At 36.5% G+C, this 72,089-nt stretch overlaps 2 protein-coding genes across 5 annotated transcripts in view; one reads left to right on the top strand and one right to left on the bottom strand.

Annotated features, from left to right (window-relative positions):
- ABCE1 (ATP binding cassette subfamily E member 1) overlaps nucleotides 1-538 on the top strand; it is a 26,439-nt gene extending 25,901 nt beyond the window's left edge. The window contains exon 18 of the mRNA XM_077139918.1: nucleotides 23-538. Coding sequence (XP_076996033.1) covers nucleotides 23-70 — 48 coding nt within the window. The 3' untranslated portion in view covers nucleotides 71-538. The remainder of the gene's footprint in view (nucleotides 1-22) is intronic.
- A 23,533-nt stretch (nucleotides 539-24,071) lies between these two features.
- On the bottom strand, nucleotides 24,072-67,751 carry OTUD4 (OTU deubiquitinase 4). Of its 4 annotated transcripts, none has more exons than XM_077139910.1 (21): nucleotides 67,558-67,750; nucleotides 63,405-63,488; nucleotides 60,289-60,339; nucleotides 56,746-56,792; nucleotides 54,219-54,291; nucleotides 52,979-53,060; nucleotides 50,707-50,845; nucleotides 47,878-47,935; nucleotides 47,511-47,628; nucleotides 47,358-47,422; nucleotides 44,844-44,938; nucleotides 43,671-43,774; nucleotides 42,753-42,939; nucleotides 33,047-33,209; nucleotides 31,140-31,263; nucleotides 30,778-30,833; nucleotides 30,066-30,146; nucleotides 29,030-29,168; nucleotides 28,217-28,477; nucleotides 27,057-27,097; nucleotides 24,072-25,582 (listed from the first exon to the last, which is right to left on the bottom strand). In XM_077139910.1, exons 1-21 carry the CDS (start codon nucleotides 67,714-67,716, stop codon nucleotides 24,371-24,373), a joined length of 3,339 nt encoding a protein of 1,112 aa, XP_076996025.1. In that variant the 5' UTR covers nucleotides 67,717-67,750; the 3' UTR covers nucleotides 24,072-24,370. The 4 variants fall into 4 exon arrangements, with proteins under 4 accessions (XP_076996025.1, XP_076996027.1, XP_076996026.1 ...); XM_077139912.1 differs by lacking the exon at nucleotides 67,558-67,750 and adding an exon at nucleotides 67,356-67,483; XM_077139911.1 differs by lacking the exon at nucleotides 60,289-60,339 and having other exon boundaries at nucleotides 67,558-67,751.
- Nucleotides 67,752-72,089: the final 4,338 nt, after the last annotated feature.

The following is a 72,089-nucleotide window of genomic DNA, read 5'->3' as shown; positions in this document are numbered from 1 at the left end:
GTTTCTCCATTTCATTTTCTAGGATGTCGAACAAAAGAAGAGCGGAAACTACTTTTTCTTGGATGATTAGACTAAATCTGAGAATATTGATAAGCCATTTATTAAAAGAAACATTTATTGTAATGTTGTATAAAATTTTAATCAGGTTTTATGCCCCACATACTGTGGACCTTGAGGTGTAATTTCCATCAAAAGCCAGTTGTGTTGTGAGTTGTAGTCTGAACACAGGAGTTGCCACTTTTCTGTTCTTGGTGACAAATCCCTTTTTGTGCATATCACTTTAAAATGAAGACATTTCAAATTATATAAATTACCTCCAAGTTTTTATGATGTATGGGAAGATTTTCAATAGATGTATTATATTCATGTACCAAATGATGACCCATATTGCCCCATTTTAAAAAATCTTTGAGAAACGTTTTCTGTACTTATACGGTCTGCCACATATGCCAGTATAATGAAACAGCCCTTGTTTTAAAAGCCAGTCTAAGACTCCACTTAATGAGATTTGATAAATAAACATCTATCGAGATTATAATTTATTTGTTCTCAGTCTTTGCACCCTATTGCCTATGTATTACTTTCCAAGGAAGATTATCTACTACAAAACACTGTTGTCAGAAGATGGGTATTTGTTACTAATTTAAGCATTGTTTTTAAATGTTTTTTGGTGCTTTTGAACATTTATCAAAAAAAAAATCTATAAATACATGAATGAAAAATTCAAATTTAGAAGTATATGGAATAAAAATTATCTCCCTTTTCATATTATTAAATGCTGGGAGCCAAAGGTTCCCAGCATTTAATAATACATATCCTTTCATGCTTTTTTTTTGTACACTTAACATAAGTGTGAATATGTAAAGGGTTTGTTTGTTTTGTACATAAATGGGATTATACTAAAATAGTACCTATTTTTAAGGATAGGTTAAATTTACAGATGATTGTTTCAAATATATTGAATAAAATAAGATAAAAAATTTTATTTATCAATTTTGTATTCTGTCTTAAACTCTTGTGATATAATGAAAGTACAATTCTTTCTATGCTTGCTAATGAGAGAATGTGTGAATTGTGAGGTAATGTTTTTCATATAAATGAAACTTTAAAACATGGATTTAGTTGTTACTTAAAATTTCAGGTAGTAATAGGTCAACAATTGCTAACATGAAAAAAGCTTAATCTTAAAATCAATGTTGCTCAAATTAAATGTACATCAATATGGATGTTGACTATTAAAAAGAATGAGACTGCTGTATATATGCTGATTGGGAAAAATCTCTAAAATACAAAGCAAACTGCAACACAGTTTATAAACCACCGCTTATATGAAATTGTATAAAATATTCAAAAGGATAGGATACTCAAGAAGCTTCAGAGGCTGCTCTTTGGAAAGGTAATTGTGGCTAAAAAAATAAGGAAGGGAAGAAGAGACAGTACTTTTTAAATTTTATGTTGTGCATGTATCAACTGTTTAAAAGTAATTTAAGTTTTTAAAGCATTAAACAGACAATAATCCCATGTTTTTTGTTGTGTTCAACTAGTGAACTGTTGAACACAACATATTACAGCTGTTTTCTGTAATTTAAAGTAAACTAATTTTAGGACCATAATCTTTTAAAAGCCCTATCCTGTATCTGTCTTGCTTAATCACAGCATATAGTTATGGCAGATAGTGGGCCTGCTCTCTCTGTGGCATGAACCTACATGCCACAGAGAGAAAATAGGCAGACTGAAAAACTACTTGTTTATATAATCTTACTCATATTTCCTCAACATATTTAGATATGGGTATATCAAATCCTTAACCCTGTCCCTGGGATATTGAGAACACTCTGGCTCAAAGATTAAGTAGTGATAGTTCTGTGTTAGAGACTCACTCAGGAAGGGCTAAATGGAAGTAGCTCCTAGGAAAAACTGATAGCACCTATTCTGAATTATTAGACAAGGTAATCCATGTAAAGCAGAATATATGTTAAGTCAGAGGCAGAAATGAACGCAGGGCATTTGAGACAGTGGGACGGAAGGGTGAATACAAGCAGATTATGATGGGCCTTCAGTGGCTCCAAGTTAAAGTTACATGCTTATGGTACTAGGGATTACAGCAAACCAAGACCAGTGAAGAAAGACAATTAAGCTCAAGCTGTTATTTGAGATCTTAGACTTTTTTTCTAATTTTTGAAATATTTATAGTTTGCCTACTTAACTCATACAGGTCTGAATTTGCTATATGTTGTATCTTCTGCTGACTTTTGCTGTATGTTATGTCTGTATAGTTTTCTTTTTATAAAATTCACTCTTGTACTGTGATCCTGCCTTTAATGCAAACAGTAGTTCCACCTGCCAAGTGCATATGTCCAAGACTTTATCTCCCATATTTAAATAGTTCTTGTTAATGAAACTGGCAACCATCCCCATCCATCCCTTCCCATGGAGGACAGCCTTAGATATATATTCTTGGCCTCTGGTTTCTGGTCTTCATTTTCAATTCCTGGTCATATACCCGAATTTGCAAGCTTGGGTATAAATTTTCAAGAATTTGTATAAGACTTTATCCTAACTTATTAGGTATTTTGTAGCAAGACTTTTCCAATCCACCATATTGCCATCTAGCCTCAGTTTCCCCACATGTGAAATAAAAATATGCTTGGGAGAGAAAATTAAAAGATAATGTAAAATTACCTTATAAAAGTAAATGTTGCTGTCTCCCAACTAGAAAGCCACTGCTGCCTCAGGACGCTGTCAAGATGGCAACCTCTCTGGGATCCAACACTTAAAACAGGCACAACTGGGAGGATGTGCATATCCCCATACTGTACCAGATGTGTCTTGGAGAAAACCCATATAACTGTATGACCAAAAGGAAGTACGGGAAGGGATGCGAAATCTGTGCCAGGCCATTCACAATGTTTGGCTGATGCCCCAGGGTTCACATGCGTTTTAAGAAGACCAAAGTCGGGGAGTTCCAGGAAGATGGCAGAATAGAATAGATTGAGTTCAACCCTGCTCCAAGGAACAGCTAGAGAAGGGATGGTGAAGGGGACTGAGATGGTGATTCCAAGGTGTAAGTGACCTGGGACAGTGTTCTGCATCACATAGTGTGGCCCTGGTTGCAAAAGCTGAGGAACTGAGAAACACAGCTGTTGCAAACAGCCTAACGTGGAAGCCCAGGGCCCCCAGGATTGGACAGACAGGGAGAAAGGGAATAGGAAGTGAGTCAAGCTGACTTCCTTGAACATGCTGCCCTCACCAATGCAATCTCATGACCCGCAACTCAGCCCACACTCTACACACCTAAACCCCATCACCTGCCCTCCCCCCACCACTGCACTCCAACACCCCCATCTCATCAACTCCTCCAGTGCGTACCCACCCCACAACCCAACCCCAAGCACATGCGCTCCTGCCCCAGCCCAACTCACCACTTGCGCAAGCACAGTATTGCCCTGCCCATCCTGAAAGCTGCCTCCCAGTCCCTGCCCCCTGTAGGCAGTTGCCAGCATATAAAGGCTGCAGGTGCTTACCTCCATAACCAGGCTAAATCCACCCCCAGTTCATACAGTTGCACAGCCCTACCCCACCCTCCTTGAGCTCTGCACCCATATACATCAGTTTATGGCACTCCCAGATCCATGCATGTGCATGGTCTCAGATCATGACCCCAGCTGTGGGAAAGTGCTGTCCTGTGCACCTGGGCCACATCCACCCCCAGCCCACGTAGGAACAACACTGATCCCTGTCCTAAACCAGCTTACACCAGGGCCTTGCCCCCAAGACCCATGCACCCACACAGCCGCATTCTCCCCTGCTGCTGGGCGCCGATGCTCACAGGCACCAGTATAGCATCCCAAACCTGAGCCTATACCTGTACTGCAATGCATCATCACACTATTTTGTCATGCCCCATGCCCTGCATCCTGCTCCACATCCATCCAGCAAATACAAGCCTTTAGACTACTGAAGGAAATCAACTTCCAAAATAAATGAATCAAGATATTTACATGCCATGAAAACAGCAGAAAATCGCTAAACATATCATGATGCAGATAATAGTCCAAACTAATGACCAAATAAAAACACCAGAGGAGACACAGACATTGGAACAACTAATCAAAGATGTTCATATAACTCTACTAAATAAAATAAATGGGATGGCTAATTATGTAAAGGAGTGTCTAGAAGACACTAGAAGAGCAGAAAGAGGAATTTAAAATAATAAATAGAAAAATAGCAGATATCAAAATAAAGATGCTGCAGACCAAATAAAAAACATACTAGAGACATACAATAGCAGATTTGAAGAGGTAGAAGAAAGAATAAGCGAACTAGAGGACAGGACAACTTATTTCTAACACTCAAAACAGCAAATGGCAAAAAAAGAAGATGGAAATTTTTAAATTGGATTTCAGGGAAATGACAGACAAAACAAGGCACAAAAATATAGGAATTATTACTGTCCTAGAAGGAGAAGATAAGAGTAAAAAGCTAGGAAGATTAGTTGAGGATATAATGGGGGGAAACGTCCCAACCATTATAGAGGATATAAATATGCAAGTCAAAGAAGCACAACAAACTCCAAATAGAATAAATCCAAATAAGCCTTTCCCAAAACACATGCTAATCAGTCTGTCAAGTGTTGACAAGAAGCAGAAAATCTTGAAAGCCACAAGAGAAAAACAATCTACTACATAGAGGAGAAACACATAAGACTGACTTCAGACTACTCAACTGACACTATGGAGGTGAGAAGACAGTGGTATGATATATTTAAGATCCTAAAAGAGAAAGACTTGCAACCAAGAATTCTATACCCAGCCAAATATCCATCAAAACAGAGAGAAAAATTTTCACAAACAAGTCCTGAAAGAATATATCAACAAGAGATCAACTCTACAAGAAATACTAAAGGGAGTTCTGCCAGTTGAAAAAAAAGATGAGAGAGGAAGGTCTAGAGGAGGACACAGAATTGAAGAGTACTAGTAAAGGTAACAGGATAAAAAAAGAAAGAGGGAAAAGACTATATAGATCTGATAAATAAAATACAAAAGATAAGATAGGGGATTCAAGAAATGCCTTTTCATGAATAACTTGAATGTTACAAACTAAACTTACAGATACAGATTGGCAGAATGGATTAAGAAATATAATCCAGATATATACTTCTTACAACATATGCATCTTAGACATATGGATACAAATAGATTGAAAGTGAAAGAATGGAAAAAGATGTTCCACACAAGTTGTAACCAAAAGAAAGCAGGAGTAACTATATTAATATCAGACAAAATAGACTTTAAATGTAAAAGACATCATAAGAGACAAAGAAGGAAAATATATATTAGTAAAAGGGACAATTCACCAAGAATAACAATCATAAATGTCTGTGGTCCCACTCAAGAGCTCCAAAGTACATGAGACATACATATGCAAAACTGAAGGGAGTGATAGATGTTTCAATGATAATGGTAGCAGACTTCAATACACCACTCTCCTCCATAGACAGAACAATCAGACAGAAGATCAATAAGGAAATAGAGAAGTTAAATAACTTGATAAGTGAATCAGACCTAACAGACATATATAGGTTATTATACCACAAAATACCAGGATATACATTCTTCTCTAGTGCTTATGGACCATTCTCCAGGATAGATCATATGCTGGGGCACAAAGCAGGTCTTTATAAATGTAAAAACACTGAAATTATACAAAGCACTTTCTCTGATCACAATGGAATGAAGCTGGATATCAATAACCACCAAAGAATGAGAACATTCACAAATATATGGATATTAAATAACACACTCTTAAACAACCAGTTGGTCAAAGAAGAAATTGCCAGAGAAATCAGTAGCTATGTGGAGGTGATAGAAAAAAAATACAACAGATGAGAACTTATAGGATGTTGAAAAGGCTGTGCTAAGATGGAAATTTATTGCCCTAAATGCCTATATTTAAAAACAAGAAAGAGCAAAAATCAAGGACTTAACTGCTCAGCTGGAGAAACTTAGAAAGAACAGCAAACTAACCCTAAAGCAAATAGAAGAGAAATAACAAAGATCAAAGCAGAGTTAAATGAATGGGAGAATAGAAGAACAATAGAAAGAATCAATAAAACCAAAAAATGGTTATTTCAGAAAATCAATAAAATTGATGGGCCACTAGCAAGACTGACAAAGAAAAAAAGAAAGAGGATGCAAATAAACGAAATCAGAAACGAGAAGGGGTGTGTTACCAAAGACACTAGAAATAACAGAAATTATAAGAGGACACTACAAACAACTATATGCCAACAAACTAGAAAACTGAGACGAACTGGACAAATTCCTGGAAACACACAAACAAGCTACACTGACTCAGGAAGAAATAAACTACTCAACAAACCAATCACAAGTAAAGAGATTCAATCAGTCATCAAAAATCTTCCTACAAAGAAAAGCCCAGGGTCAGACAGCTTCACAGGGAAATTTTATCAAACATTCCTAAAAGAACTTTCACTAATCCTGCTCAAACTTTTCCCAAAAAATTAAAGGAAAAGGAACACCACCGAACTCATTTTATGACACTAATATCATTTTAATACCAAAATGGGGTAAAGATGTTATAAGAAAGAGAAACTACAGGCCAATCTCCCCAATGAACATAGATGCAAAAATTTTCAACAAAATACTAGCAAATCGAATCCAACAACACGTTAAAAAAATTATACAACACAACCAAATGGGGTTTATACCAGGAATGCAAGGATGGTTCAACACCAGAAACTCAATTAATATAATACAGCACATTAACAAATCAAAAGGGAAAAATCACATGATCATCTCGATTGATGCTGAGAAAGCATTCAACAAAATTCAACATCCTTTTCTATAAAAACACCTCAAAAGATAGGAATCAAAGGTAACTTCCTCAATAAGATAAAGGGCATATATGAAAAACTGATAGCCATCATCTCTCAATGGAAAGAAACTGAAAGCTTTCCTTCTAAGATCAGGAATGAGACAAGGATGCCTTCTGTCACCACTATTACTCAACATTGTACTAAAAGTTCTAGCTAGAGCAATCAGGCGAGACAAAGAAATAAAAGGCATCTAAATTGGAAAGGAAGAAGAGAAACTTTCATTATTTGCAGATGACATAATAAGATACTTAGAAAATCCTGAGAAATCTACAGCAAAGTTACTTGAGCTAATAAATAAAAAAATTCAGCAATGTGGTGGGATAAAAATATAATGTGCAAAAATCAGTAATGTTTCTATACACAATGATCTAACTGAGGAGTCAGTTAAGGAAAAAAATCCATTCAAAGTAGCACTAAAAGAATCAAGTACTTAGGAATGAACTTAACTAGGGATGTAAAGGACTTATACACAGAAAATTACATAACATTGCTAAAAGAAATCAAAGAAGATCTAAATAGGTAGAAGACATTTCCTGCTCATGGATAGGAAGGTTAAATATAGTTAAGATGTCAAGTTTATCCAAATAGATCTACAGATTCAATACAGTACCAATCAAAATTCCAACAACCTATTTTGAAGACTTGGAAAAGCTAGTTACCAAATTCAAATGGAAGGCAAAGAGACCTTGAATAGCTAAAAGCATCCTAAAAAGGAATTAAGCAAGATGATTAAAACTTCCTAACTTTAAAAGCTACTATAAGGCCATAGTGGTCAAAACAGCATGGTACTGGCACAAAGATAGACATACTGACCAATGGAATCTAATTGAGAGTGCAGAAATAGACCAACAAATCTATGCTCAACTGCTTTTTGACAAGGCCCCCAAATTCTCTGAACTGGTACAAAATAGTCTTTTCAAAAGTGGGCATGGGAGAACTGGATATTAATAGCCAAAAGAATGAAAGAGGACCCTTACCTTACACCCTCTACAAAAATTAGCTAAAAGTGGATCAAACACCTAAATATAAAAACTAGCACCATAAAGCTTCAAGAAGAAAATGTAGGGAAATATCTTTAAGACCTAGTAATAGAAGGTAGCTTCCTAAACTTTACACCCAAAGCACAAACAACAAAAGAAAAAATAGATTTAATGGGAACTCCTCAAAGTCACATGCTTTGGCACCCGAAAAGACTGTCAAAGGTTAAGAGGTAGCCAACTCAATGAGAGAAAATATTTGGAAATCACACATTGGACAAAGGTTTGATATCCTGTATAAATAAAGAAATCGTACAATTAATAAAAAACCAAATAATCCAATTATAAAACGGACTAAGGATATTGAATAGGCATTTTTCTGAAGAGCAAATACAGATGGCTCAAAAGAACATGAAGAGGTGCTCATTTTCATTAGCTGTAAGGGAAATGCAGATCAAGATTACAATGAGATGTTACCTCATCCCTATAAGAATATCTGCTGTTAAACAAACATGAAACTATAAATGTTGGAAAGGATATGTAGAAATTGGGACACTTGCACACTGCTGGTGGGAATGTATAATGGTGCTGCCACTAAGGAAGACATTTTGGTACTTCCTTACGAAATTAAATATCGAGTTGCCCTATGACTCAGTAATAGCACTTCTTGGTATATACCAAGAAGAGCTGAAAGCAATGGCACAAACAGACGTTTGCACACCGATGTTCAAAGCAGCATTATTCACAATTGCCAAAAGATGGAAACAATCCAAATGCCCAACAACAGATGAGGGGATTAACAAAAACTGTTATATACATATGATGGAATATTATGCAGCAGTAGGATGAAATGACATCCTGAAGCACATGACAAGATGGACGAGACTTGAGGACATAATGCTGAGTGAAATAAGTCAGACACAAAAGGATACCGTTATGACTCCACTTTTATGACCATGGTAAAGGTAAAATCAGAGGCTTATAATACAGAATATAGGGGATTTAGAGATTCAAAGAAGCTAGAGATGGGTGAATGATTAGCTAATGAGGTTGAACTCAAATGTAAGGGAATAGTTAGAAGTGAAGGTGGTTCTCTAGTGGGTCTATAAGTAATATTACCATATTGAAGGTGAACAAGATTGAAAGGGGTTGTATAGACCTATGTTGTTCCCACTGATTAACAGTGGAAATATAAATGCATTCTTGCAGGATGTGTACAGGGGTGTTTGGGTTCAGGGGGCTGCTGTTGCATGCTGTGGGCTGTGTTTAACAGGAAAACATCAATAGCACCACAGCAACAGCAGGGATAAATAGTGCGGAGAGGGACAAGAGTTAAGGGGAGGTGTCGATTTCCTATTTGGTGAGGATGTGTTTATTGGTTATCATTATGTTGGGAACAAAGAATTTATCTAAAATTGAGAGTGTTGATGGACTGTGGACTTTGGGCATTATACAAGAAGCCTAATGAACGCAGGTGGCTTAAGGATGCACTTACTGAGAAGTAGATTGGCGAATGATGGTGTACATATATGATTGAATGTTGTGCTGCTACAAAAAGGAACGAAGTTGTGAGGCATGCAAAAATGGAACCTGTGGGACATTTGGTGAGGCAAAACAAGCCAGAAACAGAACAATTATTGTACGGTCTCCTGTAGAAAATGCTTATAAGAAAATGGGCCTAGACTATAAGCTTTTATAGCAGACCTCATTTTAGTCTGGAGTGGAAAATATTATTTCTGAATTTGGAGAGACTGTTTTATGTATCTATAGCCTGGTATTCAGAGATAACAACAAAGCTGATCAGGTTGTAATTAATGTAATTCTGAACACAGGGGTAAAGAAGATATTGCTTGTATTTTAGAACCACACCTACTCTTTGAGACCAAAGGAAGATATTTATTTTGTCTAAATTTTCTGTCGCACATAATCTAATTCAACCTATCCGGATAGCTCATTTGAACAATTGAAACACAGGAGCCCAGAATAAGAATGAGGGCCTTTAATACTGTACAGTTTAATGTAATACCTAGATACATCCTAGAATATAACAAGCAGATCATCAAAAAGTATTGGCAAATCCCTTGCGTGATGGGAGAATCAATATGGAACTATAAAACTTTACCATCAAGGAATCCCCTGATACTATGTCAAACATTGGGGACACCCAAATCAGAAGGTCAAGCCATTGATCTTGAGGCTTACTCTTGTGAAGCTTATGTAGGTAGCAGAAAAGCTTAGCCTACCCACAGGTATGCCTAAGAATTACTTCTGGAGGCCATCTTTTGTTGCTCAGATATGGCCTCACTCTAAGCCCAACTCTGCAAGTGAAATCATTGCCCTTCCCCCTGCATGGGACATCTGAGGGCAATATATTAAGATTATATTATTTATTGCTTTTCATGCACTAGAGTAACTTTCCAGAAACCTACAACCTTCAGATAGATTCCTAGACCAGATAAGTCCTGAAACATCAAGTGGCCAGCCTCTCCAGAGCATCAGTTAGTTCCATCTCCCTACCTCATATTGACCACCCCTTCCAACATAAAAAATAGTTAGAATGGGGGTTCTGGGCCAAGATGGCACCTTAGCAATAAGCGCGATTTAGTTCATCCTCCAGAACAGCTACTAAATAACCAGAAAAAGTACAGAACACCACCTGGGGCCACATCAGTAACCAGACACACAGCATATTCCAATCTGGACCAGCTGGACTGGCTGTGAGTCCCCCCAGAACCATGAGTTCCCCAAGCTGTGGCGGCCAGCACCCCTCCCCCACAGGCTGCTTCCCAGAGGGGAAAGGAAAGGGACTTTACCAGCAGCAGGGGCTGAGCCCAACCAAATGCCAATTGTGGAATTAATTAACAAATTCTGACAACTAAAAATAGGCCCCCAGTTCAGGTGAATGTGGTCAAAGTGTAGGTCGCTCATTTTTGCCCCAGTGCTAAGGGGGCAGGGCTGACGGAAAAAGAAAAAAAAGAAAGAAAGAAAGAAAGAGTAGAGGTTTTTGTGGCTGCGTTTCTACAAAGTCCTAACTGTCTTTGGATACGGCAGTAGGACTTCTCAGGCTGCAACTGCCCCAGGCATAGGCAGAAACAAGCTCATTTGAGGGCTTGTCTGGAGCCAGCGCCTTCCCCAGGAGAGGGGTGAAGCCCAGTTCATGTGGAAACCCTCCCTTAAGGAACTCAGACACCAGGGCTTGGTAATTTGAAGCCATTAAAACCAGCCTACAACCTCTCCTCTGTCTCCACCATGCCCCCAGCAGGGAGAGTTCTGCCAAAGTTAAAGGTACCACATCATCTTAAGCTGGTGGGACCTGCAGGGAGACAAGAGCCACATACTGGGCAGGATAAGTAAAACAGAGCCCAGAGACCTCACAGGGAAGTCTTTCAACCTGCTGGGTCTCACCCTCAGGGAAAACTGATGCAGGTGACTCTCCTCCTGATAGGAGGCCAGTTTGGTCTGGGAAAATCCAGCTGGGGTCTAGAATACCTAAGTAGACCCTCCTAAGCGGTGGGGGTGGGGGAAAGGAACCATACAGGCAGGGCAAGAAACAAGAAAACAAGAACTGAAAATTTCTCCTCTGTTAAATAAAACCTAAGCTAGAGGCCCAGAAAAAAGCTCAACTGAATGTCAAAGAACAGACAGACAACAAATTCATCCAGCATGAAAACCCTAGGTGAAAGAAGTGAAAGCAATCTCCAGAATAAAATAATTAAGGTAATTAAATGCCTAGACACCAGCAAAAATTAACAAATCACACCAGGAAAATTGAAAATATGGCCCAGTTAAAGCAACAAGTCAAAAATTCAAATGAGATACAGGAGTTGAAACAATTAATTCAGAATATATGAACACACATGGAAAACCTCATCAAAAACCAAATCAACGAATTGAGGGAGGATATAAAGAAGGCAAGGAATGAACAAAAAAGAAATCGAAAGTCTGAAAAAACAAATCACAGAACCTATGGGAATGAAAGGCACAGTAGAAGAGATGAAAAAAAAAACAATGGAAACCGACAATGGTAGATTTCGAGAGGCAGAAGATAGGATTAGTGAACTGGAGGACAGAACATCTGAAATCCAACAAGAAAAAGAAAAGATAGAGGAAAAAATGGAAAAATATGAGCAGGGACTCAGGGAATTGAATGACAATATGAAGCACACAAATATACGTGTTGTGGGTGTCCCAGAAGGAAAAGAGAAGGGAAAAGGAAAAAAAACAATGGGGGAAATTGTCACTGAAAGTTTCCCAACTCTTATGAAAGACTTAAAATTACAGATCCAAGAAGCAAAGTATACCCCAAAGAGAAGAAAGCCAAATAGATGTACTCCAAGACATTTACTAATCAGAATGTCAGAGGTCAAAGAGAAAGAGAGGATCATGAAAGCAGCAAGAGAAAAGCAATCCATCACATACAAGGGAAGCCCAATAAGACTATGTGTAGATTTCTCAACAGAAACCATGGAGGGGAAAAGACAGTGGGATGATATATTTAAATTACTAAAAGAGAAAAACTGCCAACCAAGAATTCTATATCCAGCAAAATTGCTCTTCAAAAATGAGGGATAAATTAAAACATTTTCAGACAAAAAAATCACTGAGAGAATTTGAGACCAAGAGACCGGCTCTACAAGAAATACTAAAGGGAGCACTAGAGACAGATATGAAAAGACAGAACAGAGAGGTGTGGAGAAGAGTGTAGAAAGGAAGACTATGAATAAAGGTAAAAAGAAGGAAAATTAGATATGACATATAAAATCCAAAAGGCAAAATGTTAGAAGTACTACCCGTGCGGTAATAACACGAAATGTTAATGGATTAAACTCCCCAATCAAAAGACATAAAATGGCAGAGTGGATTAAAAAACAGGGCCCAGATATGCTGTCTACAGGAAACACATCTTAGATCCAAGGATAACATAGGTTGAAAGTGAGAAGTTGGGAAAAAGATATTTCATGGAAATAAAAATCAGAAAAGAGTAGGAGTGGCTATACTAATATCCAACAAATTAGACTTCAAATATAAAACAGTTAAAAGAGACAAAGAAGGATACTGTGTATTAATAAAAGGAACAATTCATCACGAAGAATAAATAAATATTTATTCATTGAACCAGAATGCTCCAAACACTGAAAACAGAAATAGACACATCTACCATAACAGTTGGAGACTTCAATTTACCACTCTCACCAATGGACAGAACATGTAGACAGAGGATGAATAAAGAAACACAGAATTTGAAAAATACAATAAATGAGCTAGACTTAACAGACACTTATAGAACATTACACCCCACAACAACAGGATACACCTTTTTTCTCAAGTGCTCATGGATCATTCTCAAATACAGACCATATGCTGGTCACAAAGCAAGTCTCAACAAATTTAAAAAGATTGAAATCATACAAAACATTTTCTCAGATCATAAAGGAATGAAGTTGGAAATCAATAATAGGCAGAGTGCCAGAAAATTCACAAATACGTGCAGGCTCAACAACACACTCTAAAATAACCAGTGAGTCAAGGAAGAAATTACAAGAGAAATCAGTAAATATTTTGAGGCAAATGAAAATGAAAACACAACATATCAAAACTTATGGGACGCAGCAAAGGCAGTGCTAAGAGAGAAATTTATTGTCCTAAATGCCTATATCAAAAAAGAAGAAAGGGCAAAAATCGAGGAATTAAATGTCCATTTGGAAGAACTGGAGAAAGAACAGCAAACTAACTCCAAAGCAAGCAAAAGGAAAGAAATAACAAAGATTAGAGCAGAAATACATGAAATTGAGAACATGAAAACAATTGAGAAAATCAATAAAACCAGAAGTTGGTTCTACGAGAGAATCAATAAGATTGATGGACCCTTAGCAAGATTGACAAAAAGAAGAAGAGAGAGGATGAAAATAAATAAGATCAGAAATAGAAGAGGAGACATAACCACTGACCCCACAGAAATAAAGGAAGTATTGACAGGATACTATGAACAACTTTATGCTAATAAATACAACAATGTAGATGAAATGGACAACTTCCTAGAAAGGCATGAACAACCAACTGTGACTCGAGAAGAAATAGACGACCTCAACAAACCAATCACAAGTAAAGAAATTGAATCAGTCATTAAGAAGCTCCCCAAAAACAAAAGTCCAGGACCAGATGGCTTCACATATGAATTCTACCAAACATTCCAGAAAGAATTAGTACCAATCCTGCGCAAACTCTTCAAAAAAAATTGAAGTGGAGGGAAAGCTACCTAACTCATTCTATGAAGCCAAGATCACCCTCATACCAAAGCCAGACAAAGATATTACAACAAAGGAAAACTACAGACCAGTCTCTCTAATGAATATAGATGCAAAAATACTCAACAAAATTCTAGCAAATCGAATCCAGCAGCACATTAAAAGAAAGATACATCATGACCAAGTAGGATTCATCCCAGGTATGCAAGGATGGTTCGACATAAGAAAATCAATTAATGTAATACACCATATCAACAAATCAAAGCAGAAAAATCACATGATCATCTCAATTGATGCAGAGAAGGCATTTGAAAAGATTCAACATCCTTTCCTGTTGAAAACATTTCAAAGGATAGGAATAGAAGTAAACTTCCTCAAAAAAGGGAATATATGAAAAACCCACAACTAATATCATTCTCCATGGGGAAAAATTGAAAATTTTCCTCCTAAGGTCAGGAACAGGACAAGGACGTCCACTATAACCACTGCTACTCAACATTGTGTTGGAAGTTCTAGCCAGAGCAATTAGACAAGAAAAAGAAATACAAGGCATCAAAATTGGAAAGGAAGAAGTAAAACTCTCACTGTTTGCAGATGATATGATACTATATGTAGAAAACCCTGAAAAATCCACAGCAAAACTACTAGAGCTAATAAATGAGTACAGCAAAGTGGCAGGTAATAAGACCAACACTCAAAAATCTGTAGTGTTTCCATACACTAGTAATGAACAATCTGAGGGGGAAATCAAGAAATGAATTCCATTTACAAGTGCAACCAGAAGAATAAAATATCTAGGAATAAATTTAACTAAAGAGACAAAAGAACTATACAAAGAAAACTACAAGAAATTGTTATAATAAATCACAGAAGACCTAAATAGATGGAAGGGCATGCTCTGTTCATGGATTGGAAGACTAAATATAGCTAAGATGTCAATTCTACTTAAATTGATTTACAGATTCAATGCAATACCAATTAAAATCCCAACAACTTACTTTTCAGAAATAGAAAAACCAATCACCAAATTTATCTGGAAGGGCAGGGTGCCCCAAACAGCTAAAAGTATCCTAAGGGAAAAAATGAAGCTGGAGGTCTCACACTACCTGACTTCAGGCATATTATGAAGCTACAGTGGTCAAAACAGCATGGTACTGGCATAAAGATAGATATATTGACCAATGGAATCAAATAGAGTGTTCAGATATAGACTCTCTCATCTATGGACAACTGATCTCTGATAAGGCACTCAAGTCAATTCACCTGGGACAGAACAGTCTCTTCAATAAATGGTGCCTATAGAATTGGATATCCGTATTCAAAAGAATGAAAGAGGACCCATATCTCATACCCTATACAAATGTTAACTCAAAATGGATCAAAAACCTAAACATTAGATCTAAGACAATAAAACTTTTAGGGGTGGGCCATGGTGGCTCCACAGGTAGAGTTCTCCTACTGTGCTGGAGACCCGGGTTCGATTCCTGGTACCTGCCCATGCAAAAACAAAAAAAGCTTTTAGAAGAAAATGTACAGAAATATCTTATAAATCTTATAATTGGAGGCGTAGACGTAACACCCAAAGCAAGAGCACTGAAGAAAGAAAGAAAGAAATGGGAACTCCTCAAAATTAAACACTTTTGCACATCAAAGAATTCATCAAGAAAGTAAAAATACAGCCTACACAATGGGAGACAATATTTGGAAACGACATATCAGATAAAGGTCTAGTATCCAGATTTTATAAAGAGATTGTTCAACACAACAACAAAAAGACAGCCAATCCAATTACAAAATGGGAAAAAGACTTGAACAGACACTTCTCAGAAGAGGAAATACAAATGGCCAAAAGGCACATGAAGAGATGCACAACGTCCCTGGCCATTAGAGAAATGCAAATCAAAACCACAATGAGATATCATCTCACACCCACCAGAACAGCCATTATCAACAAAACAGAAAATGACAAGTGCTGGAGAGGATGTGGAGAAAGAGGCACACTTATCCACTGTTGGTGGGAATGTCAAATGGTGCAACCACTGTGGAAGGCAGTTTGGCAATTCCTCAAAAAGCTGAATATAGAATTGCCATATGACCCAGCAATACCATTGCTACATATCTACTCAGAGGACTTAAGGGCAAAGACACAAATAGACATTTGCACACCAATGTTTATAGCAGCATTATTTACAATTGCAAGGAGATGGAAACAGCCAAAGTGTCCATCAACAGATGAGTGGCTAAACAAGCTGTGGTATATACATACGATGGAATATTATGCAGCTTTAAGACAGAATAAACTCATGAAGTATGTAACAAGATGGATGGACCTTGAGAACATTATGCTGAGTGAGACTAGCCAAAAACTAAACGACAAATACTGTATGGTCTCACTGATATGAACTGACATTAGTGAATAAACTTGGAATATGTCGTTGGTAACAGAGACCATCAGGAGACAGAAATAGGGTAAGATATTGGGTAATTGGAGCTGAAGGGATACAGACTGTGCAACAGGACTGGATACAAAAACGCAGAAATGGACAGCACAATACTACCTAACTGTAATGTAATTATGTTAAAACACTGAATGAAGCTGCATGTGAGAATGATAGAGGGAGGAGGGCTGGGGACATAAATGAAATCAGAAAGAAAGATAGATGGTAAAGATCGAGATGGTATAATCTAGAAATGCCTAGAGTGTATAATAATAGTGAAATGTACAATGTACAAATTTTAAAAATGTTTTTGCATGAGGAAGAACAAAGGAATGTCATTATTGCAGGGTGCTGAAAATAGATAATACTTTAAAATGTCACCTTATGTGTGAGACTAAAGCAAAAAATGTTTATTTGTTACAAAATTTATATTTTGACTAGAGCATTTCCTAATATAACTCATGTGGATAGTTTGGTTGAATGTCATAAGTACTTGGAATCTCAGGTAGGACATGAGATTTTGTTGGTTTGTCCAGAGTGATGCCCTGATGAATCCCAGATTGATTTGATCAGTGACTGGAAAAGTATTTGAAAGCCCCCTTCAGGGAATGGTGAGAGCAGGGAGAAATTCAACTTCCCCAGGTTGAATTCTTGATATTCTCACAAGCAGTGTGGACAGCCAAAGCTATAGGCAGAGCCCCCAGTCTTGGGGTTTGTTCATATGAAACTTAACCCCACAAAGCTAGGTCAAGTCTACTTAAAATTTAGGCCCGAGAGTCACCCCCAGGAGAGCCTCTTGTGTTGCTCAGATATGGCCTCTCTCTCCAGCCAACATGACAAGCGGTCTCACCACCCACCCCCTCTCTGCGTGGGACATGACTCCCAGGGGTGTGGACCTTCCTGGCAATGTGGGACAGAGATCCTGGAATGAGCTGAGACTCGGCATCAAGGGACTTAGAAAAACCCTATAATGAGCTGAGAATTAACATCAAGGGATTGAGAGAACCTTCTCGACCAAAGGGGGAAGAGTGCAATGAGACTAAGTGTCAATGGCTGAGAGAATCCAAACAGAGTCTAGAGGTTATCCTGGAGGTTATTCTTATGCATTAAGTAGATATCACCTTGTTGTTTAAGATGTAGCGGAGAGGCTGGAGGGAACTGCCTGAAAATGTAGAGCTGTGTTCCAGTAGCCATGTTCCTTCATGATGATTGAACAATGATATAGCTTTCACAATGAGACTCTGTGAATGTGAAAACTTTGTGTCTCATGCTCCTTTTAGCTATTATATCAACAGAAGAGTAGAATATATGGAATAAAAATAAATAATAGGGGGAACAAAGTTAAAATAAATTTAGTTTGAAATGCTAGTGGTAAATGAAAGCAAGGGGTAAGGGGTATGGTATGTGTAATCTTTTTCTTCTCTATTATCGTTTTATTTTTTTCTGTTGTCTTTTTATTTCTTTTTCTAAATCGATGCAAATGTTCTAAGAAATGATGAATATGCAACTATGTGATGATATTAAGAACTACTGATTGTATATGTAGAATGGAATGATATCTTAATGTTTTGTTAATTTTTTTTAATTAATAAAAAAGTTAAAAAAAAAAGTCAATTGTGATAAATGCACAGCTGTAAGGTATTGTGAATCACTGATTGCACACTTTGGATGATTACATGGTATATGAATAAACATCAATAAAAGATTTAAAAAATGTAAAGACAAAGAGGCCCAGTGAATCTCAAATTGAATAATAAATCCAATTAGGCCTACTCCAAGACACATACTAATCAGACTGTCAAACATTAAAGAGGAGCAGAATGTCCTGAAAGCTGCACGAGGAAAGCAATCTACTACATACAAGGGAAACCATCTAAGACTGAGTTCTGACTAGTCAACAGGCATCATGGAGGCAAGAAAGGAATGGTATGATATATTTAAGATCCGGACAAAGGCTTCCAGCCAAGAAGTCTTGTCTTCTAAAACTTGGGTGAGAGATTAAAATCTTCAAACACAAACAAGGAGAAGAAATCAACAAGAGATGTATCCTACAAGAATTACTAAAGGGAGTTCTGTCAGTGTGAAAAATAAAAAGAGGAAATCTGGAGGAGGGCACAGAATTGAAGCATATCAGTAAGGGTAATTTAAAGGGGAGAGAGAGAGAGAGAGAGAGAGAGAGAGAGAGAGAGAGAGAGAGAAGAATACATAGATCTGAAAAATAAAAACTAAAGGATAAAAAGGTAGATTCAACAATTGCTTTTAGAGTAATAACCTGGAAAGTTAACGGACTAAACTCACCAACTGAAAGACAAAATTGGCAAAATGGATTAAAAAATATGACTCATCTACTATTTACAAAGAGATGCATCTTAGACCCAAGATATAAATAAATTCAGAGTGAGAGGACGGAAAAAGATGTTCTATGCAAGTTGTAATCAAAAGAAAGCAGGAGTAGCTATACTATTATCAGACAAAATAGACTTTAAAAATGTAGACATCATAAGAGACAAAGAAGGACACTGTGTATTAGTAAAAGGGACAATTAACCCAGAAGAAATAATAAGAAATGTCTATGGTCCCAATCAAGGAGCTCCAAAGTGCATGAGGCAAACACTGGTAAAACTGAAAGGGAGCTATAGACATATCAACAGTAGTAGGAGACTTCAAAACACTACCCTTTTCTATGGATATTACAATCACCAAGGCAATAGACAATCTAAACAATGTGATAAACAAATTAGACCTAATAGATATATAGAGATCATTACACCCCAAAACACCAGGATATATGTTCCTAGTGCTCATGGAATGTTCTTCAGGATAGATCCCATGCTAGGACACAAAACAGGAGCCCAGGATTGGAATGAGGCCTTGTAATTCTGTATAGCTTAATGTAATACCCAGAGACATCTCAAACTACGGTAGACTAATAATTTTTAAAGTATTGGCAAAGTCCCTTAGGAACTGGAGGGAAAAAAAAGATATTTAATTTTCCCATCTGGGAAAGCCTGGTATTCTCTCAAACATTAGGAACTTCCAAAAAATAGGCTAAATGCTTGATTTTGACAAACTTATTTCTTTAGCGGAATAGCTAAAAACTACATATAATTATGCCTAAGAGTTGTTTTCAGGAAACCTCGTTGGTTGCTCAGATGTGGCCTCTCTATAAGCCCAACTCTGCAAGGAAAATTATTACCCTCTGCTATACGTGGGACATCACATCCAGGGGTGAGAGTCTGCCTGACAATGGGGGATATAACTGCCACGGCTGAGCCCGGCCCTGGCATCAGGATCAACAAAGCCTTCTGGACTAAAAGGGGGAAAGAAATGTAACAAGATAAGGTATCAGTGGCTAAGAGGGCTCAAACGGAGTTGAGAGGTTATTCTGGAGGCTACTTTTATGCAAGCCTCAACTAGATATTGCTAACTGCCATGGTTTGTCATACCCCAACTAGCATACCTATTAACCCTTAAGAACCCTAGGGCTCTGAGACTCTACAAAAGTTTCATGCACTGTTTACTTTCCTGAAACCTTTAACCTCCAGTGGGTTCCTAGGCCAGTAAGTCCTGAAACCCAGAGGGGCCAATCTCTCTGAGAATATCAACTAATTCCATTTCCCTATTCTATACTGTTGACACACCTTTTCAACATGAAAAAGTTAGAATGGGAACAGCCCAAAGACCCCTATAAATTGGGAGTATGATCAAAGGAGAAGGAGGACTTACAATAGAGAAGATAGGATGTGACAAGCATGACTGTTGAATCACTAATATTTATTTTAGCTTCTAGTGTTTTGGAGCAGCTGGAAGGAAACATGTGAAAATGTGGAATGGTAACCCATATCAAACTTTGAAATCTATTCTGTAACAACCTGTTAAAACGTACTTTGAAAATCATTGTTTTTAATTTTCGCGTATATTTCACAATAAAAAACATTTAAAAAAATCAAGAGAGAAAATTTAATATATGCACACAGTTTTATATATATAATGCAGCATCACACCATGTAGGGCATTTACTTATTTTATACATTCAGATATGTTTGAAACACTTCTTAAGGCTACAAAACAGAACATAGAAAAATAAACAGGAATATATTGAACACTTACAAAAAGTGATGTGATAAAGAATATAAAGTACTATTTTCCTTTCAACACTTCAAAAGATATGTATATATACTTTTTTTTAACAAGTAACATCACAAACAATCACATCTTCACATGCTTTTAAGTATATTTGTACTCAGTGTAAGGCTATTATTTTTCATACATAAATTTTTTCTAGCTCTGTAACAATGCAATTTTTAATCCATTCAAGTAAATTCAACCCCAAAGTTGCTATCTCCCAGCATTAAGACATGCACCCACCCCTCTTCTAGGATTTTCTAAAACTTGTATTTCAAGGGGAAAAACATCTCTTCAAAAAAAAAAAAAATTAGTGGTAGAGTAATGGCTGACACTAGTAGCAAAACATTAGTTCAAGACTGACATATTGAAACTGAGCCACTATTAAGATTTCAAATACCCAAGAGCATTTACGCATAAAATAAGGAGCAAAATAGAGTAAACAGATCAAGTGTAGCCAAAAGCACATTCTCTTCAGCTACACTAGAATGGACCTTGCTTAGTACCCATAAATGAAAGGCAAAAATTCACCTCATCAAAAACCAAAGGTAAAACAAATGAGGCAAATATAAATATTGCTAGTTTCTAGAATGGCTAAATGTTTTCTAAACCAGAAATGGTTAGAAAGGAACTTTATTGCACCACATCAATCTTAAGCAAGTTTGCAGTTCACAGGCATTTTGATTCAACTTTGAGCCACAAGGAAACAACACACTGCAAGAATATAGAGAGAGTTTGCATCATATAGGCTCTATCAGAATTGTGGTTTGGGAAAATCTACTCTTGACAGGTCAGGACAGGGTCTGAGTCTAGACCTGCAATGGAAATGATCATATGAGTTACCAGGAACAGCACGAGACTCCAGATGCCAGCATCCTGCTGCCAAGGAGCACAAAGGGCAAGAGTTGAAGGTTTCTCTGAGAGGAAATGAGCTTGATGATGAGAAACACACACAATAATAAAAGGACAGGGGGTAGGAGTCAAGTTGAGCAAAAGCACCTAACTAAAACAAAGAGAACAAGTGAGCTTTGGTCAGTTCTTGACATTTGTTCTTCCAAGTGTGTAAGATACATACAGTGAAGTTCCATAATTTCCAAATAAAAATACAAATGATTCTCCATTCTATACTTTCGCTTTTCTCTTACTGAGAAACTTTATATCTTATGCCAAAATAAGTATTGACTCTTTTATCAGTTAAAATGAAGGACCAAAGTTTGTGTGGTCCTAATTTTGACCTCAGCATAAGGCAAAATTCCCTGAACTAATACATTTAAAACAAATCTAAAGGAAAATGAAAAGAGAAAAAAAAAAGACCTTCATACAAAGACATAATTTTTTAAAAATAATTATTAAAAAATCAGAGTTCTTTTACTTCAGAGGTCACCAAGTTAAGTACCATCTATTAAAATTTTCTTTCAGCACTGTTTCCATTATGTCCCTTGGGGTGAGAGATGGGAAACAGGAAGCAAAACAGTTTTTCCTTCAGGAGCTATAGAGTATTCTGTCACTCAATTGAGGTAAGACAAGAGTTAACAGTGAAGAAATGAACAGTAATCTTTCGTATTCAATTTTTAACATTTCCAGAAACTGAGATGAGCAAACCTCAGTCGATAAAATGAAGGACACTGAAAACAACAATTTCTTTTGGACTCCTGAGATCAAACTTACATTGAACTTTTACATCTGGTAATTTCATATCTAAATGTGATTTTCCTAAAAATCTTCAGGTAAGCTAATGAGCCAAAGGCGGAGAACCCTCTAATCTTACATCTTCTCATTCCTAATTCAACCACTGATTTTAACCAAGAAAAACAAAATGGTTTAGGCCAACTGTTCTAGCTTACAGGGGACAATAAAACTTCCTTTCAACAAATTCTCTCAAAAACATTTTTCTTTCCCACATGACCATCCCAGTCTTTACAAATTTTTACCTAGCACCATCATAACAAAAATGTTATCTTTCAAAGTGCTTTCTAAAATACTATGTTACAAAACATCTAAATGCTATCACTACTCAAATCAGCAGTTAAACAGACATTAGGTAATTAAAACAGCACAGAGGTAAATAACCATTATTACAGTACAGTACAGATTCACTGAGTCAAGCTGGCATCCAAACATTCCTGTAGGTTATCAGAGAACCCAGAAAACTTGTCTGCTTCAGTTTGTCAAATTCAAGTGAATTGTATTTGCTGTTAAAGTAATTTGCCTTAAAAAAAAAAAAAAAGGCCAAGACATCTATTTTTGGCTAAGTATATATTAGACATGGCATGCAAAGAAAAACGAGTTATTTGCATAGGACTCAAGCTTCCTGATCAAAAGGTGAACTTAACATAAAAAAGGGTAGGTTTTCACATTTGTATGTACAAATAAGAAATGTAAGCCACAGTTATTTTTACAAAATTACATAGATGAGGAATACTGTGTTGATTCAGAATCAAATCTCCAAATGAGAACAGAGTGCAACATGCAAAGAGATCTCTAGGAATACTGCAGAGTGTAGGAAGGAAGCAGGATCAGAGATAATGTTACCTAAGGTAACAAGCAATAAAAAGTAAAGCAAAAAAGCACTTTCTAGCAGCATCCTCTAGAAAAGAACTAGAAGTCACAATATTCTTATTTTTGAACAATAAATAGTTCCATCTGTGACAAGTTGAACATGCAACTTTTATGTATAAAGTGATATACATAATCAATGGTGCAAGGAGAAAAACAAAACACTCTATAGAAACCTGTCAAGCTAAAAATTTTAACATTTCTTCTCTCAAAATATTTAGAATCTATCAGTGCATTAGTGTTAAAGTGGCATTAAAAAATTCTGCAGTTTTAACAGATGCAGATTATTTTCAAAATGCATAGCATCTACATTTCTTTTGAGTAGGCACCATGATATTTACACCAGTGCTAAGAATTCTTGGTGGGAATAGCCATATTTCAATGGATTTCCTATTATTTCTTAGATTATCTATTCCTGTCTGCGATCGCAATTTCAACAAATACCAAAATTCAAAAATATACCCTATGAATATTAAAAGAACTATATACAACATTTCTAAGATATTGGTTAACAGGCTGCCTTATGTGTAATATTAAAGAGAAGACATTATTCAAGTCTGACAGATATTGAGATGAAAGGCCTTTGGGTTGGAAGCATTTCAAAATACAACAGTGTTTTAGGCTGAGAATTGTTTGAGCCCAGTTTATGACTAAGGCATTGCATAATAAAATATACATTTCTATTTGGTGCAATGTTGTTCTGGAATCTATAGTGTGTCAAATGGTATATTTTCCTATCACTTTAAGTAAACGCTATAAAGCACACATTTCCAATGTTTGAAATCAAATTTATATCATACAAGGAAAAAACCAAACACTAAATCTATGATGTTTTATATGAGGCTGTTTATAAAAAATACTTTAACAAACTTATTTTCTACTTTTTATGAGGGCAGTCATCCGATAAATAAATCAACAGACCTTGACAAAAGGAAAATGGCAATGTCAGGAATTCATCTGCCCCCTTAAACTCATGTCCAAAATTCCTTGTCCAGGATGGGAGTGAGGGAAAGCGTAGGGGAGAAGATAGTTCCAATTTGGGTTTTTATTTTAATGTATCTTTTTAAGCCTTCAGAAACATTCTGCCTAAGAAAGGGTTTCTGCTCTAAAACACTCCAGCAACAACCATCAAGTGTGCTGTCCCCTATGGCCGTCTCCCATCCCCGATCTCCTCCTATCTCCCCTATATGGCCGTCCTCTGACGTTTCGATGGTACTGATAACCTTCATCCCGGCTCCTGCTCGGCTGCCCTTTCCAAGACTCCTCACCTCTTACGTGTTGGTAGCCTCCCCTACCAGAATAGCCCCAATCGCTCTTGTACTTTCTGCCTCCATAAGTTTGATTATAGAACTGCTTGGATCTACCACTTTTCAGAATATTAGCCACTTCATTTTCATCTTCTGAACTCTCTTCTTTTGGTCTTTGCACTCTGCTATCCACCGAGTTGGCCCCAGGGCTGACCACATCAAGAGTGGTCTTAGGATCTTTCACTTTTTCTTGTTTTTCTTTCAGACTTGGAATGGTCCTTTTAGGCTCGAGTTCAACATGCACTGTTTCTCTTTCTCTGTTTAAAATTTGAGGATGATGAGATTTTCCCTCTGCGACAAGAGGGATGGAAGCCAATGCCACATCTGTCTTAGGTGTCTGAGACGACTGCTCTACCCGGCCTTCATGCTTATTCCTCACACTTGCTTCAGGGAGGTGTGCTCCTTCACCCCTGGCCTCCTCAAACTCATCTACTGCTGAAACCAAACCACATTTTTTAGACAGATCCAGATTTTCCAGGGGCAGATCCAATTCTCCTTTCTCATCAGACGGCAAGACAACATTCTGCCTCATTACTGGATTTTCTATAAATCCCTGAAATGGATACCCATACCAAACATGAGGAAAGAAAGGAGGTGCAATTGGAACTGGCCCTAAGAATGGATTAGGTCCAAAGGACGGCTGTGGGTATATATTCTTGCCATTCAGTGATTCTTCATATTCAGCATGAAGAAGGTGCCCAGCATTCTCAGATTCTAGATCAGCCTGGTAAGACAATTGTCCATGACTTGCAGACACCTGAGATGGAGGTATAACCAGAGGTGAAGAAAACGTTGGTGGTCCAATCTCTGTTGGTGGCATTTGACCATTAATGCTGGAATCGGTCGGCATAGGGAAGTGTGCATCTGTACAGGTACAATCACCTTCACTCTGAGCAGAAGGAGCTTCTTGGAACCAAGAACTGTGAGGATACACAGGGACAGGAACCTTTGGGTACATCCTGCAGGCTGCCAGGTAGGCCTGGTGCAGAGGGTACAGGTAAGAATGTGGGGCCCACATAGGACAACTATATGCCTAAGAGAGACACAAAAGAACAAGATGAATAAAAAGGAAACAAAAAAAGGGGAAGGTTTGGGAAAGGTATCTTTCTTAAACTATTTAGTTCAAGATAAGCTTCTCATGCCTGCATACCATATAACCTGCAGTCCAAGTGCTAGATCACATTGATACCTAACCTTATAAGGAATTTAGTGAAGCAAAAAACATAAAACTAAGTCACTACTTTAAGATAATATTCCTTACTTCTATCCCAAAACCAGCCCAAATTTACATATCAACCAGATTTCTGGCACAGAAGTAGATACGTGGTAACACAATGAACCCATCCAAAGAGTTTATGATCATTGTTTCAATTATGTGGATTAAGTGCATGGAAATAATTTGGGGTAGTACAATCTCGAAAGCCACCATCATCAAGCATTTTAGCCTCTAGCTGTAAAAATCAGGAGCAGTGGTCAGTTAGATAGACCTACATTCATATTCTGGCTCTGCCACTAATTCAGTGGGACCCCTTGCTGACCAATTACTACTTATTCTACCAATAAAATGCTGATATGGGAGTAAATGATTTCCAAGAACACTAACATTAACACCCCACGATTCTAGTAAGGATTAAGTTAGATCTCTAGAAAAGGAGGGTGATGTTGAAAATGAAACACCCTAAATCCTTCCTCTGCCAGGGTTCAGCCAAAAACCAGACACAAAGAAAATATAACCAGCTAACTGGCTAATTAACCAATTAACTTAAGCCAACATTAGATATATAAATATAAAACTAGCCAGTGAATGTAGTAGATGGTATAATTAATCAACTCTCCTTTTATGAAACTATTCAGGTCAAAGGAGGGAATTTCACTTCACATTTCAGTATATGGAAACTGACAGAACCTGATCCAAGACAGGAACACAGCACAGCACTGACAAGGGCCCAGAATTCTCCAGCCTCTCCTTCTAAGGCAAGCTATTCCTAGGTTGATCCCTACCAACAGGATATCTCCATCCTGCTAGTGAACAGCCCCACCATCTTACACAGGAGTATTTTTATATATTATTTCTTTTAATCCTTTAAACTGAGACAGGTGGAGTTAAAAGTATCTCCACTGCATAACGAAACCCATACACAGACACATGAAATGGCCAGGCCTATAATGTTAAAAATTGATATAAAATCTCAGTAATTTCATCTAATTCTCCAGTGATGGCATCTCACCTGGTGACCCCCACACCTGGTCCTTTCCAGAATGTACTCACCCAGTTAAATCATTGCTGATTAACAGGAAGAATGAGCATACACTAGAAACCTCAACAACCACCACCAAAACAAACACTGTGCAGTATTGAAAACTGTGGTCCTTAAAACAATGAGATTTAGTAAACTCTCAAGTTACTGACCACCAAGATCTTTAACACTATTTAATATTGCAGTAACTTAAGACAGTAATAACTTAAAAACAATAAAGTTATAATTTTTAAAGTAAAATGTAAATACCTTCACACCAAGATTGAAGAAGAATCGAAGAATGCTCTTATCTGAAAATAACAATAATTGCTCACTAAAATTATACACACAACAAAGTTTTTACTTTTCATTCAAAAAATACAAACACATCCAAGCAAGTATCTTATGGTTCTAAAGGGAATTTTACCTACTGGAACTGTCTTCTCTAGCCTGTAATATAAAACATACAGATAAAAACTGTAAAATAACCGAAAGCTAACAAAGCCTTGCCACTACAAGATAACTTCAAGTTCAGTATGCTTTGTCTATGTTAACATCTAAATCCCAAAATGGTTGAAACTGAGATTTTTAACCAATTAAAAGTGAATCTACTTCAGTGAAGGGAATTTAGGTGTTCACTGTACTTCTTTTTTACAGTTACATGGAATTTGAAAAATTATTAAATAAAAATCTTGAGGAAAGGGGGAAAATCAACATAAACCTAACTAATGAATAACATGAAGTTAATAGGAATTTAGCCAATTTATCTATTTGGCATTAGCCATTTACACATAAACTCATTTCCCAAACAGATCACAGCCTACAAAAACAGAATTATCCACACAAATCTAGATAGAAGAGTATATAGCCATCCACTCATTACTCTTTCAGTTATTCTACAAATATGAAATTTTACAAACTAAAAATTGGGGCAGGAGAGGTAAATTACTGAAAAATACAAAGGAAAGATAATTTTTTAAAGAATTCTTAAAAAGGAAAAAATCATATTGTTGAATCTAATACTATAACAACAGCTACGACTTACTATATTTATTTTTCTCCATAATTTTTTCATGGATGAAGTAATGAGCAGTTCCAAAAACTAGACCACTGATGATAAATTTCAGTAGTATTTATTTCAGTACCTAGCTAGTGAAACTATTATCTTAATTCAGAATGGTTTCAGGTTGTTTTTGTAAAAAAAGATGACAAGGGGGTGGGCAGTTACTAAACATACAAAAAAACACTTTTTAATTAAAAAAAAAAAAAGCTGAAAGAAGAGAGAATGAATGGCAAATGGCCAAACTTCTGCTTTCCTTCCCAAGAAAGGCCTTCACAGCTGGCTCAAGAGCCAGACCTCTGACCTCTCCATTTCTCACTAAACCTGGTTTTACTTGATAAATTTAACTGAAGTTGAAGAAGAAACTCACCTTTAGGCAGGTCCTCCCCAGTGTGACACAGTGAATAAGGAGGCGCAATGGCTCGATCTCCCTTTTCGTTATAAGGAAACCCAGGGTAGAGCGGGTCTTGGTAAAGGCTCAATGTCTGAGGCAAAGGCATCAAGGGCTGGTTGACTGCCTGTATAGACACAGGAACTGGAGAGGGTGTTAACTGAGCTTGTGACACAGCAGAATCAGGTCCAGTGGGCAGAGTCTGAGTCACTGGTAAAACAGGAATTTGAGCAGGGACACCTGTAAGACAGAGGAGAAAGAATCAAATGCTACAAAAAGGTGAAAATCTCTACAAACGTAAGTGAATATGGAGATGAATGTAAAGAATGCTGTCCAATTGATACAGCTGACTAAAATGAGTACAGTTAATCAATTAAAAAGTACTTTTTACATCAACCAAGGATACTTCTGAACACAAAGTAGGAAATGAGTAAGTAAACAAGCAGTGAGTTAATGACTTCTAAGAGCAACTCTTCCAAACATTTTTAAGAAACAGGCAAAGGATACAATAGGGGGTAATAAAGAGCTGGCCTGGGGGATGGGGGATCAAACTGTGGTGCCAGTTAATACTAAACCACCAAAGCAGCTCAAACATTATGCCCCGGGAACTTTGAGAGTGTATCTCAAAGAAATACCATCCAGATGAGCTAAGCTCGCCCACACTGGAAGCAGAGCAAAGCACAGGATCACAGCCCTGTTAGGTTGCACACACCTAATGCTGCTCTCATCCAAGGACTTAAAGACTTTACTTGAAAGGCTTTTGCTGATTCATTTTTAAAATTGTTCTCTTACCTGTTGGTCCAAAAGCTGTAGGTTCACTTGGCCAGGATGGCACAGTGGCTGGTAAAGAAGGCACCGCAGGAGTAAGATGTACCTCTGGAGAAACTAGAAGAGGAGCTGGATTTGACAAAGACACATGTTCTGCTGGCTTCTTCAAGAAAGGGGGTAATGGCGGGGGCAAAAGAAGACAAGAACTCAATTTCACTTAACGATCGCCTGTCTTTTTACACAACTGAAGTTTCTATGTAAATTGTCTTTCTGGTCTTAGAAATGAATGAAAAAAAAAAGTAGGTAAAAATTTACACAAATAATACTCCTAACCAATGGGTGGTAACCAAGTCACAGAAGTCACTGGCAGAGCTAGAAACAACTTAAACACATTTTTAAGGCCAGAGAGCAAAATCACTGAAATCACCTTGAAATTCATAAGTTATTTAGAAAAGCTGTTCACACAAGGACGTACCATAAACTATATGCTTTAATGTGAAAGGATGTTAACTGAAAGACAAGGATAAGAACTTTTCCTATTCCTGCATTGGACTGAGATCCAAAACGCCTGCCAGAATTTGGACTTTTCATCATCATACTATAAATTAAGGTGTTTTTTAAGTGTAATTTTTCAGATATCTTTTTAAGTGAATAATTTCAGATCTCTTCAGTCACTATGTTCCCTTCCTCCTATGAAATTATTAAAGATGCAGACAAATTTGAAAACTTTTGAAAACAGAGTTGAAATTCAGTTTCTCATCAAAAATCTGATTTTCAAGCCAATCCACCATACAAGTAACACAAGGTACAATAACTCTATGTCCAAAAAATGATAATTATAAAAATTCCATAAAAATTCCATAAAAAACCAGAACATTCTGGACTAATCAGCATCAGAATAAAATACAGAAAAATAGTAACAGCACCTGCAATCAAATTGTAGTGCTAGAATAAATTCTCCCACATTCCGTACAGATGCTTTCTGTTCTTAAATGATCAAATACAATGGAAGAAACCCAGAGAATGAAGCAATAAATGACAAATGAAATAAAATACTTACTTGCTCTGCAGGAGATGGGCACTCCAATTTCTTTGATTTTGATGGTGATGAAACTCTTGCACATTTATCTTCATTAATATTCTTTGGAAGCGCCCCCCCAAAAAATAAAAGCATAATTTTGTATTTCAAAGACACTATAATTGTGGCTGCCTTATAATTCACCTGACTGAACACTCTCACAATTGAGTGTTTTTTCAATTATATCTGTCTTCAACAAATAGATAGCTTTGCCTGCATATATTCATTATTATCAAACTACTGGGCAAGTCGTTTTTGTTTTTATAAAGGGGATTTATTAGGTTACAAATTTATAGTTCTAAAGCCTTGAAAATGTCTAAATTAAGGCACCAATAAGAGAATACCTTCACTCAAGAAAGGCCGATCAGTCTGAGGTTTCTCTGTCACATCTGGGTAGGTTTTATTGGAGACAGAGGTTCAGAACAAAATACTTTTTTCTCTTTTTTTTTAAGTAAAAACTACTTCCCCAAAATTCACATACAGTATCAAAAGCACCCTGAAAGAATGGTTATAATTTGTGAATGATTTCTCAATCTCTTTCACCTCTAAACATTTTTTCTCTGCTCTTCTACTTCCCTAAAACATATTTATAAAAGGTTGACAACATCTCCAACTTTTTCTTCTACTTCATCTTGCTGTCCTATCACAGTGTTAAAGAAAAATAATTCATGCAATTAGTGCTTAAAAGTTTTACCTCCAATGTACTTGGCTCGGGTTTTTTATCCAAGTGTGTATGTCCATGGATAGGATCTGCAACAAAGCAAGATAAAAAGAACGCATCAGCTACCGGTCAGGTTTGGATACAGAAGAACAAAATATGAAGATAGATAAAGCCATGAGTTCTATTTGAACCATGTTTTATCAGCAAAAGATGCAGTCTTTGGAATAAAAATTTAACATGTTTTAGTCTAAGTCAATGTTTTCCCTGCAACAGTCAAATACATAACACTAGATAAACTATTTAAAAACTTAAGAAGTAAGGATTCCTTTCCCAGTGTATGACTTTAAACCAGCACAGATCTCTAGCATCTGCTTTCAAATGATGAAATAACATACCTTTATCTTTTCGATCTTCTGTATCCATTCTCCGCCTGCTTCCCTTTCTATCACTGACATGGGATGATTTTCTCTGGATGCATGGGTTGCTACTCTGAGAAGCTGACTGACCAACTGAAGAGCTCTTAAAAATGAATAAAACCCAAAATGAATAAAACCCAACATTTTGTTAAAGACTCTCTCACAAATACATAAATTTGAAATATATGTAATTAATCTTATCATATTTCTAAGAAATCTCAAATATTATAGCCTTAGCTCTGTACATCTTTTGAAACTACAAAAGGCAGGACCTATAGTTCACATTTAATTACTTATTCTACAGCAATATTCTTATTACTAGGTCAAAGTAAATGGAAAATCAGATCTTTGGCCTAGCAGTTACACATTTTCATCTCCAAGTCATCCTGACCAAACTTCACTTCGCAACGCCCACTTAACTCTTTGCACAAAGAGTAGCATCCCCTACAGGAACACTCCAAAGAAACTATTGGAAAACCATAGTCCTTTGTGCAAATTAGCAAATACAATATACCAGGGGGATTCTTATCACCAAAACACTACTGTGGGCAAATCACTTAAGCATTGCATGAGATGTAACTTTCTCATCTATAAAACAAAGGGACTGGAGTAAGTAAGGTTTTTAAAATAAATGATCACTGAAGGTCTTTTCTTCTTCTGGCACTCTATGAATAAACGTTTCTCACAGCTAAGAAGAAGAACTCAGTCTTCTGTGGCAGCAGTTTTCTAGAAGACTGAGTCACTATCAAATCCATGATAGGACCAAACTCCCTGGTATAAAAATGAGTATGAACATCATATTTTCGTTAAAATAATTTTAAAATCTATCCCCACATCGCAGTAGTCATACATTTACCACCCACTAACTAAAACAAGGACAACAAACTAAGTACAAGGTTAAAAAATCAACAATTTTCTTATGAAGATTTTGGAAAAATAACACATATGAGAGCTTAATGTACATGGCACACAGATAATGCCTAATTCACATGCTAATGTGGGCATGTTTTACAATAATTTTTAAACTCCAAACCCTATCTCAGACTAAACTGTATCTGAGATCTAGCTGTTTTCAAGTAAGCTCCTTAGCTCTTGAAGGGCCGGAAGCCAGAGAACTGAGTGTGTGAACTGAGTGTGTGGGGGGGTGGGGTGGGGGGGGTGGGGGGGTGGAGATGGCTTTAATGCTTTAAATGAATACCTTTCCATAATATTCCATTCTGTTTGTTTAACCCAATGCTGAGAAAAAGAGTCCCATGACCATTCTAGATGACAGGCAATTTGGGTACCACTTCCCAATACTTAGAAAATCACATGCACAGGGTCTCCAGTCCTGACCCCTATTAGTACCCCTCTCATATGTTGCCAATGAACTCTCACAGAACATTTACTTTACTCTACGTATTTTCCTTTCTGAGTTCCCCACAACTTAAGAACTCTAAAGACCGAGAACACCTTTCATCAGAGATGTATCAAACACAGCACGGTGTCTGGCACGCTGAGCAAGGGCAGTCATGGGGTTATATGCATACCACCTCCAACAATGAACTCTCATATATAGTAGGTCTGGTGTGATTAATAAGAAAAATCAAAATAGTTATCTGATTTTATATATGTATCTTGCAAAGGATTAACTGAATCATGAACCTCTAACAAAATAAATGTTTATTAGTTCAAAACAAAAATATCAAACTAGAAATCAGCAAACCAATTCATGTGCCCCAACTCTGCCACAAAACAAGCAACATCTTTAGGCCTCATCTTCTCATGCAAAATGTGAAAAGGAGGGAGATCATATTGCTCTTTAAGGTACTTTTCAGTCTAAAAATTATTAGTTCACCAGCAGAAACAATTATCAAGAGACATCCAAACAGTACTTTTATACATACAGAAAGGGCTGGGAAAGCCTGTTCATCTCTGTTCTGAATTTCATAGAGCAAACGAGATTCTTCTATAGCTTGCTTCTCTCTGCGCTCCTCCGGGGAGAGGCCGAAATAGTTAGAATCTCGACTTGTGTGATCAAAATCCTCAGGCCTCTCACGATCAGTTTTTCTACCAAATAAAACATTCTTGTCAGAAAAAAAATAATAAAATGTACTGAGTACCTTATAGAGCTTTTAAGCACCTGGTTAACTCATGTTTAGTAAACAGAAGCTCCTGCAGCATTAGATAACACAGAGTTAAGAAGGAAAATTTACGACGGGAGAAAATAAAAGAGAAAAGAAAAATGTAATTCACTCCCTACCAGATGATCCAGAAATAATTGAGATTTTTTTTACTTTTCATCTGGGCAGAGTTTTTAAGTACTGTACATATTCTTTATGCCATATTCTAATACTTTCATAAGAATTCACTTTTAATGTAAAGGGAAAGCTATGAAGGTCCCCAAAACATTCTAATTTTCTTTTCTAACCAGGACCATTCTCCTGCCTATTGTTGACACCACCAAAGGAGATGAGCTGAAAGCTGAAAAGAAGACAAACTAAAATGGGCCAAATTAGATACTAACTGCATAGATAAAACTGCTGCCATTCTAAATACAATTTTGGTCAAAGAAGGACGACAAGAAATTCAATGAGTGAAATTCAACAGTCTACCACACAACCTAAAATGTTTGTATGTCTTAAACCTATTAAAGGTAATATGGATGTCATTAACACTGTGTCACAGTCCCACAACAGTACTAAATGAAAATCCAAAAACCCACAGCAAAAATGCTAGGCACAGTACCAAGAGATATAATTCACCTGAAAAGAGTAGGAGAGACAGTATGATAGGAATCCAATTTTGTTTGTACCTCTGAATTAAAGAATAGCCACTTTACATAATCAGATAGTCCACTTACAACAGCAACCTAATTTCAACAAGGTAGATGTCAACGCCAATAGTTTACTGAAGAAGCAAACGGGGAGCAAATCTGGACTCGACTGATTTTAGATCAAGATAACTCTATCAAGGACTTGGCAAGTGTCAGGAGTCTCTGAAAATTAATACCACCTTACCGTGTCACCTATCCTCCAAAAAAAATTTACTGCTGTGTATTTTTCTTCTTCTCTTCGCCTGCCACACAAAGAGGACCAATCCCTTATTTGCACACAGACAGAGCAGAAATGTTCAACAATGATGTTGCTATTATTTTCAGAGCTTCTGTGTGAGACTAAAATTACACATCCACATTAATGAAAGCATACATGGCAATCCTGCTTGGTTTTTTACTTTCTTTTTTGGAAAGGTAGCGACAATCATTGAGGAAGAAATTAAAAAGTAAGAGGCCATAAAGTGTTTCGTTCAGCACTACTGGTAAGCCCAGGTCTCCTTTAATAGAATTCAAAACTAATACAGTCAAGATCCACAAAAAAGGAGGTGGCCCAAAGGTACAAGTGAGGAATGAACAGGGAACCATGATACAGACCCACAACGGACTATGAAGCAGCTGCAAGAAGGAATGAAGTTGTGAGGCATGCAATTAAATGAATGAACATTAAGAGCTGTATATTCAATAAAATGTCAGGAACAAAGACAAATATTATCATGCCTCAATCATATGGACTAAATATAATATAAAAATTCAAGAGCATGGGTCATCAGGTTGGGGGTTATTGTAAAGGGTCCTAGACAATAAGCTCTTATAGTAGTCACATATAGTCAGGAAGTGTAACTATTAATTCTAAATTCTGAGATACTGAGCTATTTGTATATAATCTGGTCTTTTCGAGAAACTTCGGGTATTTATGTGACACCCGAGACTCAGAGTTACAGCTCTGAAGTTAGAAAGTCAGTAGTGCCACACACAGGAACTGTTTAAAAAGTTGAAAAAGTGGTAAGACATCGAGTAGAGATATGAATAAGGCTGATCTGGATAGGACTATGGTACATGAGAAGAATGGATAAAGGATGATAACATCCATATTTTAGAATGTCAACTTCTGTGTGAGACTAAAAGGAAAGATGTTTATTTGGTGCGAAACTTATATTTTGGGTAGTACATTTCCTAATTTAACTTGCATGGTCAGTTTAGTTGAACACCGTAAGTACATGGAATCTTGAATAGGGCATGAGATTTTGTTGGTTTGTCCAGGTTAGTGTAATGCCCTGATAAATCCCAGAGTGGTTTGGATAGTGAATAAAAGAAGTATTTGCAAAGTCCCCTTGGGGGAATGAAGAGAAAGGGGGAAATATTCAACTTCTCCATATGGAGAATTTCTGATATTCTCCCAAGCAGTGCGAACAACCAAATCAATAGGCCAAGTCCTTAATATTGGGGTTCACCCCTATGTAACATATTTCTGTGAAGGACAGGCTAGGCCTACTTAAAATTAGGCCTGCAAGTCACCTCTAGAGAATCTCTTTTGTTGCTCAGATGTGAGCTCTCTCTAAGCTGAAAGGGAAGTGAACTCACTGCCTTACCTCCTATGTGGGCCAAAACTCCCATGGTATATATATCTCCCTGGCAACATGGGAAAGAAATCCAGGGATGAACTGAGACCCAGCATCAAGGGACTGAGAAAACCTTCTTGAACAAAAGGGGGAAGAGAGAAATGAGAAAAAAATAAAGTGTCAGTGGCTGAGAGATTTCAAACAGAGTCAAGAGGTTATTCTGGAGGTAATCCTTACATGTTATATAGATAACCCTTTTTAGTTTATGGTGCTTTGGAGTGGCTAGAGGGAAGTACCTAAAACTGTACAGCTGTGTTCCAGTAGCCTTACTTTTTGAAGATGACTGTATGATATAACTTTTACAATGAGACTGTGTGACTGCGAAAACCTTATGTCTGATGCTTCTTCTATCTAGGGTATGGACAGATAGGTTAAAAAATACGGATAAAAATAAATAATAGGTAGAACAAAGGCTAAAATAAATTGGGTAGATGGAAATACTAGTGGTCAATGAGAGGGAGGGATAAGAGGTATAGTATGAATGATTTTTTCTTTTTTATTTCTTTTTCTGGAGTAATGCCAATGTTAAAAAAAATTATCATAGTAATAATAAACACACAACTACGTGATATTAGCCACTGACTGTACACCACGTATGAAATGTCTGTTAAGATTTATCAATAAAGGGTTAAGATGGCGGCTTAACAACGTGCACATTTTAGTTCATCCTCCAGAACAACTACTAAATAACCAGAAACAGTAAAGAACAGCTCCTGGGGCCACGTCAGTGACCGGACACACAGCGTACCCCAGTCTGGACCAGCTGGACCGGCTGCGCGCACCCCTCAGAACCGTGAGTTTCCAAAGCTGTGGCAGCCAGCACTCCTCCCCCACAGGCCGCTTGCCAGAGGGGAAAGGAAAGGACTTTACCAGCAGCAGGGACTGGGCACAATAAAATGCCAATTGTGGAACTAATTAACAAATTCTGACTACTAAAAATAGGCCCCCAGCTTAGGTGAAACTGATCAAAGTGGAGGTTGCTCATTTTTGCCCCGGCAGCAAGGGGGCAGGAATGACAGAAAAAGGGGAAAAAAAAAAATCCAGAAGGAAACAGAGGTCTTTGAGGCTGTGTATCTACAAAGGCTTGACTGCCTCTGGATACAGCAGCAGCACTTTTAAGGCTGCAACTGCCCCAGGCATAGGCAGAAGTGAGCTCTTTTGGGGGCTTATCTGGAGGCTGTGCCTTCCCCAGGGGAGGGGTGAAGCCCCACCCAGGTGGAATCCCTCCATCAAGGAATTCAGACACCAGGGCTTGGTAATTTGAAGCCATTAATACCAGCCTACAACCTCTCCTCTGTCTCCACCACGCCCCCAGCAGGGAGAGTCTGCAAAAGTTAAAGGTACTACATCATCTTATGCTGGTGGGACCTGCAGGCAGACCAGCGCCACATACTGGGCAGGATAAGAAAAAAAGAGTCCCAAGACTTGACAGGAAAGTCTTTCAACCTGCTGGGTCTCACCCTCAGGGAAAATCGATGCAGGTGACTTTCCTTCTGATAGGAGGCCAGTTTGGTCTGGGAAAATCTGGCTGGGCTCTATAATATCTAAACAGAACCTCCTAAGTGTGTGTGGGGGGGGGAAAGACACCACACAAGCAGGGCAAGAAACAAGAAAACAAGAACTGAAAAATTCTCCTCTGTTAAACAAAACTTAAGCTAAAGGTCCAGATAAAGCTGAATGGAATGTCAAAGAACAGATAGATAACAAATTCATCCACCAAGAAAACCCTAGATAAAAGAAGTGAAAGCAATCTCCAGAATAAACTAATTAAGGTAATTAAATGCCTAGATGCCAGCAAAAAGTAACAAATCACACTAGGAAAATTGAAGATATGGCCCAGTCAAAGGAACAAACCAACAATTCAAATGACATACAGGAGCTGAAACAATTAATTCAGAATATACGAACAGACATGGAAAACCTCATCAAAAACCAAATCAATGAACTGAGGGAGGATATAAAGAAGGCAAGGAAAGAACAAAAAGAAGAAACTGAAAGTCTGAAAAAACAAATCACAGAACTTATGGGAATAAAAGACACAGTAGAAGAGATGAAAAAAAACAATGTAAACCTACAATGGTAGATTTCGAGAGACAGAACATAGGATTCCAAAACTGGAGGATGGAACATCTGAAATCTGACAAGAAACAGAAACTATAGGAAAAAAATGGAAAAATATGAGCAGGTACTCAGGGAATTGAAAGACAATATGAAGCGCACGAATATATGTGTTGTGGGTGTCCCAGAAGGAGAAGAGAAGGGAAAAGGAGAAGAAAAACTAATGGAGAAAATTATCACTGAAAATATCCCAACTCTTATGAAAGACTTAAAATTACAGATCCAAGAAGTGCAGCGACCCCAAAGAGAATAGATCCAAATAGACGTACTCCAAGACGTTTAATAATCAGAATGTCAGCGGTCAAAGAGAAAAAGAGGATCTTGAAAGCAGCAAAAGAAAAGCAATCCACCACATGCAAGGGAAGCCCAATAAGACTATGCACAGATCTCTCAGCAGAAACCATGGAGGCGAGAAGACAGTGGGATAATATATTTAAATTATTAAAAGAGAAAAACTGCCAACCAAGAATTCTATATCCAGCAAAATTGTCCTTCAAAAATGAGGGAAAAATTAAAACATTTTCAGACAAAAAATCACTGAGAGAATTTGTGACCAAGAGACCAGCACTGTAGGAAATACTAAAGGGAGCAGCAGAGACAGATACAAAGACAGAAGACAGAGGTGTGGAGAAGAGTGTAGAAAGGAAGACTATGAGTAAAGGTAAAAAGAAGGAAAATTAGATATGACATATAAAATCCAGAAGGCAAAATAGTAGAAGAAAGTACTACCCATGCAGTAGTAACACTGAATGTTAATGGATTAAACTCTCCAATCAAAAGACAGTCTGGCAGAATGGATTAAAAAACAGGATCCATCTATATGCTGTCTATACTCAAAGGACATGAGGCCAAGGACACAAATGGACATTTACACACCAATGTTTATAGCAGCATCATTAACAATTACCAAGAGATGGAAACAGCCAAAATGTCCATCAACAGACAGTTGGCTAAACAAACTGTGACATTTACATAAGATGGAATATTATGCAGCTGTAAGACAGAATAAAGTTATGAAGTATGTAACAACATGAATGGATGGACCTTACGGACATTATGCTGAGTGTGATTAGCCAGAAACAAAAGGACAAATACTGTATGGTCTCACTGATAAGAACTGACATTAATGAATAAACTTGGAATATTTCCTTGGTAACAAAGACCATCAGGAGATAGAAAGAGGGTAAGATATTGGATGACTGGAGCTGAAGGGATACAGATTGTGTAACAGGACCGAATATAAAAACTCAGAAGTGGACAGCACAATATTACCTAACTGTAATACAATTATGTTAAAACACTGAATGAAGCTGCATATGAGAATGATAAAGGGAGGAGGGCTGGGGCATAAATGAAATCACAAAGAAAGATAGACGATAAAGATTGAGATGGTGTAACCTAGGAATGCCTAGAGTGTATAATGATAGTGACTAAATGTACAAATTTAAAAAATGTTTTTGCATGAGGAATAAAAGAATGTCATTACTGCAGTGTGCTGAAAATAGATGGTACTTAATATTTTAAAATTTCAATTAATGTGTGAGATTAAAGCAAAAAATGTTTTTTTGGTACAAATCTATACTTTGACTAGTGCATCTCCTAATATAACTTATGTAGATAGTTGATTGAACACCTTAAGTACATGGAACTTTGTATAGGATATGAGATTTTGTTGGTTTGTTCAGGTGATGCCCTGATGAATCCCAGAGTGATTTGATCAGTGAGTGGAAAAGTATTTGTAAAGTCCCCTTTGGGGAATGGTGAGAATGGGGGAAAACTCAACTTCCCCAAGTCGAATTCTTGATATTCTCACAAGAAGTGTGGATAACCAAAGCTATAGGCTGAACCCCCAGTCTTGGGGTTTGTTCATATGAGACGTAACCCCACAGGGGACAGGTCAAGCCTACTTAAAATTAAGCCTAAGAGTCACCCCCAAGAGAACCTCTTTTGTTGCTCAGATGTGGCCTCTCTCTCCAGCCAACACAGCAAGCAGACTCACCACCCTCCCCCTGTTTACGTGGGACATGATTACCAGGGGTGTGGATCTTCCTGGCAGCGTGGGACAGAAATCCTAGAATGAGCTGAGACCCAGCATCAAGGGATTGAGAAAACCTTCTCGACCAAAAGGAGGAAGAGTGAAATGAGACAAAGTGTCAATGGCTGAGAGATTCCAAACAGAGTCAAGAGGTTATCCTGGAGGTCATCCTTATGCATTAAGTAGATATCACCTTGTTATTCAAGATGTAATGGAGAGGCTGGAGGGAACTGCCTGGAAATGTAGAGCTGTGTTCCAGTAGCCATGTTTCTTGATGATGATTGTATAATGATGTAGCTTTCACAATGTGACTGTGTCATTGTGAAAACGTTGTGTCTGATGTTCCTTTTATCTTGTCAACAGATGAGAGGAACATATGGAATAAAAATAAATAATAGGGGGAACAAATGTTAAAACAGATTTAGTTTGAAATGCTAGGGATCAATGAAAGGGATCAGTAAGGGGTATGGCATGTAAAATTTTTTTTTTCTGTTTGTTATATTTTTCTGTTGTCTTTTTATTTCTTTTTCTGAATTGATGCTAATGTTCTGGGAAATGATCATGATGATGAATATGCAACTATGTGATGATATTGTGAATTGCTGAGTGTATGTGTTGGGAATGTTTGTGTTTCTTGTAATTTTTTTTAATTAAAAAAAATTTAAGAAAAAAAGAAAAAGCACAAATCCAATAACAGGAATAAAAATAGAGAAAACTCAGTATAGATCCTGTAAGCATTAAAGAGATACTAATGGAATATTACAACTTTATGCCAATAAATTTGAAATTTTAGATGAAATGGACAATTTCCTAGAAAAATAGAATTTATCAAAACTGAAAACAAGATTTATCAATAAAAATATTTTAAAAATAATATATATATATTATATATATATAGTCAAGATAAAAACTCTAATAGTCTTAACCCATTTGGATTTACCAAAGTTACCAGCTATAAAATTCTAATCTTTTACTAGATTAAAAACAAAACCTCACCATCAATGTTCAATAATCATCAATTTCTAAATTTAATAATATTAATAAAATTCATTCTCATACCCACAATGAAGAAGGCAATCTATAACTGCAAATACCACTAGGTTCGTATGTAATGTCATTATGTCAAAAATTCTCTAAAGCTTCATGTTTAAAATTCTCTAAAGCTTCATGTCTATGTATTACCCTCTGCCTTATCAATTACCATCAAGTGTTTTTATGTAGGAAGTAACATAAAAAGGCTAACACATAAAACAGAAAAGGATCCTAATAAAACAGATATTTCACACTATTGAGCATTCATTCTATCAAATCCTTGGAAACTGGAGTCAACACAGAAACACACAGAATGGAACTGTCACTTGCGGTAAACAAAAATATATTTAAATCAGCTGTTTAATAATTTACATGTGATTTCTTTTTTAATCTTTAATACACTGAAGAGGACCCTGATGTTCAAGGAAAAAAATGTCTCTGATGTAGTTTATCAAAAAATCGACAACTTTAAGAAAAATTTCTTTCTGCCTTATGATCTTTCTATAGTTACTTTTATATTTTAAGGTTTATAAAGTAATATTCAAAAGAAGTTAATCCTCTTAAGGACTTTACCTATGTTGGATAAGCTGCCATCAATACTAGTGGAGTCTGATCAACGTCCACACAAGACACTTAACCACAACTACTGGATTAATGGCTCCAATCCTGTATGATGGGAGTGGCAACCTGTCACGGTACTGAGCATCTAGGCACGCTGCTGCTAAGTGCGCCAAGAAAGCAAGCCCGACCACTCTTTACACTAGCCAATTCTCAGTATTGTGTTTACAGTTAATAACCGTGAGAGATGAGGTAATGTCTTCCTTCCAACTGATTTTTAATCATTTACTCTCCACAGAGCAAACTTTTAAGAACTTAAAATGATGAAAATATGTGTATTTCTCACACATGCATAGAATATCCCTGCAACGGTACACAAGAATCTTAACAAGAGATGCCCCTGCAGCAAGAAAGGAAATAACTGGAAAAACAGGGATAGGAAGAAAATTTTAACAGAATAAATATCTTAAATTCTGAACATGAACTTGTTTCCTCTTCTAAATTTTAATGTGAAATGTTATTATTAGTAACATGTCAGCCTAAGAACCTAAAATTCTGTCTTGAGATGCTAGATAAAATATCTTTAAAAATAAAATTGCAAATGCACTTCCAAGAAAGCAGACTCCCCAAATGCCAGAAATGAAGCAACTAAAGGCCAGAGCTAAAAAAGCATGTAAGATGATGCTAGAGATCTTCTGGAGACTGGAGAGAGGACGTTTACAAAGGGAGGCACTGGTCTCAGTAATCCAGGGAGGCGCTAGTGCCAACAAGGGACATAGCCAAAGGTCTGCATGAAAAGGACAGCCTCCACTTAAGACCTTCATTCCTTCCAAAGAAATCTTCGAAGGACTATAAATCCAGGGAGAGGTATATTAGGGAAAAAATAAAACTCACATAGCAAAGGAAGTGGTGGCACTAAAGTTTATCTATCCCTGGATAATATACGGTCAGAATGTTAGAAATTAGATTAACAAAAAACATACAGTATTAGAGCCACTAATACAATCAAAACTCAAAACAAAGAAAATCAACAATTTGGGCTGATTTAAGTTCTCAGACAAAGAAGAGTATCTTCACCTTTCAAGGAATTAAGAACAGTATTTAACAAGTTACAAACCACCAGAAAAGATCTTCCAAATCAGTAAGCTGAAAACTTTATTCAAAAACAAACATCACAATAGAATAAACAATAAATAAATAAATAAATATACATATATATCTAAAGCTACAAAATACCATGATTTGTTTAGGGAATGATAACTGATATTCTCACATGGTATTTTATCAACAATACTTAAAATACTATTCTCTACACAAGCATATGAACAAAAAGTTGCAATGACTATTTGTTTAAATGTGTATAATGTGGCAAATAAAACAAATCTCTCTAACTTGACATCTTGCTTCAAGATTACCTTACAAGTTGGGAGGATGTCCTACTAAGATTTTTGTGCTCACTGGAGGATTTCTGAGACTGTGACCCTGGAGAATGACTAGAGAATGCAGGTTGTCTCATTCCTGAAGGATTCTGTAGTCGAGGAGGTAGTGCTGATGGGGCTTTTATTGGCTTACTTGGATTCTTTGGCCCTCTATAATCCATGTCTGTGAAAAGAACCCAGAAACATTTCATAATTTTAATATTATTAACAACTCCAGGTACCACCATCGCTATCCATACCCACTCTCACCCCCTATGCTGATTTGAAAGGATTTATGTACCCATGTCTTAATCCTGATCCAATCTTGTGGGAGCAACCATTCTCTTAAACCCTATTCAGCACTGTACATCAGAAACTTGATTAGATTATATTCATGGAGATGTGGCTCGCCCAATTATGGGAATTAACGTCTGAATAGACAAAAATGCGACTCCACCCACTCCATGTGGGTCTTGATTAGTTTGTTGGAATCCTTTAGAAGAGGAAGCATTTTGGAGACCCTTTTTAGAAGGACGAGAGTACCACGAAGCAGAGAGCCCATGTCGGCAGAGATCTTTGGAGATGAAGAAGGAGTATGTCCTTGGGGGAGCTTCATTAAACAAGACACTTGGAGAGAAAGCTTGCGGACGTCATGATGTTCACCACGTGCCTTGTCAGTTGAGAGAGAAACCCTGAATTTCATCAGCCTTTCTTGAGTGAAGGTAACCTCTTGTTGGTGCCCTAATTTGGACATTTTTATAGACTTGCTTTAATTTGAACATTTCCACTGTCTTAGAACTGTAAACTAGCAACTTATTAAATTCCCCTTTTTAAATAGGCATTCTGTTTCTGATATATAACATTCCAGCAGCTAGCAAACTAGAATATCCCCCCCCAAAATAGTAAGTTTCCTACCAGAATGGAAATTTTGACCAGAAGCAGACGTTTTTTTCATCTTCTTCCCTGACACTGTGTTCCAGCTTTCCGGGAGAGGTGATCTGAGGTTCTTCGGTGAGTGTCTTCAAAAGGGAAAAAAACTTATAACAACTTAAAGTACTCTTAGTAATTTTAGTAAGAATATTTACTTAAGTATTCCACAAAAAGTACTTTATTTTTAACTTATATAAGCTAAAAATTTCTAGTTTTAGCTCTTATGTAAAAAACAAATTAAACTTAAGTACGAACAGCATCTAGCACTCTAGATATAATTCTAATCAATGAGATAATATAAATCAAAATCACATTTTCTAATTTAAGAAAAAATTAAATGGTTGTAATCACAAAGCAAAAGGGGTACTAGATAAATAACTGATGGTTATTAGTCTGTTGGAAGTGATAATAATATTATAGTTAAAGTAGAGAGGTAAAGTCCATATTTTGTTACAGACACATACAAGCATCTATAGGGGAAATGGTGATGGCCAGGATTTGCTTTAATATTCCAGCTCTGCTCCCATTTAAAAAAAATGCTAGAAAGAATAAATTAGAAAAGGTTGCCAAATACAGTTAGGTGATGAAACTGTGATCATTAGATTGGGATTCGCTGCACTGTCTTCCTTACATTTGTTTGTTTGAAATTTCCCATAATAAAACCTTTTTCTCTAAGGCAGCAGCAACTGAAATAAAAAGTACCCTAAACTGTATATCTTGAAGTCAACTTGAAGTTATATTTTATTTTATAAAAAAATATATTTTATTTTACTACTCCATCTGATAAACATTTACTGAATACTATAATTATATGCAGCGCAACACTGAAAGAAATTAGAAATGAATATGGTCCCTGCCCTCCAGAACTCCCACTATATATTTATACAATCTCCCAAACTGCCTTTGTGAAGAATGGCACATTTTAAACAGTAAGCTCTAAACAAGTATTTTTTATTTAAAATTTGCTGAAGTGTAAAGCATAAAAGTTTGAACTAAAAGTATTTTTTTTCTAAAGATCTAAACGAATATATTTTCTACACTTAGGCACATTTTTTCATTGACTCTGCAACTACATATTTAGGGTAATTTAGAAAGACTCGTGATTACATTAGGCTAAATGGAAGTCAGTAAATGCTTTAGTTGAAGAGCAGTACATACTTTTTTCCAAGTTCTTCAACCAAAACTGGTCCATTTTCAGAGTAAACCCCTTGAACGTCTGAGTTAGAAAATTTTCCATTGTGATCTAACCTAACCTGGAGAACAATTCCAGAAAGAAAGTTAGACATCTGCTTCCTGGGCAATATTGTTTAGTTTTCTGATTGTTACAAAATAACAATCAGAAAACTAAACAAGTATGTATGTGTGAAAAACAAAACTAAGTTAAAAAGGATATACAAAATAAATCCTATCTCCCTGACCTCCCAGACAAATTTCTGTATCTCTCCCTAAAAGAAAGTAAACGGTTTCTTATTTATTCTTCCCAAGTGCTCAAAGTAGCAGGAGCACAATTTATTAAGTCTCTAAACAAAAGAGCTAGTATGGCCTGGTTCCAAATACCGGGCTATGGCACCACACACCAGAATTCCAGGCCTGGCTTTTCCCCTTACCAGCAATATGATCTTGAGTAAGTTCCTTCAAGTCTCACACTCAGTTTCCTCATATGCAAAATGGGATTCGTGAAGAGGGAATGAGAATGCACATGCTGCAAGAATACCAACTTGCACATGGCAATCACTCTAACACAAGAACTATTATAATTATTATCTTCCATTTTCCAGAAGAGAATGGAATAGTAAAAATATATAACTGGGACCTTTTTTCTCCCTAAAAATAGATCCATTATCTATTCTCTAACACACAACTGGAATTACCAAACTGTAAATTATGACAAGAAGAAGGCCTTAGGTTTCTTCTGAAAATCAAATTTGTACTTACTGAATGCAGTTGCCAATCACTACACTAGGAACACAATATATTAAGCCACTCCCAACTTGTATTATTAGATGAAAGTCCTCAAACAGGGTTTATTCTTCACTGATCAACAGGGCACTATGCCCTCCTCCCCTCAAGAGTTTTAACAGAAAAAAAAAGAAAGGATTTTTCTAAAATTGTTATCAACAGTTTAAACTACATCTTAGATATTTACCTGAGTAAACAAAAGTCACCTGTGAGTCATCAGTTTCCATAATTAAAATTTCAATTAAGTTTTATCCAAGTGAAATGGTCAGGCAGTAGAAATAAAATATTCTAAAACAGTAAAGGACTAAAACAAGTTATGTGCTTGATCATCTACATTATCAACAGCATTTACTTTACCAAAAGCAACCTCACACCTCAAAGGAAATATACTTGATTAGAACACAAAATAATCTCTTCTCTGGTGGGTGAGGATGGGTAGGGGAGGGTATTTAAGCCCTCAATTTACTCTTTGGTTCTCTTCCAAATTTCCCATTTCACTACAGTAAAAGTTCCACAACTGTTCAAAGATTACAACATATTTATGACAATCCAGTATTAAATGAATCATATCCTCCTTCTTTTAAAAACCTCAGAATCAGAATACTGTTAACAATTAAGGTAAAATCTATCACTGATGTCCTAGACATAATCAGATACTTTTTAAAAAACAATTTATCACAAAGGAAATGAGTGCTTCTTTCACATTTCAAGGAGAAACTTCTATCATTTCAAAGTAGTTTAAAAAGGATGACACTTTTCAACAGAAATCACTTCTGACAAAAATTATTTTTTGTAATTTTGTCCATATGACAATATTACTTTTGTTTTTGGAAATAGTATTTTTCCATAAACCAAGATCAGAAAGGGGATCTTGGAAATTATCTAACCCAGGGTTTCTCCAATCTCAGCAATATTAAGAATTTGGACCCGGTAATTATTTGGTGAGGGACTCTCATGTGCATTATTGCAAGTTTAAAAACATACCATACCAACAGCATACTTCATTCCCCAGTCATGACAATGAAAATGTCTCAAGACACTGCCAAATGCCCCCAAGGGTGGCAAAATCCCCCCTTAGTTGATAACCTAACATTTCCCTGTAACAATTAGCTACTCAGTTGCAAATCAGTAGTTTACTTAAAGTAAATGGCAAAATTACTTTTATGGTTCACTCTCCTTCCTCAATCCAAAAGGTAAAAAAAAAAATATGTACATATCAATGTATGTGTGAAAAACAAAACTAAGTTAAAAAGGATATACAAAATAAATCCTATCTCCCTGACCTCCCAGACAAATTTCTGTATCTCTCCCTAAAAGAAAGTAAACGGTTTCTTATTTATTCTTCCCAAGTGCTCACAAACAAACTGACCTATACAATCAAATCTGAATCAATTTCAGCAAATTATTTGCATAAAATGTAATGAAAATACCTAAATACCTAAATGTTATTATGTATCCCTTTTTTGAAACAAGTAGTAATCAAATGTTACACTGTGTTTGGTAAAATCAAGAAAAAAGATGCCAAGGTTTTAGATACATACAATTTTAATAATGTATTCAAATGTGTCAAAAAGCTAAATATAAACTATTAAAATACATGATAATGCATGATAAATGTATTCTGAAATCCTAAAATAACATATTCAAGTAACTTTTCTTGGTTCCTATTAGAATTTCAAATATATCTTGTCTTTCTTTATACATATCACTTACTTGGCATTTATCTCCAACTTCATACTGTAAACCAGCAGCGATGGAATAATCACGTTTCTGTTGAGCTATAAACAGTATCAGCATAATATTAATTGGACTAATTTCAAGTGCCACAAAAGCAAATTTATAGAAAATGCACAGATTTTAACTCACCTTGTTTAGACTGCAGCCAAATTTCATATTCCACATTTCTATACACTGCTGGATTGAGCGACTTAAGAACCTTTCTAGACAAAGGAAGGCTAGGAGAGCTCCCATTGTTCTTCTGGTGCTGAACAAACAAAGCCAGGAAGTACAATCAACACAAAAATGTTTTTAGAACATTTTCATTTGATACATGCAAAAGAGTAAAGTGGAGAAAAATAACTTCAAAAATTAGAAAGTTGCCAATAAATTTACTACTAGTAGATGACCCTGACTCAACTGAAAAGGTACCAGAAGAGAGAAAAATATTTAGGAATATATATTTATATGCATTTACATATTAGAGGGACTAGTTAAAACCACTTAAATAAAATACCTGGTTGCCTGAGAGAGGTTTAAATCCATTCACATCATTAATGGTGGTGGCTTTACTCCTGAAAAAAAAATTATATTAATAATATGAGAACAAAAACGTATTTGTATATAACTAACTTTGTTTGTTTTTTCTGTGGGTGCACGGTCCAGGAATCAAATCCTGGTCTCCTGCATGGAAGGCAAGCACTCCACCACTGAACCACCCGTGCACCACTTTATATATAATTAACTTTTAAGCCTCAAATAAAAATCCCTAAAGTCACAGCTGCCCTTCAAAAGGAGCTCACATATGTGTGTACTTACATACTTGTGAAATATTATGTCAAAGACTTTTATTATTAGTAATTTCTACTGGCTTAACCATCTAGAGAATAAAAATAGAAACCAACTGGAATGCTGGTGGCAGAAATATCAATGTAAAAATTTCCTTTCAATATTAAATTGAGGCCTCATTAAACGAAACACTCCAGTATAGCAAAATCACCTATCTATCTAAAGAGGAGTCAACAAAGACACTCCCTAGTTAAATAAAACAACCAAGAACTAACATCATGGTATACAATCATTTATTCATCAAATATTTCAGTGCCTACTATGTATACCTGGCACTATTTTAGGTGGAGTTCACGAGTGAACCAAACAGACGAAATTTCTGCCCACATGAAATGTACAATTTAGTGAAAGTAAATAAAAACTAAATAAGCAATCAATGTGTTAAATGCTGGTTAAGTGCTATGAGGGGAAAAAAGGTAGGAAAAAGTGACAATGTTGAGACGTAGGCTGATAAAAATTAAAAGGAGAATGAAAAAGGCCTTGCCAAGATGACTTTTTAAAGAAAGAAATAAAGGTAGTGAGACAGCAGAGGGAAACACAAGTGATAAAATCCATAAGAGGGTGAGTCTGACAAAAAGGCTGGTGAGGATGAAACACCAGGTCAAATGAGAGTAGAGATGAGAGAGCCTGATTTGTACCTAATGTGTTCTTCTGTTCTACAATTCATTCTTAATAAATCAACCCTTGTCTTCAGCACAATCACCAAGACTGCAAGTCTACATGCAGTAAAACTGACCAATATAAAGGCTTTTAAAAGAATTCAGACATAAGAATACAGTGAGATCCCTGGACTTCCCTCCTTACTACCACACTATGCCTCTCACTCTTGCCATGGTTATATAGCATTCTTTTTCCCTAACTGAAAAGCCCTGTCCTCCCTAAATCATTCATGACATGAGTAAAAAGAAATGTTAATAATGCAAATACAACATACAGTATAAAAAGAACTGAGCATGATAATGAGTATACCTTCTCTACCTTCCCTGTTAAATTGTTCCAGCTTACTATCCTCCAGTCTGCATGCTACCTTTCCACCTGTCTACTGTCATCCCAGACCAGACAGCAGCAGTAACAAAAGAACATGTGCTAGAAGTAGCCTCGCCTAACCATACGTAAAAGTCACAACTGGCTAGTCATTCTCTCTTCCAACTTCTCCTATGGTCAATGACATGTCGTAATCAGATAATTGCTTAGAGAGCAACCACGGAGCAGAATTTTATTTGTGCAAAGTTAACTAGTTTATTGAAGGACTGAATTCACAACAACACATCCAGATTCTAGCCTAAGTGACTTAGGGAGAAACGGAGTCAAATTTTGAATGAGGATGAAAAAATTTTAATTCAACAAGTATCTGGGAATTAAAGATCAAAGGAGATTTTTTTTAAGTATTTATTCAATTAAGAATTATATATTCCAAGGCTTAAATTCCACTTCTATCTCTAATTTCACATTGCATAACTCCAAGTAGGGTATTTTCATACTCTCATACAGGGAAATAATACTTACTTTAATTTCACTAGGAGTGTAACAGGGTTAGTTGCTATAAAATATACATACAAAGAGTAAACTTCTTAATAATGATAACAACTAACATAGGCTGAACATTATGTCTCGGAACTAGGCTATGCACTTTACATGTTATCTCATTTCACTCTCCCTTTTGAAGAAGCACTATATCCTCGCTAAAGAACTGGGGCTTCTAAATAAATTTAAGAAACTTGGCCCAAGTCTGACTGGTTAGCAGAAACCAGAACTGAAACCATGAATAGATGTCAAAGAGCTCCAAATATTAACCACTAACCTATGCTTCTTCTGTAGAAAAGAAAAACAGAGCCTCCAAAACTACATTAAGAGGCTATTTATTCACCACCTAAAATAAAGAGGTATTATGCAAAATTGTTTACACAAATATAACCCAACTTAGGACTTTTGTTATCTACAAAAAAAAAAAGAGTAGGCATTATCCAAGAAAGAAAACAATAAAGTCAAGGAAATCAAAATGACTATTTTATCATCACTTGATATGTAAACAACTGGCAGCTTAACTTTAAAATTTTACAATATACACACATATACGTACAGACAAATCTGTTCTCCAGATACATATCTTGATTACAAACAAATAGATTCTCATCAACCAAAAACATCAGCTTTCAAAGGGAAAAGGAATAGTCCGATCATAAAAATTAGGTAAAATCAGTGGCAAAAAATAATGAAATGTCTACAGCAGAGCATTACATTTTCTGAGTGCAATTATTACTTTAATATGTGAAAAAATTCCATGCAGAAAAGTAAAGATATTTTGGGATTTAAAGTCATTTAAAATAAGACAAGTTGTGGGTTTACAGAACAATCATGGATAAAATACAGAATTCCCACATACCACCCTATTATTAACACCTTGGATTGGTGTGGCATATTTGTTATAATTGAGGAAAACAGTTTTATAATTGCACTATTAACCATAGTCCATAATGTAACTTAAATTCATTCTTACTTGCAACTATCATCCTCTGAATCTGACATTTCACTGTTGCTGAGGTTTTCATCATCTACTTCAGAGGTGTCTAGTCCCATCAAGATTTTACTAACATCAGTTTTAAATACCTTTTCATACAGCAATTCATAAAGGAGAGCTGCAATTAGTAAAAAAAAAAAAAAAAAAATTATGTAACTATAGGTGTTTTGGAGGCCTAACATTTAAATCAGTCATGCAATAACTAATTTCATTTGTCATTATTTCCTTGGAAGATTACTCATTTATTATTTCTAAATCATGCAGGTAGTATTTCTAATTGAAAGATGATTTTTCCAAAATTTGAAAAATAAAATTGCAATACAAAAACATACTTTAATATTTCTAACTTTTGTATAACCAAATTATTTTGATCTATGGTTATTGGTGAGAATTATAACCATAAGGTGTTTTTTTTTTTTTTGCCAGGTTTCTAAAATCCTAACTGGACAACTGCAACATCTTATGGACAATAACACAATTTACATCAGAAAGCTGCTTAGAGAACAATAAAACTTCCGCCTGTGCAAAGCTAACTATTTCAAAAGCATTATATAAAATATCACCCTTCTTATAATTAACAACAGAAAAAGGTTTCACAACTGTGAAGCAAGTGTAATGATGGGGAAAGCTAAATATAATATTAAGCAATTACTATATCCCATGCAATATGCCAAGTAAGCATTTCACACCTTCATTATTTAATTCGAGCAATATGAAGTATTATTATTTTCACTGTATAGATGAGAAAACTGAGATTTGGAGATACAACCTGCCCAAACTTAAGAGGGGGCCTTAGATAGAAAACACTAAGAAACATTAAGATTGCCAGATTAAGGAACACAGTAAGAACACTACAGAGAACACTAGAAGACAAATCACATTTAATCATAGCTTTTATTTGAACTGCAATTTGCAGCAAGGCCCTTCACCTCAGTTTTATCTAAAACAAGAGGATGCTTGGCTGACTAACCTAGCCCTGCATTTTTATGAAATCTTGATAATTTTTTGTAAAGGATTAAAAAGCAGCCACTGAAGGGAGGAAATAATATTTAAACAACTTTATTACTTATGGAAAAACAGTAAAAACTACAGCCCTAAGAGCATGGAAAGATCATTTATAAAAAATCTGAAAGCACACTACTCAAGATATCAGCATTCTTATTTGGTATTATTATAACGAGATATGTGAACAAGTACAGGAAGAACTGATCAACAATGAGAGCCTACTCTTCTAAACGAGTCCCCAGAGGGACCACCTCCTCAGAGACCATTTCTATTCTAGGTTCTGGTAATACCACTGATATGACCCAAACCACAGGCCCTGAGAGGTACAGGGGAAAGGCTGGGTCCATGAGCTTGTCTTCCCAAAGCTGAAACATACAGATTTGACTAAATGGGGGAAAGGAGAGAACACAGTCCAGCATATAATTAGACTAGCTCTAAATGAATGAATTAATTTTAAGAAAACAAATTTCCATTACACATATATGTACTAGTTACCATTAGCTTAAGGACACATGCAAAATTTGTTACATGAATAGCATCACTGCTTTGTATGAATAATTTGTGCTTTGTCAGAACAAATGATAAAGAAAACCAATGTAAGAAGGATCATTACTCTTTTATAGCAATAGTTCTCAATTGGGTGGGAGAAAGATTTTGCCTCCCCCACCCCCACATTTTCATCCCAGAAACATTTGACAAAGTCTGGAGATATTTTCTTTATCATCACAACGGGAGGAGAAGAGTGCTACCAGTATCTACTGGGTAGAGGCCAGAGATGCTGCTAAACATCCCATAATGCACAGGATAGAGCCACGCAACAAAGAATTATCTGGCCCAAAATGTCAACAGTACCAACGTTAAGAAACGCTGCTCTAGAGAAAAATGCTATCCAATGATTTGATAGAAATGATTTGATTTACTCAATTATTTTAATTTTCAAGCTTTACATTAACTTAGCAAGCTTTAAAAATGCATACACAAAAAAATACACAATAATTCTCATTACTGAAATTCCTGTAAGAAAAAAATTCGTACTTGCAAGTCAAAAATTTGTATTTGTATTGCAAATGTCAACTCCTTTTTTTTTTAAGTTTATATAATGGTATGAATATTTCTGGAAACCTAAAGTTGTTTAAAATATCTTTCAGGTTAGAGAAGAACAAAATAATTTATCCTGATTTGTTTGCATTAAGGCTTTAGAGCCTCAGAACATAATTTCCTATACAAAAACAGAAGCTATACTTACACTGACACACAGCAGAACTATCTTTATACTTTATTGGATAGACAATATCATAATGATTTCCATTTGAAAAACACAGTAATACCTAAAAAGGAAAAAGCACACATTTCAGCTCCTCATATATATGACACTTACATAGTAACATGTTTCCATTGCCTTTGAATTACTTGTAGATAATCTCCAGTTATTATTTTAGAAGCAATATAAAGTTCCAACATGGACACCTATGTACATCCATATGCTGAAATGTTATGCAGTCATTATATCAAAAAGTTCTTAATGACTTGGGGAAATATTTATGGGATTACAAAAAAAGACACAACAAAACAATGTGATTTTAATTATTTACAACAACAAGAGCTCAAATACTGGTTAAAAAAAAAAAAAAACAGACCAAAACCTTATTAATGTTTACTTTTAAGCAGGAGAATCAAAGGTAAATTTTTCTTCTGCTTCTTTACAGTATACAGTACTTTCCAAATAGTCAATTACTTATGCAAAAAGAAATGCACACTGATTTTTTAAGAATATGCTCTACTCCAAAAACTGTATTGAAAGGCCAGATCCAGAGCAAAACATTGGAAAAGTCCCACCTCTTTAAAAAGGTAGTATGTATGTCATTCAATTTCCTTCCCTTTTACCATCATTAGCATGGTGATACAGAAGTTACTCAATTTGGCCTGCATGATTCCAAAAAGGCAATTAAAACAAACTTCTCTTATTAATCAGTTGAATATTTCTCTTTCTAGGTTTCACAAAAATTTTCCATTGTTGCTTTGAGACTAGCTAATGGATTAGCACCTTGGTGTGGGAACCATATCTTACGATGAGAACAATATCATGAGCACTAATGTCTTCATGGATACAATGGTAGAATTTATTCTCACAAGCTATTTTACTATTTAATGTTTATATCCACATAAAACATTGTTCCTCATATACACTAGCGTCTCATCATAATATTTTTCCTCTACTAAAATGTTATCAAGCATTCAAAATCCAATGATTTGTGAAGGAAAAAATACAAAATATGATTGAATTAAAAGTTGATTAAAAAATATGATTACTAGGAACTTAAAAAAATTAACAGAAAAAATAAATAATAGAAACTTTTTAGAAGCTCAGAATAACATAACCTTCATATTTTAAAAAGTCACTTAAGAATTAGTGCTTAGGCAGTCAAGGTGGCAATCAAGTGGTTATTTTATGTGAATCCTTCAGAGACATTTAAATAAATTCTTACCTTTTCAGGAAAATTATTTTCAGTTACTTGTGAAGGAGAAACATTTGGCTCCCGATAAATTATAAAATCTTTCCTGAAAATAACATTTAGAAGTTATTTCTGATGGAATACATGCCATAAATTTAGATTTAATAATCCACTCATTTGTCAAGTGCTGATAAGTGCCAAGCAATGTGTTCTACGTGCCGGAAATATAGCAGTAAATAAAAGACAGCAATGAAATAAGTTGTAAAATACATAAAAGCATCTTTTTTAAATAAAAATGTAAATATAAGTTGAACACATATAACTTCAGATATAACTCTAAACACAGACCTCAGAAACTGTGAAGATGAAATTTATGAAAGTGTCTTGAAAAGAAAAAGCAAAGTATTCATCTGCTCTTGTACTGGGCAAAGCAGTAAAATCAAATACATGCTGTTTTAGTTCTGTTCTAATAGCCACTCAATGGCTACCAGACCCAAGAAAGTGAGAAATCTTTTCTATATAAGGTTGGTAAAAGTTAAATAGCAAAGCCTGGAAAATATTCTACACTCCTTTCCAAAAAAATGTTGAGAATTAAAATTCGAAAACTTCATATATCTAAATATCAAAATCCAATTTCTGTAATTAAAAAAAGAAAAACTTAGAAAAGATGTTTCAAAACCAAGTGTATAAATGAAATCAGAAAGACAGATGATAAAAACTGAGATAGTATAATCTAGGAATGCCTAGAGTGTATAACAATAGTGATTAAATGTACAGTTGTTAAAAATGTTTTTGCATGAGGAAGAACAAAGGAATGTCATTATTGCAGAGTGCTGAAAACAGACGGTAATTAATATTTTAAAATGTCACCTTATGTGTGAGACTAAAGCAAAAAATGTTTATTTGTTACAAAATTTATATTCTGACTAGTGCATTTCCTAATATAACTTATGTAGACAGTTTGATTGAACACCATAAGTACTTGGAATCTCAGGTAGGCCATGAGATTTTGCTGGTTTGTCCAGAGTGATGCCCCGATGAATCCCAGAGTGATTTGATCAGTGAGTGGAAAAGTATTTGCAAAGTCCCCTTCGGAGAATGGTGAGAACAGGGAGAAATGCAACATTCCCAAGTTGAATTCTTGATATTCTCACAAGCAGTGTGGACAACCAAAGCTACAGGTTGAACCCCCAGTCTTGGGGTTTGTTCATATGAAACTCAACCCCACAAAGGATAGGTCAGGTCTACTTAAAATCTAGGCCTAAGAGTCACCCCCAAGAGAGACTTTTGTTGCTCAGATGTGGCCTCTCTCTCCAGACAACACAACAAGCAATCTCACCACCCTCCCCCTGTCTATGTGGGACATGAATCCCAGGGGTGTGGACCTCCTGACAATGTGGGACAGAAATCCTAGAATGAGCTGAGACTCAGCATCAAGGGATTGAGAAAAACCCTAGAATGAGCTGAAACTCAGCATCAAGGGACTGAGAAAACCTTCTTGACTAAAAGGGGGAAGAGTGAAATGAGACAAAAGTGTCAATGGCTGAGAGATTCCAAACAGAGTGAGAGGTTATCCTGGAGGTTATTCTTATGCATTAGGTAGATATCATCTTGTTGTTCAAGATGTAGCGGAGAGGTTGGAGGGAACTGCCTGAAAATGTAGAGCTGTGTTTCAGTAGCCATGTTTCTTGAGGATGATTGGATAATGATATAGGTGTCACAATGTGACTGTGTGATGTGAAAACCTTGTGTCTGATGCTCCTTTTATCTAACTTATCAACAGATGAGTAAAACACATGGAATAAAAATAAATAATAGGGGGAACAAATGTTAAATTTAGATTGAAATGCTACTGATCAATGAAAGGAAGGGGTAAGGGGTACGATATGTATGAATTTTTTTCTGTTGTCTTTTTATTTCTCTTTCTGAATTGATGCAAATGTTCTAAGAAATGATCATGATGATGAATATGCAACTATGTGATGATATTGTGAATTACTGATTATATATGTAGAATGGAATGATCAAAAGTTAAGAATATTTGCATTTGTTATATATTTTTAAAAAATTTAAAAATTAATTAAAATAGAAAAAAAAAAAAAAGAAGAAGTTAATCAATATAATACTGATTGTCACTATTTGAACGTCCAGTTCTCCATTCAACCAGTTTAACCATTCACTTAATTTTTTTAGTTAAAAAATATTCTTGTTAAATTGGGTAAATGGAAATACTAGTGATCAATGAGAGAGAGTGGTAAGGGGGATGCAGTGTATGAGCTTTTCCTTTTTCCTTTTTATTTCTTTTTCTGGAGTGATGCAAATGTTCTTAAAAAATGATCATGATGATGAATGCACAACTGTGTGACGATACTGTGAACCACTGACTGTACACCATGTATGGAATGTATGTACGTAAAGAGTTGTGAATAAAAAAATTTTAAGGGAAAAAAAAACCAAGTGTATAAAATGGATTTTGCTATTTTAACATTTTTAGGATAATGAAATATACTAATTTCCCAATTATTTTATTTTTGCTTACTTATCTTATTATAGTGTTTACCTGTACATAAGAGAAAGGGCACTTATTTCCACTTGTCCAACCCATTCCTGTATTGAAAAAAAATAGGGTGGCATATAAGTTTCTCATACTTTTCTACAATACAACCTCTGCTAGAAAAGTTAATTAATATTATTAATATTGTGAATATTATAAAAACATTTATATAAAACAAGCCGTAATACATACTCAGGAGTGGTTTAAGTCTCCATGGCAAAAATCCTTGGTAGAAGGCTAGAATGATAGTTCCTACTGGTGTGGCAAGACCACCAGAGTGGCATCTGTGAGTTGAGAATATAGTGAGGACGACACATACTGTCTTACAACCTTGACCCCATGACAGAGCCAGGTGCATGGCATGAGCCCAAAAAAATGAATGTTGAGTGGAAGCAGAATGTAGGAATCAGGAAGGATAAGAAAGAGTAGGTCTCTTCTCTTCAGAGTAAATGAAAGTGTAAAGAGAGGGCTGTCACAGTAATCGTTTTGAAAAAAGGTAGAATCCTAAAGGAGTCATTTTAAGTCTTTCTAGAATAGAATGCAAATGGTCAACAGCAAGATTTAAAATGTCCATATACTCTTTGATGCAGTACTTCAACGTCTATATATTTATCTTAAAGAAATATCTCCCATGTCCACAAAAGCAAATATATATAAACAAGGACATTCACTATAGCTATTTGTAAAAGTTACAACCAACCAGCAAAACAAGAACCCTATGATTCTACCACTGGTTAAGTAACAATAATATCTGGTTCAACCCTATGATGGAACATCACACAATTACTAAAAATAATGGGGTATAACCTATCTGAACTGAACTGGAAAGATTTCTCAGAGAATTAAAGTAAAATAAATAAGTCATGGTAAAACATGTTAAATAAAAAGAAGATATGTGTACTTTTACATGTGTGCAAAAGGGAAAGAGAAGGATACATCACAAATTGTGACAGCTGAGAACAGGGACTTCAAGATGGAGGAAATGAAGACTTTCACCCTTCATTCTAAATATATCTATATTTTTAAATCTTTTGCCAAGAGAATGTATTTCTATACTACTTGTGAAATAAGTAAGTAATTAATACCAAAAGTCACTAGAAACACTGAGCTACAATAAATGAATGTTGCCACTTTTTCCTTGAAAAATAATTTAAGGAAAAAAATCTCAGATCCTATTTTGGTCTCAGACAAAGGCAATCTTTCCACAAGAGACTTTTCTTTTTAACAGCCGTTTAAAGTTGGCTCTGGCTTTCAAAATGAAATAGGTGCCGTATATTAAAATAGATTTCTTAAAATAGGCCTCAGCCTAACAATCATGGCTTCTAATTGCTATGATAAGCGATATCCTCTAGTGTAGAAGAAATCCTTCACTGACAGAAGTCTCCTTAAAACACAAACACAAGCAACATTCCTTTAAAAATGGAAAGCTATTCTATCAGCATCAAAAAGATGCTGCTTCCCAAACAATGTACCTTTTTATAAGTACTTAATCTTCAGTACAAATTCTGTGATAGTCTGGTTTGGCAAACAATAAAATTCTGTCTTCTTAACCAGGTCAGTTTTAAATGATTAAAAAAAAAAAGTTCTATCATTGTTTTTCACCTTAAGGCCATAATTTTATTTTTACTCAGCACTTTTTTTGACGTTTGATATACTTCCTTGTTGATGGTGAGATTAAAAAATTTCTGCAAAATCTGTTTTAATTAATGAACCACAGTAAGACAAAAAATGTATAATTTACAGGTTCTTAAATAGTCATCAAAGTTAAAAGCTTTTGCTCCTCAAAATATGTTGAGAAAATGAAAAGGCCAGACACAAAACGGAGAAAAGATCTGAAAAACATGGATCCTATTACCCAGTATAAAGAACTCTGGTTCAATAAGACAAATACCATAATAAAAAATAAAATCAGCAAAAGCTATGAAAAGACATTTCATTAAGGAAGACGTATGAATGGCAAATAAGCAGATGAAATGAGCTCAATATCATTAATCATTAGAAATATGCAAGTTAAATCACAATGAGAAACCATTGCACAACCACTAAAACAGCACAATTAAAAAGGTTGGCAATACTAAGCGTTGATGAAAATCTGGTTCCTTGGAACTTTCATATATTGCTTAATGGGAAAGTAAAAAAAAGTACAGCCACTTTGGAAGTTGGGCAGTTTCTCAAGTTAAATATACATTTACCATATGACCGAGCAATTGGGCTCTTAGATAGTAATCCAAGAGAAAAGAAAACATGTCCATACAAAGACTTATAAGCATATGCTGATAACCACTTCAGCCAAAACCGCCCAAATAGGCAAGTGCCCAAACAGCCATCTAGTGGTGAATGGATAAACAAGCACTGAACTACCACTCAACAATAAAAAGGAACAAACTACGGATATACACAAAAGTATCAATCTCAAAATGTTTCCATTATACTAAATGAGAGAAGCCAGTTATACAAGACCACAAATCACATCACTCTATTCCTGGAGGCCTAGAAAAGGGAAAACTCAGAGATAGAAAGTAGTGGTTGCCAAAGGCTGAGAAGAGTAGATTAAGTACAGACATTTCTATTCATACGTCTCACACTAACTCTCAAAGTCCTGCTTTACATCCCCAGGTAGAAATAAAACTTGGAATACCTATGGCCCATGTCTTCTCTAACATGCACTTCTCTAACTTACATTAGATGTTCTTCCCTACTACAGAGAAACTCTTTGAGAACAGCATCCAAATCTCAGTTATCTCTGCATCCCCTTGGTGCCTGGCAATTTGCAGCCCACTAAAGTACACAAACTACTGTTAGGGAAAAAATGGTAGTGTTAAGTGGAAACACCAATCATCCACCAAACATTTTGTTCTTATGTTATATTCCCTTCATCCCCACTTGACTCTTAGTTTTCTCTTTAACAGTTATTTTTAACTTAACAGTGATCACCTCTGGGGATGATGGAAACCCCTAAGGTTCTACATACATTTCATGGTATTTGGAATTTCACAATGAAAATATTAGTTTTATAAACAGAAAAAAAAAGAAAAAGTCTTTCAATTTCAACATAAAAAGTATGGCAGCAGGATTTGGTGGGGAAGTCCTGTCCTTTTCTCTCAAAAGTCTCTTCCCCTTCTCAAGCTAATCAAGTGAAAAAGAAGTTCCATAAAAGAATTGTCTTCTCTGTTGCCTAAGGAAGCAATTAAATATTGTCCTGTCAATCAAGTCCCAAATCTTAAAATCAAGTGTTATTTTAATCTTTTTAGCTACATTAACATGCCATTATGACAAAGATAAAGATAGCAAGATTCTTAATACAAAGTTCCTCTTAATACAAAGTGAGACAACCTCTTAATACAAAGTTCCAACTGCCTTCCAATGAAATACTGCAACAAAAAAAACAAAAAAAACTGCAAAACCTGTGACCCTAAAGTGTCTGTAAGGATCAGAGTACACTGCTATTTGAACTACTACACATACATATTAATCTTCCATTTTAATGAATTTTGAATGCAACATTTGCATATGTGAAAACAGAAACATCCATATTAAATTATTGCATACCTGTGGATTTTCCAAACGTTTTAAATACTCTTCAAATGACCCTTCTATAAACTGCAAAAAAAAAAAAAACCACAAAAATGTCTATTAGGAATGTCATCCACAAAGTAAGTTGAAAAGGCCATTAACTTCTTCAGTATAAATAATTTTCACTTTGAATTACTGACTGATTACTCAAACCTAGGAGACATCACTAACAGTAAAAATAGTTTTAAAAAAGGGGGGGTAAAATGTAATTATAAAAAATATATACAAATATAAAGGCAGGATCTGGAATGGCACAGGGAAACGATATTCAGAGACAGGAACTGTGTGTGATACGCGGAGGAAATAACAACACAGTATTGGGGAGACAGGGGCAAACTGGCCAGGGTGAAGCAGGAGACTTGATGCGGAGGGCAGATGTGGGACGGCAGATGTGGGACAGGAACCTGAACACTGCCGGTTAAGAGAGGGCCTTAAGTCCAGGCAGAACCCTTGACTTGAGGGAGAAGACAATTTAATGTCACTGCAGGTGATACTGTGAACAAACAGTATTACAAAAGCAATACTTTTGTAAAATTTGGTAGAGTCCAGTATGTAGAAGATAAAGACAGATACACTAAGAAACATTATAGCTTAATAACACAGTTATGAAGTATTCATAATCTCTTAGGTCAATTATACTAAAAAGAGGAATAGGAATAATGCTAGAGATACTCTGAAAACAGAATTTTTTTAATAATTTGCCTTGTTATTTTAACACAAAAAAATTGAGTTAATTAAAGCTATATAACCTATGTTTTTCCTCATAACAAATGCACCAATTTAAAAGAAACCCCAAAATGCATTTGTCTGAAACACCAAATTCAATCTTATTTAAATTACAGGCCCAGATAATTAAGCAAAGTGATACACTTAAAAAGAATAAAGTGTTTCCCTAGTCTATAAAAATTGTTTAAACCTCCATATATTTTCATAAGATTGAGATTCTTTTATAGGCCATTCAAATGTCAAATTTCCAAACGGTATCCCATATTTCAACACATATTTAGAATTAAATAGCCACATACTTTAAAATGCCTACAAAACAGATAATTATTTATACACTAAAAAACAAAACAAAGCAAAAAAAAAAAAGAACCACAAAGTTGGAAGAGACCTAAGTGATTCTGCTGGTCTGAATCTATTACATACCCCAGAAAAGCCATGTTTTAATTCTGACCCCATATTGTAAACTTTTGATTAGATTATCTCCATGAAGACGTGGCATGCCCAACTGTGGGTGTGATCTCTTGATTAGATGGAGATGTGACGCCACCCATTCCAGGTGGGTCTTGGTTAGTTTACTAGAGTCCTTTAAAAGAAGAAACATTTTGGAGAGAGCTCACAGCAGAGCCAATATAGACATTTGGAGATTGAGACAGAAATAGGCCAGCTGCTAAGGACTCACAGAAATAGCTAGCACCTGAAGAAAAGAAATCTCTGGCCCCAGCAGATGCTAAGCTAAGAGATAAAACCTAGAGTTTTGTCCCAGAGCATCTAAGTGAATGTCCACAGATGCTTAAAGAGAAAACCACTGGCACCAGAAGATGGAAGCAATAGAACCAGGAATAACGACCAACAGATGCCAGCCAGCCTTCCCAGATCATTCTTCCTTGAGCCAAGGTATCTGTCTCTGGATGCCTTAAGTTAGGACATATTTATGGCCTTAGAACAGTCAACTTGTAACTTATTAAATTCCCTTTTAAAAAGCCACTCCACTTCTGGCATATTGTATTCTGGCAGCTTAACAAACTAACGATGCAAGCCTAAATCCAATCTGAGATTTTTCTTTCTAATCGGAAAATGTCCATCTAGGCCCTCACTGAACAATGCAGTGACAAGGAACACCTGTTTCCACAACAGCCCTTTCCAATATTGAATAAAAACTGTTAGAAGGTCCTTATTATTAAAAAAGTGAAACGTTTCCCCTTGGAACATTCAACTTCTGATCATTGCCTGTAAGGTCATACAGACTAAATAAATACATACGAACCATTAAAGCAATGCTGACAGTTAAGTATTCAGCCAATGTTACTGATTTTCATTATTTATAATGAGGAATTTTACCTCTGAGGCCATTAATGATTAATTCATTTGTAATTTCTTCAAATATTTAAAGACAATTACCATTCCATTCATCCACTTCTCCACCACACCCTGGTGCTCTAATTCCTAACCTCAACATTACCAGTCTTTTAATATGACAAGGATTCAAATTCCCTGATAAAGCAGGTAACTTTCCTTCATGAAACATATTACTGTTTATCTTAAAAATGGCACCCAGAAAAAACACCACCAGTAATAATATTTGCTTGAATAAATACAGGAACACCAACCCCAAAATACATCCAAACTAAAAATTACTAAGTCTTAGAATTAACTTATTTTCAAAGTATCGATGTTCCTTACCATCGATAAGGGGAAAATCCCAATGAAAGTTATCAAGTGGCATAATTCTAGGTCATAAAACCATTAGCTAGTAAACTCTATAAGGCTTTCAATGTAAAATGAAAATAGATGACTGTGGCATCTTACTTCACAGCCTCCTTATACACCACTGGAAAAAATTAATTGTTTTACAACATTCTATTAACAATAAATTGTCTATGTTATCAGCGTTCTGATGTGTGATTTCACAATGAAAAGCCCTCAAAAAAATTTCTTTAATCCATAAATGCCTTCTGATAAAACTAAAGGCTCAATATTACATATCATCAGCATATTTTTAATACTCCAAGTCAGAATTTTAAAAATTCATAGGGGATTACAAATCCCAGAAACCTCTACTAATAACAATACCCGATTCCCTGATCATGTCAGATAAAGCTCACTCTTCATACAGAAGGACCCTGCCCTGGTTTTACCTTTTAGAAGCTTTCTAAATGTCTAAATAAATGAATATCCCAATATAGCTTAAAAAATCATAGCTGAATATAACTGGATTTAAGTTCAATAAAGCAGTTCTTATAAGGGTTATTTTCTAAACCTGCTTTAAGATCTAGCCTGTAAAAATTCACATTAGACCATTTCTAAAAAGTTGAAATGTAAATGCCAAGTCAAGACAACAGTTTTACATGTTTGAAATAGCAAATTACCGCTTCAAATTTCTCTCTGTTCTCCCGAAGATAGTGAATACAGGCCATTCTGACTTCAACATGGCGAGACTGAGAGTGCAATACCTACAAAAGATAAAATAACATGCTTTTGAGCATTTTTTGTTAGAAGTGGATTTAAGTTGCAACCTATGCCTTCTTTAGATTCAACCAATAGATACCAGACTTCCTCCCTCCCTTTCCATAATTTTAGATCTTATTCCTACCTCTTCTACTACTCACAGTGATGACATGACATATACAAATTTTAAAACAGTAGCACTTTTTAAGTCAGATGTCGTAACATAAAGAGCTTATTGCCATTTCTTCACGTCGCCAAAATCAGTTCTTTGAGAAAATCTTTGTAAACTTAAGACACTTTTCTTTGTTGGCCAGCCTTCTGCTGTAATTTTGCTCTTTACAACAGAATCCTATGCTTGTGAGAAAGGTGAGGAAATAGGCAACTTCAACAGAAATCTTCTTTGAGGCTTTATGACTGTAAAATTCTTTTTCACAGTAATTCTGGATGTATTAAGCAGTCTTATACAGAAATTTAATTTTACCATGGTTACAGAAAAATTAAGGCACTCATTCTTAAATTCTCAATTATGTTACAAGACACTTGAAAGAATATTCAAGTGAGTAGCATGCAGGATGCAAATATGCTGCTGAATGGACATCTCAAGTCTTAGGATTTACCCTGTCCAAAATCTTAAAGCACTAACTGAAATAAACTACCCTACAGAGTATGATTCAGATCCTCTCACACTCTAGCCTCTGTGTTCTTTTGTTAAACAACAGTTCAACAACAGGATAATTTCCATTGGCATTTTATCTCTAAGGCTTGAGTTTGAAGCAAACTATTATTTCTTATAAGATGCTTAGGCACCTCCTTCGACCAGCTCCCAATAATTTAACCACTGTGCTTAAAAGAGGAAGTTAAAATTACTTTCTATACTACATGTCTCTACACTAAGGTATTCCTGGCACCTAAAGGGTCAAGATAAGCAAAGAAAAAAAAAAAAAACCTGACGCACTGGAATAACCACATCTCAAACTACCATCAAGACCTCTTGAGAATTTATACTGATAGAAAGTAGCCTTAAGACTTACGTCTCATGTTCAGAGTAAGCAGAGAATTTTTAAAAAGGGAGGATTCAGCTGCACATTTAGATAACATCCAAGTTCCATTTATACGCACGGAACCACTGGTACAACTATCTCGGCAGCCAGTCCGTCTTATTACATTCATATGCACTGAAGATGTACTACTAACTGAAGTTAGAGTTTGTTTTCAGTATACTAGCTGGTTTTCAGCTTACATGAGTGTACGTGAGTGTACTTTCATTACTGTCTTGTAACACTAGAGAAAAGCACTAAGATTCCAACACTGGAAAGACTATTCACATGTGAAATAATCACCATACAATCAGACAGCCAATTCAACAAATGAAATTTAGCAAAATGTCTTTCACAGTAGCTATGTTAAACATTATTATGAATCAACCACAGTATTATCTGATAAGACTTTTCCTGCTGTTACCAAAGTGAAGCTAGTCCTAAAACCATTACCTAGCAACAGGTGGCAGACATAAGGGCTCATTTCCCATCAAAAACAATGGCAACAAAAAAAATAATAAAGGCAAGTGTATCTCATTTTTTTCTCTTCTAAGAAAGATTTTGGCATATGAAATCAGAAGCACAATCCTCAGCAACATCCACAAAGTGTGGAGGCACGGGTGCTTTATAAAGCTTTACAAAGCAAGAGAAACTCTTTTCACTGCAAGAGAAGCAAGGTTAAATGACAACTTAAAAAAAATGATTGTGCAAGTTTAATTCAGGAAGAATTAAAAGGGTTTGACATATACCTATCTTTGCAAATTATTATATGCATGAAATGAGCTAGAACTACGAGATTTTCCCATCTTAGAACAATATAGTGATAAAAACTGGGAAAGGCTAAGGCACACTGCTTTAGCAAGTCCTCTTAAGAGTGGCCTATTTTTAGTTCCATAACTGTGGAGCTGATTGAGGTCAAGCCTCCTGCAGGCCGAATTCTACAAGTGCAAAAAGGGAAAGGCCTATCTTTCCCTATCTAAATCAGGTAATGTGGAGGGAAAGACTCCTCCTAACTCAATCTCTCTAAAGACTGCCTTTAGATTACTTACTCTGTCTCCTTCTTAGAAATGAGGGATATTTATATTGACTTCATAGGAGAAATAGTTGACAAAAAAAACAAAACCCTTTGTACACATTTTATAGGAGGAGCCTGAGGCCACTGTTATTTCCCTTTTCCCATATACACTTTGCCTTTGGCTATGATTGCTATACCCTTAGTCCAAGTCTACTTTAGAAGTGGGGTGCTCCCAAGTTCACAGTGTTGAGCTTTCCAAGCTCAGTACTAAAAACCATTCACATAATTGGAGGATATTTCCTTATATCTAAGGTAAATCCTAGTACAGTAAGATACACCAAAACAGTGTTATCTGATGTTAGCAATGATTCCTTAGTCTAACTAGCTGATGCCCCTTTCTACTAAGAAAAAAAATTTTAGAGATCCCATTACAATAATTTACACGCCTCTGTATAATCAAGTTTGCAAAATATTTATAGCAAGTAATGGTGAAACCAGATACACCTTTCTGTTTCAATATAAATGACAGCCTGGATAATCCAACTCCAAATACACTCCAAACTTCTCTTATTTCAATTAGTTTCTACCTCCTTCCTTATAAGACTCTTGCTACAGCTAACAGTATGTATAAATATGGGCTGAAATCACTCCCACTTCTTCCCCCAGCTTCTAGAGGTTCTAAGGAGTTCAGGGAGTCTTAGGAAGAGGAAGGAAAAGGGGACGGAAAATTAATACGCGCATGCGCGTATGTGTATGAAAGAGAGAGTACACCACAGGAACACCAAACATTCCATTTTCTAAAAAGCAAAACCTAATGGAATTGAAAAAGATGGAGCTTGGTTTGGGGAACTTTAGGAAGAAAGTTTGAAAAACAATACCTGTAACCTAGTGAAAATGGCTTATACTTGTTAAATCAATTGCTTGTTTAAAGAAAAGATTTTATGTCACTGAAGTGAAAACAGCAATCTTTGGAAAAGTGATGACTGGTCTGTGAAGTTTAAAAGAAAAAGAGGATGGACTGCTCCCCAGGTGTTCATTAAGTAAAATATTTACTCATAAACAAAAACCCTGAAAGCTAACTAGCATTCAAAAAAAAGGTGAGAAGATCATAAAAAACTCATGGACAGGGCACAGATTTTAAGCAAACTGAAAGGTGTGAAATACAGACTACAGCAGTAATGTAAAACTTTTACCCAACTACTTCAGTAGTTCTTTTTCAATAAAGCCAGATTTTGGTGACTGCACACCTACAGCTACACATGTATTATACAGCCTGGAATAAGCCCTTTCAAGGAACAGAAGCACCGCCCTAAGCAATTTTGTGATTTTGACCACTAACAGGGAAACATCTGGTCAAGGAGGGCCTAGAGGCTCTCCACTTACGCCGTGCCTACTACTAACACCAAAACAGTAAATTCTTTTTTAAAAAAAGAATTCCGTTTTTGTGTACTTACACTGTCTTGCAGAACGTAGTGAGAGGGGGAATTTACTCAAAGACAATTTTCAAAACCCTGTTTTTCTTAAGTGCGCTTTCCCAAATTGCAAATTTTACCCTCTTGATTGAGTGACATGACATCGGAAGGCTTGAATACCCCACATTCCAAAGCCTGGTAACAAAAATACACATATTCCACGAGGAAAGTTTGATGCGCCACCTCCTCCAGGAAACATCTGGTTTACTGATGTGAACGTTATGCTTAGAGAACGAAGGGAAGATGAATGCGGAACAAAACAGAAAATTATCTGTTCACCAAGCCTGCAAAGCATACAAACTGTACATGGCTCAGAGCAGGCCTCATAAGTTGTCGTCGATTCATTACCTTTTCAACAGGAGAGGCGACACCCAGTCATCTCACAGGCTTTTACATTCCGGTTTATAGCTCTAAGACCTAAGGCAGCAACCCGTTCCGGCGTTACAATGGGCCGCTATGACGACAGCGGCGCCACGCGCAGCCTCACCCGGCGGCCCGACAACTGCCCGCGGCCGCACCCGCCTCCCCTTGACCCCCGCCAAATTATTACCTGTTCCGCCACGGCCCGGAAAAGGCACGACCCGTCCTTGGCGATCAGTTTCCGATACAAGCCCAGTTTCCGCAGATAAGCATCCATGGGCGTCGCGTCCCCGCGGAGCCCCGCGCCGCCCTGGTCCCCGCCGTCGGGGAAGCCGACGGTCGCTTCCATGTTGCCGGTGCTCCTGCAGCCCAGGCGTGGCGCGGGCTAGCCCCACATGGCCGCGCCGCCGGCTCCTCGACGCCCCGGCCTAGGGCAGACGGCGGCTCCGGCTCGGGCTCCGCTGGCGGCGGCAGCAGGCGGCAGTGGCCCGAGGCACCGGTCCGCGCTCTCCGGGCGCATAGGGGAAGCCCTGCCTAGTGCATGGCTGTTCGCACGCGGCCGCCTGCCCGGAGGGACCACGCGCCCAGGCGGAGCACGTTGAAAAAAAATTAAAGAAAAACCCGAGAGTGAGGAGTCACTTCCCTGTGGCCTCGCCGCCCGGCTCAGGAACTGGACAGGGCGCGGGGGGTCACCGCCTCCACAAGTTTCCTCGTCCCGACTGGTGTGAGGCGAGCAAAGCCCCGCACGGGCGAGGGCGCCGGGCCGGCTGAGGTGAAGCGAGGCCTGCGTCCCTCACGCGTTCCCCACGCAAGCAGCCGAGGAAACCAAAAGAGAAAGAAGCGGCCTTTCGTTTCCCCACCTCGCGGGAGGACGCCGGAGGGGCGGGGAGCGGGTGGGGGCACCCGAAGGAGGGTTGCACCCTCGCAGCCCAGAATTTGTTTTCGCTTTCCGCCCGACAGCGGAGAGGTCGGCGGGAGGTGTAGTTTTGGCAGCGGCAGGAAGTCGGATAGCGGCGGGTGAGGACGCGCGGACCGGCCTACGCGGAGGAGGCGCCCGGGAGGCTCGCGGACTACAAGTCCCTACAGCGCCAGCGCCGGCGCCGCCTCCCGCTTCCCGGGCCCCGCGGCCGCGAGCAGGCCCAGGGTCTCCGCGAGCCGATGCGCGGCCGCCTGCGCGCGCCGCCCGGGCTGACCGGCTGCCGGCTGCTCCGCGGTGCCGCGCAAGTGCGCGTATCCTGCGTGCGTGGAGTTGCCAGGGACACTGCGGCGGCAATGTCGGCCCTTTGTGTATTTCCAGAGAGCGCACCTGTTTGCTCCCCTCCCCCGGCCTACCCTCCTGGCGTTTCCATGGAGGTGGCTTTAATGGCTTAAGCAGAAAATAGAGCTAATTGGCGAAGGCTCCTGGAACTGGCGGCGTGAGGCACGACACACGCTTTCCATAAATCAACCGTGGACTGATGATTCCTTTTAGAAATTAGAAATACTGCTCACGCATTACGGCGAGGTGATGACTTTGCCACAGACGGTTTTGTCCATCGCCTCACTGTAGCTGTGCCCCCAAACACGCAGACAACTAAGTCAGCGGTCAGAAAAAAGTTAAAATTATTTTATCCTTTCTTAAGAAAAAAAAAAAAAGTCCTGTAATTGCTTGATAAGGTACCAGACTTGCCATGGGTTTTAAGAGCGCTGAGGCTTCCAGCTCAATTTCCTACCCTCCAAAGTTGAATGACGAGGAAATTGGCAAAGCAGAGTCAGAGGCTTTAGAACCCGGAATTTATCCAGCATACTTTTTGGACGCCAGAAATTTATTTTGCTAAAATACAACAGCGTCTGGAGTCCTTATTTAAATGTGTTTAATTGTAGAAACTGCTCCAAGCTTTGAAGCCTTGGAGGGAGAAGGGAAAGTAGAGGGATTCTATAGGTTTAGACAGGTAGTAGAATAAGCACTTTGAAATAGGGCCAAGGGAGGCTAAATGGTGAGTGTCTAACATAAGTTACATAAGTGAAAAACATAAATGAAAACTCTCTTAGAAATGTATTTCCAGTTCTTTAGGTACAAGCACTTACGTAGTAGTGCGTAAATTTCCCTTGGAGCTTCTAAATTTTGATTTCTTAATATTTAAAGAGTCTATTTCAAATTGTGCTGTTTTCAGAGAATACAGACGTTAATCTGACCTACGTGAAAGGATTTCTTTGTCCCAATATTAAATTTTTTACAGATAGTATAGAAACACTTTGGAATCACTTTCAGAAAAATCTAATTTCAGATCAAATCTGTTGCTTTTCTTTCTTTGAGTATATTTACATTGCATATGCTACTCATTACACTATCTTAAAATTGCCAAGTATTGCCACTACTCACAACATGGCTTGCCTTTTAAACCCACAGAGGAATTCAAAGTAATGTCTGAACTGTAGAGTTTTAATACTGAATTCCAGAAATGAATAGATTCTATCTCACTAATTTTATAAATAACATACTTTCTGCCATGACTAAAGAAAACCATGGCTTTCCAAGCTTTTATTTTAATATTCCTTCAATAAGTTCTGAAGCTAATCTCATATTTAATATATATTTATAGGAAACGAGCTGTATAGAACATGCTAAGATTTTATGCTGAATATCTTGAGAATATAATAGAAACTTGTATTTCCTGGTATTTCACATTTCGAAGTTTATCAACCCTTGTTTTGTATTTGAAATGTCATGATTACATTACTTTAATTTTAAAAAAGAGTTTTCAAATAAAAAAGATTTGCTCACTTTTATAAGTTACATTCATGGGAAACTGGCAGTGCTTCAAGCATATTTTTATTTTATGGATTATCCATATTTTAATCCTATTCAAATGTGCTGACTTTTTAAAAAATAATGTTATAACTTCTAAAACCCCAGAACTCCCTAGAAATACTTCAAAAAGAAAAGGAAACCAAACACGTTAATTCTACACTTTATTTTCCATTGCAAAAAATGTAATCCAAAGACAAAAATATTATCAATATAAGAAGACATGATCATTTAAATAAATTGTAACTATTCTGGTAGAGTCTGGCACTAGGGCTTGCTTTCAATATTTTTAAAATGAATTACTAAATACTAAGAAAACAGAGGCCTTTATCAGTTTACCACAATTCTATACGATCTTATAAAACTGTGGTTTGTTATCTGAAGGAATAACCATTTCTACTCTTTCCTAGAGTTGATGTAGTGCCAAAAATTACTTATTGTCCTCACCCTTGCTGAATGAATGCAGAACAGCCTCACACTAAACTGGCTGCTTCTGGTTCCAAAATTAGAAGTCATGCACCTGTTTTTCTGACCCAGGGGCCTGTTTAAGGAAATCCTTTAGGTATTTTGAGACCTAATCCAAGACAGACCCTCTGTATGCCAAATCCCCAAATATAGCTCAGTGTTCAACCTAGATTAGAGGATCCTAGGACTTTAAACTGAACCAAAACTTAGAGAAAGTCTCTTATTTTCAAAGGCCCGTCATATGTTAACATTAACATTTGAAACTTATCAAGGGACCAGCTCTGATTGAAAATGTTCGTTTGGAGGAAGCCACTTCTGACCTGCCAAAATTCAGAACTTCTTTAAACAGCTATCATTTTAATCAAATAAAACCTAAAAGACTGTAATTCCTGAGAACCAAGTAAAATTAATCAAATTCACCTTATGTCAACGTGTCAACCAACTCTTCTTGTACACAATCAATACCTCAAGTCGGTTTGTTTCCTCTGACGAACTTTGGGACTAGAGACTGATTGCATTGGACTGAATTGTTTAAATTTTTATTAAAAAACAGATTTTCTGGATTTTTATTTTCCTAATAGGAAATTAGGTATTGAGGTAACCAGCCTCTAAAGATGGTTACTTTCCAATGATCCCTGCCTCTGGATATTCACCACCCCTCCCCAACCTACCCCGTCCACAAATTGAGTAGAGCAAAAGTGATAGCATGTCACTTCTGACATCATAAAAAAACATTTGCAGCATTTGGATTGCTCTCAAATACTTTATTGGTTCACTCACTCTGGGGGAAGCTAGCTTCTATGTGCTGTGAGCAGACTTAGGGAGTTTCCTTTGGTAAGGAACTGAAGCCTCTTGCCAACATCCACGTGAGTCAGCTTAAAATCAGACTCTCCAGGCCAGTCAAGCTTTCAGATGACTGCAGGCCTGGCAGTCATCTCAGCCGCAACAACATGAGAAATCTTGAGCCAGAAACTTCCAGTTCTGAGATTCTTGACTGAGATTCTGAGCTTCTTGATCTAAGTTGTCTGAGATAATAAACATTTGTTGTTTTAAGCTGTTAAGTTTTGGAGTGTTATAATTCTTATACAGCAATAGATAAGCAATAGAGATAGAATTCTCCATTCATTCTCTTTACTAGGTTGATATGGAATGTATTTCAATAATTCATGAAAATAATCACTAATTAATATCATTAGTGGTCTTAAAAGTTCTCTAAAATAAATAAATAAATGTGAAATATTTTACCAAAAACAAACTAGCCAGTAAGTGGATTTCTAAAATTTATTTATAAAATCTTTTCTCACATAAATGAAGTAACCTAGAAATGTCTGGACTTAATTGCGACATACCATGTTGGTTTATTTTCTATAAAAGGTCAAGCAACTGAATCCTACAAAGAACCTATTTTATGAAGTGAGAACAGTTTCTTCCAGATCTTCTGTGCAAGAGATCCCTAACACTCCTCTACT

Source organism: Tamandua tetradactyla, chromosome 22 (assembly GCF_023851605.1).
Source record: "Tamandua tetradactyla isolate mTamTet1 chromosome 22, mTamTet1.pri, whole genome shotgun sequence".
In the NCBI taxonomy this organism is placed as follows: Eukaryota; Metazoa; Chordata; class Mammalia; order Pilosa; family Myrmecophagidae; genus Tamandua; species Tamandua tetradactyla.
The sequence above is the reverse complement of the archived record's forward strand: the minus strand, read 5'-3'. Positions and strand labels throughout refer to the sequence as shown.

Coding starts and splice junctions, on each gene's coding strand:
- OTUD4 (XM_077139910.1), bottom strand. CDS start 67,716: ATGGAAGCGACCGTCGGCTTCCCCGACGGCGGGGACCAGGGCGGCGCG. Junction 60,340..63,404: donor ACAGAGAGAAATTTGAAGCG/GTAATTTGCTAT, acceptor TTTTTTTTGCAG/TTTATAGAAGGGTCATTTGA. Junction 31,264..33,046: donor AGGCTTTCCCAGCCCTTTCT/GTATGTATAAAA, acceptor TTCATTTTTAAG/AGCTCTTCAGTTGGTCAGTC.